Source organism: Leptinotarsa decemlineata, unplaced genomic scaffold (genome assembly GCF_025532065.1).
Source record: "Leptinotarsa decemlineata unplaced genomic scaffold, Ldec_3_MD MMD2_tig00000505_RagTag_RagTag, whole genome shotgun sequence".
Lineage (NCBI taxonomy): Eukaryota > Metazoa > Arthropoda > Insecta > Coleoptera > Chrysomelidae > Leptinotarsa > Leptinotarsa decemlineata.
Genome location: NW_027412549.1, coordinates 20,589,796 through 20,661,884, shown reverse-complemented (window position 1 = coordinate 20,661,884; position 72,089 = coordinate 20,589,796). Strand labels below are relative to the sequence as shown.

The following is a 72,089-nucleotide window of genomic DNA, read 5'->3' as shown; positions in this document are numbered from 1 at the left end:
AAGTAGTTTTTTCTGATAACCTCTAACTGGACTTCAAACGCATACCATAATGACATAATATTTGTGGCTTTTGACGCGAATTTGATTTGAAACGAATTTCATCCAAATAGCTGTATAACAAAAAAATTGTTTATGTGTCAGTGTGCGTTCAGTTTACATTAAATAATTCTATGATCCGTTGCAGAGTTAAAGGTTATTCAGTTCAAGCACAGTTTGTATTAACGTGATTCAAAGGATATTAAAAAATGACAATCATACCAAAGTTTGCTATAAATGACTTCGATTTGTGATATGTTACGAAATCAGGATCGTTCAGTTCAAGGCAGATTTTTCATAAAAATGTATCGAATATAAAACATGAAAAACTAATTAGAACTGTATTGAATAAGACCTATAATTATTTCCATTATTGAATATATTTAGTACATTGATGGATGTAGCCTTTACTACCTGGTAGGGGATCATCATGAAAATGGGAAACGAAACTTTCTATGTTTTTTCAATACTTTTATTTGTAACTAACGTTTTTTTCAAACTAATACAATGAAATTATACAAAAATAATATTGTGTCAGTTTGAAAATGTCCTTTAAGGCAAGTGCAGTAACGACAGATACAAATAAAAGTGGTGAAAAAAAAAAGTTTCATTTCCAATTTTCATAAAGGATGAGTAGATAAGAACTATTGTGATCATTCCCATATCGATTTCAATTTAAAAGCCACCAGTAGGCACCTGTTTCAGCCTGTTCTGCATCGTCAGTAACGGGCAGGCGGTCCTCGATTGAAGACAAAATGTGAATAACCAAGAAAAGCCCTTAATAAAAATAACTGCGTAAACGCAAGCGAGACTTAAGTGGAACCACCTATTGGTGTGACACCCAAGTCAACTTGCCAAGTTTTTAGGTCAGTCTTGTTGGTTTGACCAATCAACTGACAACCAAATTTCTGCTACCGCAGTTATATAACGGGGTCAAATCGCACGATTTCGGTGATCAGTTCACACTTCAGTCAGGTTAGTCAGTTCATGTTTTCCTTCAGTTTCTGGGTCAGTTGAATTTTGTACGGGTTCAGGCCGAATTCTTCTGAGCGACGCGAAATCGACTGCGTTTTATGCCTTAGATTCAGCCGTGCAGGGCTTTTACGCCTCTGGTTTTGGTGAAACCTCACTTGAGCGCAAACGTTTGCTAAACCTGCTCATGGGGGGTTAGTTCCCCCACCTGAGACAGATTCTGCATACGCCGCAGCTCTCGCTCCTGAACTAAATTCACAGTGAGGTCAGTTGGAGTCGTAAACTCGACATCCATCTCCTCTGTAGACTCGCTCCTGAACTAAATTTAATTGGAGGTCAGTTGGATTCGTAAACTCGACATCCATCTCCTCTGTAGACTCGCTCCTGGACTAAATTTGGAGTCATTTGGAGTCATAAACTCGACATCCACCATCTCTGTAGACTCGCTCTTGAACTAAATTTACAGGGAGGTCAGTTGGAGCCGTAAACTCGACATCCATCTCCTCTGTAGACTTGCTCCTGAACTAAATTTACTGGGAGGTCCGTTGGAGTCGTAGACTCGACATCCATCTCCTCTGTAGACTCGCTCCTGAACTAAATGTACAGAGAGGTCCGTTGGAGTCGTAAACTTGACATCCATCTCCTCTGTAGACTCGCTCCTGAACTAAATTTACAGGGAGGTGAGTTGGAGTCGTAAACTCGATATCCATCTCCTCTGTAGACTCGCTCTTGAACTAAATTTACAGGGAGGTGAGTTGGAGTCGTAAACTCGATATCCATCCCCTCTGTAGACTCGCTCCTGAACTGAATTTACAGGGAGGTCAGTTGGAGTCGTAAACTCGACATCCATCTCCTCTGGAGACTCGCTCCTGAACTAAATTTACAGGGAGGTCAGTTGGAGTCGTAAACTCGACATCCAGCTCCTCTGGAGACTCGCTCCTGAACTAAATTTACAGGGAAGTCAGTTGAAGTCGTAAACTCGACATCCATCTCCTCTGTAGACTCGCTCCTGGATTACATTCTACAGGAAGATCAGTTGGAGTCTTAAACTCAACATGCATCTCCTCTGTAGACTCGCTCCTGGATTAAATTCTACAGGAAGATCAGTTGGAGTCGTAAACTCGACATCCATCTCGGTAGACTCGCTTCTGATCTAAGTTTACAGGGAGGTCAGTTGGAGTCGTAATCTCGACATCCATCTCCACTATAGACTCAGCGTTAGAAATAATTTTTAAGTTCACTCTGTCCATAAAGGTCCCACGAGTAGCTAGGAAAAGAAAGTCAATCACGGCAGAGACCCGCATTACCGTGACAAGGCGATGCTACGACGAGAGTGATTGATACTGTCAGCATAAAAATTGTGTGTCGATGAAGTCGACGAAGTTCGTTTTTGCCTGGTCCTGATTGGCGAAGGTTCTACCGGTGAGAAAGTTATCAAAGTGCAGTATCGGACCTCTTCTGCTGACCAGTATCTGCTGCTGTTGCTGACGAAATTCTCGGTACATTTCCCCGATTTCCTCACAATAGAGCTCTGCTCTGATCACACCAGTGACCACCATACAGTGAAAATTATCAGGTGTAATATAAAAAGAATAGGTCCCGAAACCGAGCCTTGAGGGACACCAATCGTAACTGCTCGTTTTGTAGAAATAATATTGTCGATAGAAACGTACTGACTTTTTGAATCGAGGAAGCTGTGCAGCCAATGGTGGGGAATACTCCTTTTTCCATCTCTGAAGTTTATATAGTAAAATAATATGATCTACAAAGTCGACCAATTTATAGCTCATCTTCGAGGCTGAAATCTCCGGAGTGGAATTTCGCAAAACAACGTCATCATCAAATGCCTGTTGATTTTTCGTGCTGTTTCAGCAGCGCTTTGTTTCAATTTGAATTCGTAGAGAAAAACTCTTCGAAAATCGCTCAACGACGTCGTATAGTAATGAGCTGAAAAGAAGGAAAATATTGAAGAAATTTGGAAAAAATGAGCATCATCAATGCCTAGAGTATAGTAGAAGTAAACGATATTGTGCAATCTTAAAGTTGGCGGCACTCTCAAAGGCCAAAAAACCAATATATAGAAATGAACCCGTAGCGAACTAGTCCAGTTGGACTGTAGACTTGACAGTTCCTATTGGATAATTTTTACTAACCGAGTTTAATGATTGGCTGAAGAGTCATAAACTTAAATTTGAAGTTATGTTACGGTGATAGAAATCGGGGAATGCGGAGATGGTTATCGCCGTCGTATTCAGTTCAGGAACTGATCGCAATTTAAGTGTTGAAATTCGATATTGGAGCAGTTTTAATTACTTAGACATTTTATTATCTGTTGAAAATGTTGCGTCCTTGGACGAGTACTGATAGTGATAACAAGTGTGATAACAACGCAGACTTTTTTCAGTGAAATGATTCCAATAGCGACGGTGAACAATCCTAAAAAGAGACACCAGTAAATAAGATTCGGATGAATTCGAATATTGAAACACAGAGAGTATGTTTCAATATATATATATATATATATATATATATATATATATATATATATATATATATATATATATATATATATATATATATATATATATATAACAATATATATAACGAGGGAAACAACGCAAGATGCGATGTGATTCAGGATTACCAAAACCTTTAATGTTCATCTAATAAAATCATTGAAAAAAACAATATATGACTGTTACAAAAGCAATGAGATTCCTACTACTGAAATCATAAGGAAGAAATTGAATACTTCCGGCCATAACGTGAGCTGCTGTGACAAAACTCTTCAGAACTGGATGAAGAAACTAGGATTTAAATTTGAAATAATAAACAAACGTCAAGCAGTAGTAGTAGAAGCGGCCCCGATTGAGCCAGACAGACAGCCGGAGCGAGACAGACAGCCAGGCATCCAACTGGTACTCCACATCACCGCTCAGGCCTTCTTGGTACCCCACCTAACCCCTCGGCCCCCTTGTCACGTTCCAGTCACGTGATTTTAAATAAAAAAAGTTTATAGTTATGGGATTCGAACCTGGGTCGTCCGCGCCGTAGACATTGTCCTTAGCCTCTACACCATCGTAAGATATTGAAGTTAACTGCGAATGTTGGGTATTTATAGCGTTAGTTTTGTCGGGACCGAAATTCATTCATTATACTTGACAGCATTTTTATTTTTGATTTCCGTAGAATGTAATCGTCATTATCATATTGAAGATAGGAAAATATACTTAGATTTGGGAAATAATTAATATTTCATGTAAAGATGTGTATGTGTGTGTGAGAGCGAGAGGCGCGTGTGACGTAATCGATGCAAAGAGAGATGGAGATTGAGGTTTTACCGGTTGCTAGTGCAAGCAGGTGTTGCCAGTTGTACAATAAATCAATGTTTATGGAGTAATGTAGCGTTGCCGGTTTGAAAATTAAGTTATAGAACACACAGAGTCATCTATGAGTCACTAGCTGAACTATCTATTGGTTGAAGAAGGACACTGTAAACACTAGACTCATAAGACGGCATCTGTCAAATGTGAATACATGCCAGCATGGCAGGTTCGGCGTTGCCTGTACAATAAATCAATGTTTATGGAGTAATGTAGCATTGCCGGTTTTGGAATTAATCGTGAACTACTCGACGAAAATTGGAAGCGCGAAAATGATATATTTTATAATAATGAATCAGATTTAAGAAAAAATATGACAACCTGTGATCCGTCATTGTATACGGGGTGTTTCAAAATACATCATTGAAAACAAACATGACGTCGAAGTGTACAGGGTGCGTCAAAATATACCATTTAAGAAAAAACATGTCGGTTCAACAGAAGTCTAGCATTCCAACATGCCAAAAGGGCACTACGTCTCGTATCTTTGTTAACCAAGTTAGTATCATCAGGAGAAAGAGGAGATTCAAAAGTGTCGAGAGGTTAAGCGTTGTGGACTCAACGTGAGGGTAATGGGAGAGCGAAGTATTCGACAATGACATTTCAAAATACGTGGTTTTTCGTGCGTTTTCGATCGTTTTTCGTGCGTTTACGATCGTTTTTCGTGCGTTTTCGACCGTTTTACGTGCGTTTACGGTCGTTTTTCGTGCGCTTTCGATCGTTTTACGTGCGCTTTCGAACGTTTTGCATACGTTTTCTATTTTTTGTTGAGGGTATCATAAGGCGGTGAGGTTAGATGAAAAAGAAGAAATGATTTGGTAATATATCACAAAGCCATTTGTATAAAATATCTACGTTTCGGAGACTGCAATTGTAGTTGGTTCGCTTGCGAATGTGATGCATACAGGGTGAGGCACCTTCGTTGTTGTCGAATGTGGGAACCATCCATGTTGTATTGTCATAGCCCTCCAAATTCACAACGCGTGTCGGTATATTCAACTCGTGAAATTTTTCAGTTAGAAAGTCATATTTTTGATGTCCTCGCACATAAATGACATCGACACCTTGTAGATTCTCCATGAGGATGGCATCCAATTGATTATATTCCACAAAGCCAGAGGAATACCTCAATCCGTGAATGTTTCGCTCCAAGTAACAGGCGGTACGACGATCTTCTTTACTCAAACTGGAAAATGGTGTGTTTGGCAGCAGTAAAAAGTTACTACACTGAATTCCAATCCTAATGGCTATTTCTTTAGGATGGAATTTTTGCTCGACGGTGAAGCCTTGAATATCTACAACAGCTACTCTCATGTTGACTCTTCGATTGATACTAAAGCAAAATCACATGTTCAGTTCCATTTTTTAATGATTTCGCTGAGTGGGAGGTGTTCTATGACAGTGTCGTGCACAATTATGCAATAGGCTCTAGTATTTTGAGGAAATCCTTCGGATGCTTCGATTTCAAGTTTTACATCAACACTGGAACTTTTGATGCTCTCATCCCTTCTGGAACAATTGATGACAAAGAGAGCTTTGTCCGTGAAGACGGTGGAAGTGAGAAGAGGATTATGTTGATTGGTTATTTTGTAGCTGAGACCAAATTGTGAGTAGTTGAAATAAGCTTGCGAAAAATTCCCCTTTGCAAAATTCAAATGCATATTTTCCTTGGGGTAATTCTCACCGTTAAGAGTGAGCGTTATATTGGTAATATTCAAATGATTGAATATTGTTGGATCATTGTTGACTTTAGTGTAGTCACGATTTTTTTGGAAACATACAATTACATAGCGAGGACTTTCGAGGAACGAAAAAGTCTTGACGGCCCATATTTCATTTTTTGCACCTTGTGTGAGAGCTGGCAGCATATGAAGTTCCCATTTTCTGAACGGTATGAGAATAGGAGTGTCTGCTTGGATAGCTTTCAAAAGTTGCAATTTAATTTGATCATGCGGAAAGAGTCGTTTAACTTTCAGTTCGATATTTTCAATTTCCAATTTAACTTCCGTTTTCGGTGTTAGTGCAGCAGGAGTCTCTTCTATTTTGAAACAGTTGCTATCATCTTCAGCTCGTACTAATCGAATGGTATGTTTACCGTAGGAAACACACTGATAATCGTTGAAGATATTCAAAAAATGCTTGATGGGTATGAGCATGTTGAATGTTAGATGAGTTGTGTTGATGACGCCTGTATTGTTGGGAAAAGTCCAACCGGAGGTGGCCAAGTGTTTGATATCTTCGTCGGTGTAGTTGAGAAAGCCTCTAACAGTACTAACAATTCCAAGTTCACGAACTGCTTCCAATTCCTTACCACTCTGCTCATAACTAGCAGATTGAAACATGAAAGCACCAGCATTGTTTACGAATGACACCTTACCGTCCCCTTTAGTCTTCTCAACTTTTCCACTAATGAACAGCAGACTATCGTACAAAGCATCGTAGGCATCAGATTGATTGATGTTAATTTCAATAACATCGTTGTTGCGAAAAGATTTGACATATGGATAGTAGGTCCGCCATTCTATCTTTTGTATGGACTCATCGATTTGCGGTTTTCGGAAAATGTTGAACACTTGATTGGACAACATGATAACCACGAGATTCCAGAAACAATTTATTTTCCGTTGTCAATAGTTGTCGACTAGTGAAGGTCTTGGTGAAGACTGACTTGGGGTATGGAGGTGTATTATTTTTATAGATAGTCAGCACCATACTTCCGCTTCAATTCCAAACGAATTATTATTTCTTCGTTTCGGAAATCAATGAGCCTAGAATGTTGGTCGAGCACTCGCAGCGTGATATTGTTTATTTCGTCTCTATGTGCAATAGGTAGGTAAATGGGGTGATTAGGTATTTCGTCAATTGCATACCCCGATCAACACCAACAGCAAATTCGTATATCGTATGAGTCGGTGTGTCGTTGTAGAAGGCTCCAAACGTAATGTTGCTATCTATGTGTATGGTGCGTACTTTAATGATATCCACAGGTAGATCGGATTCGTGATGTAAGTTTGGTTTGAGAACAGTAGATGAAAACCCCAGTATGTGAGCCAAGCTATTTGCAGGTCGGAAATCAATCGAGTGCTTCAGACAGAATATTTCACTTTTCAGCGTATTATTATTCGGTTTCAGATAGAAAAAATCCTCAGGGTTTTCCTTGAACGTTTTAGGCGTGATGTATTTGTTTATTAATTCTTCAATGTCACCAATTTCGTAAGATCCAACAGGTATATCGATGGTTTTCTGTTTAGTTTTGTCAGCGTTTTCATAGTAGTAGAATTTCGTACCTTCTTCAATGTTGGGTATACTGTTGTACGAATGGAAACTGAGCAAAGCCAAAGTATATTCAGAATCAGAATCTAATCGAACGGGTGGATTGAAATCGATGGAGAGCGTCGAAGAACGACTCGTTAGCGTTAATATCATAGACATGACTGATATAATGTCAGTATGACATCTCCTTAAATAATGATTGAAACAATAACAACAACATTTTGCATAAAAATCATTTATTTCTACAATAATAACATTCTATTTGCGAACTCACAGGACCATAATACATTGCTTTTTGTAGCGATGACGCAGCTGATGTAGGTGGTGGTACCTCATGTCGGTAATGGATGAAACATGGTAAACGAATCTGCAAAGCGAATCGATGTTGGTAGTCCTTTGGTAATCTATGCCAAACATCCAATAATTCCCAAGGTTTAGCATTCTCAATCAAATAGTCGATCGATAAAGTTTTCAATTCAGCATCGGTTAAATCTCGCAAAGATTTATCTCCAACCATTTTTGCAGACATTATGGAGCAGAAACTGTAGGCACAGATGTCCGCAATTACTCTGGTCAAAATTTTGATACTGATCATTGTTATATGTAATCGTTATACTCCCTCCAAAATATCTGACCAATTCCATTGGAGGTTTGAGATTACCGAAACTATCAAAGTATTGTACAGCATTGCCGTTTTTAATGTAAGCTACCCAATGAGTGCCTTTATTCAATCGAGAATCCAAGTTCAATACAGCACATTCTCGCAGTCGAGGACCACGAGTTGGCAACGTGTCGCGCATAAAGACTCCACGAAAATGTGGAATTCTCATTTGACGGGCACATTTTTGAATTTCCGAATCGTATAATGCTCTATGGGGTAGCTTCAGTAGGAGTTTTTTTGCTTTTTCAAGTAAAGACCTCGCCCTTTGCGTTGCTGTTGTTTCTTTAGGAACAGACCAAATCCTCGAGGTGTTTTGCGTAGGTACAAACCGGAACCTAAATGTTCCATAGCTTTATTGTGACGTTGATCTTCTTCAAGTTTCTTTTTGGCATTTTTAGCATCTATTACGGTTTTTGCGATAGCGCCTGCTCCACCTGCCAACGAACCCAAAGCTGAAAGGGCAGCGAATATAGGGATGAGGGGAAGAATTCCTCCAGATTTTGCTTCGAATGGTATTATCCTAGGTATCCGTATGTTTTTACGTCCTCCAGCTTGACTCAATGCCATTTTAGCAGCTCGCAAAGCCGAAGCACTAGATTTCTTAATATTGGTAGGATGTGGCTTCCAATTTTTAGTAATTTTTTTAAGCATATTACGTCGAAAGGACAACCCCATGCCGAGCTTACGTTTCGCTTTCATTGTTGTAGTTACGAGCCAAGCTGCAGCTTTTTCACCAAATCTAGCGTCTTTCGATTTAACGCGTTCCCAAGCTCTATTTTCCAACACTTGATCTGCTTTATGACGGTCTTCTAATGAGTCGCTTTGAGAGTACGCGATATCGTGATCTTTACAATATTCGTCCAAAGGATTTACACCGGTGTCACCGCGTTCCAATCTCTTTTTCAATTTGGTGCCTGGTCCGCAAAACTGATAACCAGGTAGATGTAATTCGAACGGGAGCTTATTGATAATCGAATTGACGACACCTGCACCGGAGTAAGTCAACATTGAGAATGATTGGGTGATGACTGTGATGTTTTTATTTATAAGCGTAGCGCACTCATTATCCAGCATCACATCATGAAAGTCGTTCAACAAGACAAGACATTACCTATTGAAAATTTAGACTTTTTGAATGAAGCCAACAATAGGAGTGTAGTTGGGAAGCATGGTATATTATTACCCTATTCGTTTCGTGCAATAATTTGTGGGCCGAGTGGTTGTGGAAAGACAAACGCTATCTTAACATTGCTATTCCACCCGAATGGCGCCAAATTTGAAAATATCTACGTATATTCAAAATCATTGTATCAACCTAAATATCAAGTGGTTCAAGAAATTTTCAGTAAAGTCAAGGGGTTGGGATATTATCCGTTCAGGGAAAATGAGGATATCATAAGCCCTCACGAAGCCAAATCAAATTCCATATTCATTTTCGATGATGTAGCATGTGATGGCCAACAGAAAATTCGCGAATATTATTCTGTATGTAGGCATAAGAACATTGACGCCGCCTATCTTTGTCAGACATATTCAAAAATCCCCAAACAATTGATACGAGACAATTGCAATATGATTGTACTTTTCAAACAGGATGAAATAAATTTGAAACATGTATTCGATGAACACGTCTCTCCCGACATGTCTTTCGATGAATTCAAGAGAATGTGTGCCGAATGTTGGCAACATCGATATGGAACCGTTGTAATAATGAAAGATTTCGATAAGAATGGTGGACGTTATCGTCAAGGATTCGACAAATATATAAGTATACACAGTGCGTGATGTAGTATCATTCACCATCATGAAACCGTTGAGCAAAGAAGTTGATGTTATTCGAAAGAATAAAATCAACGAAATTGCACGCATCATTCGAAAAAAATATTTGGCTCTGAAATTGGGCAAATCCGAAGAAGATGAGTCATTGCAAAGATTTTTCAAACCTCTGTCTATTCCATTGAGGAAAATAGCTAATAAAACAGCAACACAGTCAGCTAGTACCCCATTGAAAATTGAGGCAAAAACCGAAGTCAAACAAGAGACAGTGGAAGAGCCTGAAACGACTCCATTCCAATCCCTCGTACATGTTGCAGGTACAGATGAGGATGACGATGATGATGAAAACGTCTTTAGTGGGTATACAGAAGACGAACAAGACGACAACGTTGCGTCAGGCATAAATGATCAAGTTTTAGAAGAATATATCGATCAATATCCGATAATGTCTCAACCGTACATTAAAAAACATTGGGGAAATGACAAGGAAATCGACAAAGTATACGGTCCCATATATGATGGGGTATCTTCAAAATGGTTCCTAGGCCAAAAGGAAATCGATTTTGACAAGCGTAGCGGATACATAAAATTGGCTGGGTATCACTGGAAAGGAACACCCGGTATATATGAACTGTTATTTCTCGACATGCCTGAAAATTATAACACTGAGGATTTGAATGTATACTGAAAGATTTTGAATTTATCGAGCGCTCACAAGAATTCGGCTGGGCATCTAAAAGGCACACAGAGATACAAGTACACCAACATAATCAAACCGTTGTTTCCTACAGCAGGAAATCGTCGTAAAACTGGTACTGGGTTTTTTCAACCTAAAACACTTCTTACTACTACTACTGCGATGACATCATGTCTACCCAAAACGTCACTTCTTGCAATGACATTCAATACGAAACCCATTGAATACATTTATTGGGACGATCCCAACGAGCTATGCGAACGTCTCAAATTATTGCTAGCCTCTCGAGATGCAGGAAATACTTCGCACAACAATGAAATCATTGCCATTTTGAATGAACTCAAAGAGGCAAAAATAATTCTATAAGATACACTACGTTCCCCAATACATTATCATTTTCAAAATGGTTATCGATAAGTTTGGACGTAGCGACAGCAACAGAAAGCGAAAATTGCCAACGCCCTCTGGAGGATGTTTGTTGCATTATACCTCAGATGGTAATATTCATTGTGGTGTTGTGAAATTGTGTCATGTGAAGAGACCCACCACTGATTACGATATTGCTAATAAAAAGTATGTGGATGGAACCGATAATGAACTTGCTTCATTTATATATCAACTAGCTAAGAAACACGAAAAACAAATGAACCAAGTAAATGAAAAACTAACCAAATTTCAAGGTGACATCTCCAAACAAATTACCGAAATAAATTCTACTATCAAGGAAATCAAAAAGATACAAAATAAAGTTCAAGCAAAACCATAATAAAAGAGCGGGGTTCACACATCTTCCCCATCAGTCGTCATGACTTCCAAAGACAAGATTCAACTTGTCAACGAACTACATAAACCAATTAGAAAAAATTATCCTCGACGCCGTACAGTTATCAAAGGAATAGATGACTTATGGCAGATGGACTTGGCTGAGATGAGATCGTTCGCTCACCAAAATCGAAATTTCAAACTGATTCTAGTCGTCATAGATTGTTTTTCGAAATTTGTGTGGACTCGACCACTGAAATCAAAAACGGGAGAGGAAATTACGAAAATGTTTGCAGATATCTTGACACATACGAAACGTTGTCCAAAAAATTTACAAACCGATCAAGGTAAAGAATTTTACAACAATAAGTTTCAAACTTTGATGAAAAAACATGGAATAAATCACTACAATACGTACAGTATCACGAAGGCTTCTATGGCTGAACGTATCATTAGAACGTTAAAAGAAAGACTTTTCAAATATTTTAGTCTGAATGGCACCTACAAATGGTTGAATGTCTTGCCTGAAATCACAAAATCCTACAATGATACGCTACACTCGAAGACGGGCATACAACCTTCGAAAATTACCAAAACTAACGAAAAACAAATTCTCAAATCAACATACACCCATGTGAAAATAGCGGGACCAAGAAAATTCAAAGTCGGTGATGTTGTACGAATTAGTAAGGCGAAACACGTTTTTGAAAAAGGCTATACGCCCGTCTTCGAGTGTAGCGTATCATTGTAGGATTTTGTGATTTCAGGCAAGACATTCAACCATTTGTAGGTGCCATTCAGACTAAAATATTTGAAAAGTCTTTCTTTTAACGTTCTAATGATACGTTCAGCCATAGAAGCCTTCGTGATACTTTACGTATTGTAGTGATTTATTCCATGTTTTTTCATCAAAGTTTGAAACTTATTGTTGTAAAATTCTTTACCTTGATCGGTTTGTAAATTTTTTGGACAACGTTTCGTATGTGTCAAGATATCTGCAAACATTTTCGTAATTTCCTCTCCCGTTTTTGATTTCAGTGGTCGAGTCCACACAAATTTCGAAAAACAATCTATGACGACTAGAATCAGTTTGAAATTTCGATTTTGGTGAGCGAACGATCTCATCTCAGCCAAGTCCATCTGCCATAAGTCATCTATTCCTTTGATAACTGTACGGCGTCGAGGATAATTTTTTCTAATTGGTTTATGTAGTTCGTTGACAAGTTGAATCTTGTCTTTGGAAGTCATGACGACTGATGGGGAAGATGTGTGAACCCCGCTCTTTTATTATGGTTTTGCTTGAACTTTATTTTGTATCTTTTTGATTTCCTTGATAGTAGAATTTATTTCGGTAATTTGTTTGGAGATGTCACCTTGAAATTTGGTTAGTTTTTCATTTACTTGGTTCATTTGTTTTTCGTGTTTCTTAGCTAGTTGATATATAAATGAAGCAAGTTCATTATCGGTTCCATCCACATACTTTTTATTAGCAATATCGTAATCAGTGGTGGGGCTCTTCACATGACACAATTTCACAACACCACAATGAATATTACCATCTGAGGTATAATGCAACAAACATCCTCCAGAGGGCGTTGGCAATTTTCGCTTTCTGTTGCTGTCGCTACGTCCAAACTTATCGATAACCATTTTGAAAATGATAATGTATTGGGGAACGTAGTGTATCTTATAGAATTATTTTTGCCTCTTTGAGTTCATTCAAAATGGCAATGATTTCATTGTTGTGCGAAGTATTTCCTGCATCTCGAGAGGCTAGCAATAATTTGAGACGTTCGCATAGCTCGTTGGGATCGTCCCAATAAATGTATTCAATGGGTTTCGTATTGAATGTCATTGCAAGAAGTGACGTTTTGGGTAGACATGATGTCATCGCAGTAGTAGTAGTAAGAAGTGTTTTAGGTTGAAAAAACCCAGTACCAGTTTTACGACGATTTCCTGCTGTAGGAAACAACGGTTTGATTATGTTGGTGTACTTGTATCTCTGTGTGCCTTTTAGATGCCCAGCCGAATTCTTGTGAGCGCTCGATAAATTCAAAATCTTTTTGTATACATTCAAATCCTCAGTGTTATAATTTTCAGGCATGTCGAGAAATAACAGTTCATATATACCGGGTGTTCCTTTCCAGTGATGAGCAGCCAGTTTTATGTATCCGCTACGCTTGTCAAAATCGATTTCCTTTTGGCCTAGGAACCATTTTGAAGATACCCCATCATATAGTCTCTTGTTTGACTTCGGTTTTTGCCTCAGTTTTCAATGGGGTACTAGCTGACTGTGTTGCTGTTTTATTAGCTATTTTCCTCAATGGAATAGACAGAGGTTTGAAAAATCTTTGCAATGACTCATCTTCTTCGGATTTGCCCAATTTCAGAGCCAAATATTTTTTTCGAATGATGCGTGCAATTTCGTTGATTTTATTCTTTCGAATAACATCAACTTCTTTGCTCAACGGTTTCATGATGGTGAATGATACTACATCACGCACTGTGTATACTTATATATTTGTCGAATCCTTGACGATAACGTCCACCATTCTTATCGAAATCTTTCATTATTACAACGGTTCCATATCGATGTTGCCAACATTCGGCACACATTCTCTTGAATTCATCGAAAGACATGTCGGGAGAGACGTGTTCATCGAATACATGTTTCAAATTTATTTCATCCTGTTTGAAAAGTACAATCATATTGCAATTGTCTCGTATCAATTGTTTGGGGATTTTTGAATATGTCTGACAAAGATAGGCGGCGTCAATGTTCTTATGCCTACATACAGAATAATATTCGCGAATTTTCTGTTGGCCATCACATGCTACATCATCGAAAATGAATATGGAATTTGATTTGGCTTCGTGAGGGCTTATGATATCCTCATTTTCCCTGAACGGATAATATCCCAACCCCTTGACTTTACTGAAAATTTCTTGAACCACTTGATATTTAGGTTGATACAATGATTTTGAATATACGTAGATATTTTCAAATTTGGCGCCATTCGGGTGGAATAGCAATGTTAAGATAGCGTTTGTCTTTCCACAACCACTCGGCCCACAAATTATTGCACGAAACGAATAGGGTAATAATATACCATGCTTCCCAACTACACTCCTATTGTTGGCTTCATTCAAAAAGTCTAAATTTTCAATAGGTAATGTCTTGTCTTGTTGAACGACTTTCATGATGTGATGCTGGATAATGAGTGCGCTACGCTTATAAATAAAAACATCACAGTCATCACCCAATCATTCTCAATGTTGACTTACTCCGGTGCAGGTGTCGTCAATTCGATTATCAATAAGCTCCCGTTCGAATTACATCTACCTGGTTATCAGTTTTGCGGACCAGGCACCAAATTGAAAAAGAGATTGGAACGCGGTGACACCGGTGTAAATCCTTTGGACGAATATTGTAAAGATCACGATATCGCGTACTCTCAAAGCGACTCATTAGAAGACCGTCATAAAGCAGATCAAGTGTTGGAAAATAGAGCTTGGGAACGCGTTAAATCGAAAGACGCTAGATTTGGTGAAAAAGCTGCAGCTTGGCTCGTAACTACAACAATGAAAGCGAAACGTAAGCTCGGCATGGGGTTGTCCTTTCGACGTAATATGCTTAAAAAAATTACTAAAAATTGGAAGCCACATCCTACCAATATTAAGAAATCCAGTGCTTCGGCTTTGCGAGCTGCTAAAATGGCATTGAGTCAAGCTGGAGGACGTAAAAACATACGGATACCTAGGATAATACCATTCGAAGCAAAATCTGGAGGAATTCTTCCCCTCATCCCTATATTCGCTGCCCTTTCAGCTTTGGGTTCGTTGGCAGGTGGAGCAGGCGCTATCGCAAAAACCGTAATAGATGCTAAAAATGCCAAAAAGAAACTTGAAGAAGATCAACGTCACAATAAAGCTATGGAACATTTAGGTTCCGGTTTGTACCTACGCAAAACACCTCGAGGATTTGGTCTGTTCCTAAAGAAACAACAGCAACGCAAAGGGCGAGGTCTTTACTTGAAAAAGCAAAAAAAACTCCTACTGAAGCTACCCCATAGAGCATTATACGATTCGGAAATTCAAAAATGTGCCCGTCAAATGAGAATTCCACATTTTCGTGGAGTCTTTATGCGCGACACGTTGCCAACTCGTGGTCCTCGACTGCGAGAATGTGCTGTATTGAACTTGGATTCTCGATTGAATAAAGGCACTCATTGGGTAGCTTACATTAAAAACGGCAATGCTGTACAATATTTTGATAGTTTCGGTAATCTCAAACCTCCAATGGAATTGGTCAGATATTTTGGAGGGAGTATAACGATTACATATAACAATGATCAGTATCAAAATTTTGACCAGAGTAATTGCGGACATCTGTGCCTACAGTTTCTGCTCCATAATGTCTGCAAAAATGGTTGGAGATAAATCTTTGCGAGATTTAACCGATGCTGAATTGAAAACTTTATCGATCGACTATTTGATTGAGAATGCTAAACCTTGGGAATTATTGGATGTTTGGCATAGATTACCAAAGGACTACCAACATCGATTCGCTTTGCAGATTCGTTTACCATGTTTCATCCATTACCGACATGAGGTACCACCACCTACATCAGCTGCGTCATCGCTACAAAAAGCAATGTATTATGGTCCTGTGAGTTCGCAAATAGAATGTTATTATTGTAGAAATAAATGATTTTTATGCAAAATGTTGTTGTTATTGTTTCAATCATTATTTAAGGAGATGTCATACTGACATTATATCAGTCATGTCTATGATATTAACGCTAACGAGTCGTTCTTCGACGCTCTCCATCGATTTCAATCCACCCGTTCGATTAGATTCTGATTCTGAATATACTTTGGCTTTGCTCAGTTTCCATTCGTACAACAGTATACCCAACATTGAAGAAGGTACGAAATTCTACTACTATGAAAACGCTGACAAAACTAAACAGAAAACCATCGATATACCTGTTGGATCTTACGAAATTGGTGACATTGAAGAATTAATAAACAAATACATCACGCCTAAAACGTTCAAGGAAAACCCTGAGGATTTTTTCTATCTGAAACCGAATAATAATACGCTGAAAAGTGAAATATTCTGTCTGAAGCACTCGATTGATTTCCGACCTGCAAATAGCTTGGCTCACATACTGGGGTTTTCATCTACTGTTCTCAAACCAAACTTACATCACGAATCCGATCTACCTGTGGATATCATTAAAGTACGCACCATACACATAGATAGCAACATTACGTTTGGAGCCTTCTACAACGACACACCGACTCATACGATATACGAATTTGCTGTTGGTGTTGATCCGGGGTATGCAATTGACGAAATACCTAATCACCCCATTTACCTACCTATTGCACATAGAGACGAAATAAACAATATCACGCTGCGAGTGCTCGACCAACATTCTAGGCTCATTGATTTCCGAAACGAAGAAATAATAATTCGTTTGGAATTGAAGCGGAAGTATGGTGCTGACTATCTATAAAAATAATACACCTCCATACCCCAAGTCAGTCTTCACCAAGACCTTCACTAGTCGACAACTATTGACAACGGAAAATAAATTGTTTCTGGAATCTCGTGGTTATCATGTTGTCCAATCAAGTGTTCAACATTTTCCGAAAACCGCAAATCGATGAGTCCATACAAAAGATAGAATGGCGGACCTACTATCCATATGTCAAATCTTTTCGCAACAACGATGTTATTGAAATTAACATCAATCAATCTGATGCCTACGATGCTTTGTACGATAGTCTGCTGTTCATTAGTGGAAAAGTTGAGAAGACTAAAGGGGACGGTAAGGTGTCATTCGTAAACAATGCTGGTGCTTTCATGTTTCAATCTGCTAGTTATGAGCAGAGTGGTAAGGAATTGGAAGCAGTTCGTGAACTTGGAATTGTTAGTACTGTTAGAGGCTTTCTCAACTACACCGACGAAGATATCAAACACTTGGCCACCTCCGGTTGGACTTTTCCCAACAATACAGGCGTCATCAACACAACTCATCTAACATTCAACATGCTCATACCCATCAAGCATTTTTTGAATATCTTCAACGATTATCAGTGTGTTTCCTACGGTAAACATACCATTCGATTAGTACGAGCTGAAGATGATAGCAACTGTTTCAAAATAGAAGAGACTCCTGCTGCACTAACACCGAAAACGGAAGTTAAATTGGAAATTGAAAATATCGAACTGAAAGTTAAACGACTCTTTCCGCATGATCAAATTAAATTGCAACTTTTGAAAGCTATCCAAGCAGACACTCCTATTCTCATACCGTTCAGAAAATGGGAACTTCATATGCTGCCAGCTCTCACACAAGGTGCAAAAAATGAAATATGGGCCGTCAAGACTTTTTCGTTCCTCGAAAGTCCTCGCTATGTAATTGTATGTTTCCAAAAAAATCGTGACTACACTAAAGTCAACAATGATCCAACAATATTCAATCATTTGAATATTACCAATATAACGCTCACTCTTAACGGTGAGAATTACCCCAAGGAAAATATGCATTTGAATTTTGCAAAGGGGAATTTTTCGCAAGCTTATTTCAACTACTCACAATTTGGTCTCAGCTACAAAATAACCAATCAACATAATCCTCTTCTCACTTCCACCGTCTTCACGGACAAAGCTCTCTTTGTCATCAATTGTTCCAGAAGGGATGAGAGCATCAAAAGTTCCAGTGTTGATGTAAAACTTGAAATCGAAGCATCCGAAGGATTTCCTCAAAATACTAGAGCCTATTGCATAATTGTGCACGACACTGTCATAGAACACCTCCCACTCAGCGAAATCATTAAAAAATGGAACTGAACATGTGATTTTGCTTTAGTATCAATCGAAGAGTCAACATGAGAGTAGCTGTTGTAGATATTCAAGGCTTCACCGTCGAGCAAAAATTCCATCCTAAAGAAATAGCCATTAGGATTGGAATTCAGTGTAGTAACTTTTTACTGCTGCCAAACACACCATTTTCCAGTTTGAGTAAAGAAGATCGTCGTACCGCCTGTTACTTGGAGCGAAACATTCACGGATTGAGGTATTCCTCTGGCTTTGTGGAATATAATCAATTGGATGCCATCCTCATGGAGAATCTACAAGGTGTCGATGTCATTTATGTGCGAGGACATCAAAAATATGACTTTCTAACTGAAAAATTTCACGAGTTGAATATACCGACACGCGTTGTGAATTTGGAGGGCTATGACAATACAACATGGATGGTTCCCACATTCGACAACAACGAAGGTGCCTCACCCTGTATGCATCACATTCGCAAGCGAACCAACTACAATTGCAGTCTCCGAAACGTAGATATTTTATACAAATGGCTTTGTGATATATTACCAAATCATTTCTTCTTTTTCATCTAACCTCACCGCCTTATGATACCCTCAACAAAAAATAGAAAACGTATGCAAAACGTTCGAAAGCGCACGAAAAACGATCGAAAGCGCACGAAAAACGACCGTAAACGCACGTAAAACGGTCGAAAACGCACGAAAAACGATCGTAAACGCACGAAAAACGATCGAAAACGCACGAAAAACCACGTATTTTGAAATGTCATTGTCGAATACTTCGCTCTCCCATTACCCTCACGTTGAGTCCACAACGCTTAACCTCTCGACACTTTTGAATCTCCTCTTTCTCCTGATGATACTAACTTGGTTAACAAAGATACGAGACGTAGTGCCCTTTTGGCATGTTGGAATGCTAGACTTCTGTTGAACCGACATGTTTTTTCTTAAATGGTATATTTTGACGCACCCTGTACACTTCGACGTCATGTTTGTTTTCAATGATGTATTTTGAAACACCCCGTATACAATGACGGATCACAGGTTGTCATATTTTTTCTTAAATCTGATTCATTATTATAAAATATATCATTTTCGCGCTTCCAATTTTCGTCGAGTAGTTCACGATTAATTCCAAAACCGGCAATGCTACATTACTCCATAAACATTGATTTATTGTACAGGCAACGCCGAACCTGCCATGCTGGCATGTATTCACATTTGACAGATGCCGTCTTATGAGTCTAGTGTTTACAGTGTCCTTCTTCAACCAATAGATAGTTCAGCTAGTGACTCATAGATGACTCTGTGTGTTCTATAACTTAATTTTCAAACCGGCAACGCTACATTACTCCATAAACATTGATTTATTGTACAACTGGCAACACCTGCTTGCACTAGCAACCGGTAAAACCTCAATCTCCATCTCTCTTTGCATCGATTACGTCACACGCGCCTCTCGCTCTCACACACACATACACATCTTTACATGAAATATTAATTATTTCCCAAATCTAAGTATATTTTCCTATCTTCAATATGATAATGACGATTACATTCTACGGAAATCAAAAATAAAAATGCTGTCAAGTATAATGAATGAATTTCGGTCCCGACAAAACTAACGCTATAAATACCCAACATTCGCAGTTAACTTCAATATCTTACGATGGTGTAGAGGCTAAGGACAATGTCTACGGCGCGGACGACCCAGGTTCGAATCCCATAACTATAAACTTTTTTTATTTAAAATCACGTGACTGGAACGTGACAAGGGGGCCGAGGGGTTAGGTGGGGTACCAAGAAGGCCTGAGCGGTGATGTGGAGTACCAGTTGGATGCCTGGCTGTCTGTCTCGCTCCGGCTGTCTGTCTGGCTCAATCGGGCCGCTTCTACTAGCAGTTATCGAAAGCAGAATAATAGTGGAATTGCGTAACAAATACTTGAAACAAATAACTAATAATAGACAAGAACAATGCCAAATTTTCTATTTGGACCAAACTTGGAATGACACTCACGACACAGTTACGAAAGGTTAGACAGATGGTTCGAGAATGCGTACGCCTAACATGCCTGCAAACAAAGGATCGCGACTAATCATTGTGCATTGCGAAGGAAGTAAAGGATAGGTTCCGAATTATCTGAAATTATGTGGAAAAAACTGAGGACTGCAATGTTGACTATCGCTAATATTTCCGAGGAATGGTTTGAAAACGCATTGATCTCAAATAAGGATGTGAATAGTGAATTAGTTCTTGACAACGCTCCTCTATCGTCAAATATATACCTCAACATGGAGCTACAGAAACACATGACATTAAGAATCAGGAGTATGTTAATTGAAATGCGGAACGTATCACAAGATATATATTGGTCAAAGTGGCAGTACATTTAGGTATCGAATCCAGGAATATCATATGAGCTATGTAAATAAGAAAACTAGTTCAACATATTCAAATCATCTTATAGAAAAAAAATCATATCTTCAACGAATAGTTCGAAATTTCACACATAGAAAGTAAAGGTTTGAAACTGAATCATTTGATAGCAAGGGAAATTATTAAACTTAAAAATTCAAAAATTCTAATGAATGACCAACTGGATTTGAATAGATCACCATTATTGAACTTGTTTTCTTAAAAAAACCGATGAAGTATTATTATTGATGTGGAAGTGATGTAATATGCTTCAGGTAATCATAATTGAGGAGGTACCTCAGGTATATAAAAATTGTAGAGGTTTAGGTCATTTGATGAAGGTAGTCTCAATTGTAGTTACCTGTAGTATATAAATATTAGCATAAGAAACAACTTGTAGTATCCAAATCACTATTGAAGAAGCTACTGTGTTAGCGAATCATGTGATATATTTTTTCAAATAAAGTTTGTGGATATCAAATCGTGAGATGTAGTTTTTGAAAAAATGTAGACAGGAGTTTATATTTTTCAATTTCTATTCTGGAAAATATTCTGTTTTGTGAAATATTTTTTCTGGCTAATCTTCGCCACAGAAGTGTTCCGTGAGAAGTTAGGTAATGCGAAAAATTCTAACTATATTTTTTTTTCAAAATTTGAATTTTTTTCAGTCTAAGACTGAAAATATAGAAATAATATTTGATTATGGTTGTAAAAAAATTGTTAGGTTCAGTCACGATTTCAGTTTATGAAAATTTTACTGTGAAAATCATTTATTTCTAACCCCTTTCACACACACTCGATGAATGTGATAAAATATGCGTGTCAAGTAGTTTAATAGCTAATGTACATGAGTATGTTTGGTTCTGCGCGCTTCCATAACTATTTATATGCAAGTTCAGAGGGAAGAGCATTAATCTGAAGAGAATAACTTCAATCATCAACGTGAGTGGTTCGATGAGAAAATAAGTCACATCACATGTATTTCGTGTGAGAAATGTTCATGATGGGAAACTGCGTTATGAACTTTCTAGTTTTTCTAGCGACATTGTGTGTACTAGCTGCATTTTTTGTGCAGTATCGATATGGATATTGGAGGAGGAGAAATGTCCTTTATTTGAAACCTACATTTCCTTTGGGAAATAACACTTGTTTCCTTCCCAAAGGAATATCCCTCGGAATGGTTTCTAAATATTTTTATGATGAATTGAAGAAGATGGGATGCAAGATCGGAGGTAAGAATTTGAAAAACTGGCTCTTCATAGGAAGAGGGAACATTATTGTATATTTCTATGATTTACACGGAGTGATTTTTCAAGTTTAAATTTCAAGAAGACTCAAACTTTGATACTTCATATTATTTGTTAAGTATATAACTATCCTCAATCTCTTTTCAGTGGTTGGGAAAGTTTCATAGTGAATTTCAGGTTTTGAAAACGGAAAAAGATTGTTTTCCGAAACGTCGACCACTGATGGAAGAAAGTTTATACAGGGTGTAACATAAGAACGTTAAAATATTCAAGTGACGTATTCCTGAGACAATTTCAAGATAAAAAAGTCTATATAAACTTTCGACCGGAATTGCTCCGTTTCGGAAATACAGGGTGTTGATTTTGATTGTTTTGTTCGTTTTTCAAGAATAGCTTTTGCAAAAAATAAGTTATTTACACTAAATTTGGTACCTAGGGTTTTTTGACATGGAAAATCATAATTTCGTATTGATTTCCAAATATTATCTACGATTATTTATTTTGAATTGCCATAACTTTCTTGACAGTAAACTTTTGGCACTTTTCATGGAAAAAACCCAATTCTTTCTGATCCATGAAGTATAGAGATTGCAAAAACATGCGAAAATAGTTCCTTTTCTAAATATTAAAGACATACTCTGAAGGGGATTTCATTTGAAAAATGACACTTGCAACTTTTTTCAGTAAAAAATCTAGTTTATTAAATTCTTATTTGAATACTTCATATTGACAACGTTATTCATTACAATATTTTTAGGTACATTATTCTCGTTATTTATTTATTCCTTATCTTGAATTCTCTATTTAAAATCTCTCTGTTTAAAATTCTAGTCATTTATGCATTAGTTTTTGTCTCTTCGATGGCTTTTCTTTATCGTTAGACAAAATTAGGATCGCCGAAAATTTTGATCAGCATTATAGCGATTTGGGAAAAACTTAGCAAACAATATACCAAATTTACAAAATTATAGAGTTGAATCGGTCAATCTGGAACACACGATGTACCGATACCCCACAAATGAATTCGAAATTATGGAAACAATAAAAATACCAAAACCAGAAACTTGAAAAGAAGTAGCGAATGAGATATGCTTTTATCCAGTTATTTATCAGATCGTCAACAGAGTGTTGAAATTGATGGTATCCTAAGTTTTTCCAGAACTATGACCTATGGTATTCCTCAAGGCACTATCTATATGAATAGTCTGTTTTCTTCAAATATCACTGGTCAAACTATCAGTTTTGCCGATGAAACTGCCATTTTGTACACTTCTTCAACTTGGCAAAATATGAAAGAAACCGTTGAAGATGATTTTCCTAAAATTTCTATTTCCTAAAATTTCAATTCAATAGATTAACTGTTAACCCTGCCTCCGACATGTGTACCTTTGTAAAATTTGTAGACACGTGGGGTGTGTGAGACCCCAATATGATTTTTTGTTAAAACTAACATTATTTTGAATTTTAACATAGTTGTTATGAGAATTCTATACTTTGATATCTCTTTTCGCAGTAAAATAATTTTCGATTTACCAAAACGAGCAATAAATCGTTATATTTCGTCTTTACCAAAACAAAGGGTTCTTTTAATGGAAAAAAATATAGATTTACTCGAAGAAGTCTTTTGCACATGAAACGACTGAAAGAATATCAAATTACTGGTTCAAACAGATAATAAAATATCATAAAATAGAATTAAAAAAAAAATATCGAAAATCATTAAAAAAAAGTTACAGATCATTAAAATTTGCCATTTCTACACAAGATTTGCAGTACATTGGACACGATGGCAATCTTGACACCTTCCTTGACCATTTTGTTTAAGTCTTTTGGATGGAGATTCCACAGTTTCGCCTCTGATTTTCAAAATCTGGATATTTACTAACGATGCTAACATTTTCGATCTTTTCATCAACATCATATTCGTCAATTTCATCATCACTTTCTCTTTCATCCCATAAGGACTGAAGACGGGCCATTTCTCTCTCATAATCACCAATTTCTATCGAAAAATCTAAAAAACTACTCGATGTAGTTTCCTTTGAATGTGCACGATTTTGGAACGCTTAGAGACACGTAGGGTTTCGTGCACCTCAGTTGCTTTATAACAGGTATGATTCAAACATACGTCAAATATGAGAGTGGAGGCTATTTGCAGAAGCTACTAAATACATCCGTCGCTGGGGCGCCAATTTCGAAAAGTTACGTGGAATTTTCTACGGCTGGGGTATTTCACATGCAGGGTTAATTAAAAAAAAAATGTTACTTACCATTTACACCTTATATGAGCGGATTACCGAACTTAGGTCCCCTTAAAGTAGGCTTGAACAAACAAATTCCTTCAGCAACATCGGTGAAATACTTTGGTGTCACGATAGATCGACATATGAAGTGGAATTTACATATGAAACAACTTCTCAAAAAATTAAGAGGATTTCTTCCAAAATTTAGATATCACAAAGAATTCATGGACATTAGACAATTAAAAATGATTTATTTATCGCTAGTACAATCATATTTTACAAACGGAATTTTAGGATCGGAGGTGTTAGTGATTGTTCCACAGAAAGCGTAAATGCGATTCAAAAATGGATTCTGAAACTAATATTTGCCCACACACGTGACTATAGTAGTGATCTCTTATATAAAGAAGTTAAAATCATGGACATCAGATAACTTTTCTGCATGAAAATATTATTACTCGTTGAAAATAAAAAAATTATATTACAAGTTTATGAACATGCTCATAATACACGAAAGAATGATTCTTCTATATTTTTATCCCGATGTGACAACGAAGTGTCAATTACCTGGCACCAATAATATATAAGCAAATATCTCATGAGATTCAGAAGATTGATAAATTTAGAAAATTCAAAAATTCTTCAACTGAGTGTATTCTCAAGACGGGACGTAATATTTTTAGTAATATAAATTGTGAGTTTGAATTTGGAAGAAATAAAAGGGGTTCCTCCTGATTATGTCATTTACGGAAGTTTGAAATTTACTCTACATGTAACTTATCAAAAAACCCAAATATGATTTCACCTGGATGTGTCATTATATCACGTAAAAGCAGTTTTAACTGCTTCTGTGATTTTTCTGTTTATTTGTTTTTCACATGTGTTACATTGTTTTGTAAGATTTTATTTTATTATGCTAATAAACATTATTATTATCATTCGATGAACCTATCCGATTCTAGTAGATCTTCAAAATCTCAAAGACCATCATCGTTTTCGTCTCCAATATTTTTTTTTAGTCTGCATTACATAAAAAGTTTTCGGCAGCCACATTTTAGATTGTTACATCCAGTTTCACAGGTGCAGCAAATAATTTTCAGCAATATTTCCGAAATTTATTCCTTTTCTGTGAATTTGGGCACAACGCCACGTTGATGTCGCTTCCAGCCCTAATCTGTTGCTGTCAGTTCCTTACTCAGCCAAGTATAAAGGTGATAATATGCCCTGTAACAGAAGAAGATACATTCCCAAGGCTAATTAGCGCTGAAAATAATTGAAACAGAACTGTAAAGTTATGCATTTGTTCATTTGTGATTGGCCTCAAGGTAGTGAGTTTTAAACAAATACATTGTTTATAGGCAATTCGAAATTTTTTTTTTGGCATTATGTTGATTAAAAAAATCATGATTTTTTAAAAAAAATGGTTTCTTAAAAAAATGTCTTTGTTGCTAAAAAATGCGTTTGTTAATTAACAATCGTTTTTTGCAACTAAATATTAAAATTAAGGAACCGTTTTTTTAAACCAAAAATTTTGTTGTTCTTTCAGGTTTTGGAAAAACTTTTTTTTATTCTTTTTTCAATTGTTCATTAAAAAAAATGTTATGAACAAATTATATATATTTTTTTCAATACTTTGTTCTATAATAAAAGTAACTATGTGTTTTTTTTAATTCATTCTATTTTTTATAAAACTTTTAATATTGTGATACCTTGATACTTGTCTTTTTCATTCGCTCCTTCGCTTTTATAATTATAATAACTTTCAAACTATTGCAGTTATGATAAATATGCTTGAAGTCTTTTTTGTTCATTATGAATTTATTAACAATTTGAGCCTTTTACTAAAGTTGTAATCCTATTATTTATTTTATCATTGATCGTTATTCATTAAAAAAAGACATTTTTCAAAATCTTTTCAACATAAACTTCGTGTCATGTAACAATAAATCATAAGGATTTTATGAAAAATAGAATAAATAAAAAAACACATAGTTACTTTTATTATAGAACGAAGTATTGAAACAAAAAAAATTGTTTATAACCATTTTTTTTGAAAACAATTAAAAAAACGGTTCCTTAATTTTAATATTTTGTTGCAAAAAACGAATCTTAATTAACAAACGCATTTTTTAGCAACGAAGAAATTTTTTTAAGAAACCATTTTTTTCTAAAAATTATGATTTTTTTCAATTAACATAATGCAAAAAAAGAATTTTCGAATTGCTTATAAACAATGTATTTGTTTACAATAAATTTATTAACAATAGCTGTGAAAAATTAAAAAAAAATTAAAAAAAAAATAGTTTTTAGCCATGAGACATTCAAACAAAGAAGAATTAGAAAAAAAAATTGTAATGTATTTTTTATAAAACTATAATTTTCAATTGTCAATAAAAAAATAGAAAATGACAATTTTTTCATTTTGGCAACGGTAATCTATTTTTTTGCCTATTAAGGATGACTTTACCAAAAAGAAAAAATGCCAGGGTTTTAGTTTAATAATTATAGGGATTTTTATATCAACTTTCAATTCAGAAAAAGTTATTAATTAACAAATTTATAATTAACGTTAAAATTGGGATAAACATTTTTTGACTGCGGAATATTGTTTATTGGTGTATCCCAACATCACATGAATTTTTTCATTCCCTAATATTTACATTTAATATGTTTAAATAATTTTTTTTGTTTTTATGTCAGAGTGACGAAAGGCGCGCGGAAGCCAGACTACTCGCTTTTGGCTCTATTTTCAGGGCTCTGTAAAAATTATAAATAATCGAGATACAGTTTCGAAAGTCGGGACTTTTTTTACGCAAATTCATTGATCTTATCAAATCTTTTTTCAAATTTCCTTAATTTTGAGAATTTTCCGAGATATTAAGAAAAAACTAAATCCCCATTTTTTTTTTCACCTAATTGTTAATAACTTTTATAATTTTCATCGGCGCGTTTTCGGACCTTTCCTTAAACTTTCTAGGCAAAAATACGAATCGAATGACACCTTGGTCGTAATTTTTGGACTGGGCTGAAAAATGTCACCAAAAAGAGCTAAATCGAATACATATGAACCAGACTATGAAGGTGTGAGTTATGGCCATTTTGCCTACTCATCCAAAAGTAAATGGTTACATAATCAGCACATTTCTAATAAAATACTGCCTTATATAGGAGGTGCTAAAACTGTCGCTAAATTTTGAACCATCCATTCATTATTGTTTCATATTTTGTTCCAGGTGTCTTTATTGGCATCGATCCACAGTTGGTTATCGTGGATCCAGATGTTGCCAAGGATATTTTAACGACTGATTTTGCATATTTTGTGGACAGGGGAATATACAAAACTTCGAGCGACCCCACGACTGTAAATCTCTTCGCTCAGGAGGGATTAGAATGGAAAACTACAAGGGTATTCATATAAATATATAACCTAAACTCTTCTATAACGTGATCTTATTGAGTACACTGATAAAATGGAGCTTCACGAAGCGAAATTTAATTTTTTTTCAAAGATTATTTAAACATTTTTTGTGGTCTTCAATGAAAAGGGAAGTCAAGTAAGATATTGTTACGTAGGGACTGGTGATAGGTGAATAATTAATCAGACAGACACATCGTTTATTTGTAACAAAACACAACCACAAACAAACCCGAAAGAGAAAATTACATGGTAACCTCGAGGAACTATCTCTAAGTCTTTTCTCGATCAGCGAGGAGACTCTAGAGCGGGTTCAATTGATGGGACGCTTTAGCTTAGTTCGAGGAACTAAGGAATTCAATTCTCAATTATCGGAAATCATCGACTTTATGTTGATGATAGACACTACCTTGCACTCGGCCAACCAGCCCGAAACCGGTCTGCAAGTATGTTCCAATAATTGAAAATCTATTGCGACAGTTGTTACCGCCAACAGCAAATGCCTTAAGAATCCTGCACTGACACCTGTCGGATTTATTCAAACGCCATTCGTGGTATTAGCCAGGGGATTATATGTTTTCTGATAGGTGTCAGTTCATTTACTACAGTGTATAGTTCGAACAGTATTATCTGAGAGTAAAAGAATATCAAGAATGCAAACATGTCGCTACATCAAAGAAAGCAACATAGTAGTCTCAAGCAAATAGCATTGCAATTCACCCACAAAATCATTGAGATATGTCTACCCTCTATATCCCTTGAGGACGCCGCTAATAAGCCATTAAAATAGGGATATGCGACAAACAACGCGAAAACACCGACAAAGAATACGAAAATACCGCCGAAAGAACCGCTCGATGTTTTTTCTGATATTACGTTTAAGATAATTTTAATAGGCGTCGGACTGTGGGTAATAATATACATTTTCTGTTTAAAAAAAAATCTGTTTAAAATCTGTTTTTCCGTTAATCAGCTGCCGCCCCCATACGAACGACAACTCTCAGAAGTTGAGAAACTTGTGCGAGCTAAGGACTAAGGTCTTACCTTTTAACGTGTGATTCCTTCTATTGATATATTCTGTATGATGAGAAGTTAATTGAAATTAGGTGAAAACTGATTTTGTTTAAATATTTTATTGTGGGAAGGACAATTTATATTTGAAATATTTTTTTATTATTTAGAATCGTTACCTTCTACAGATCTATAAAATAATCAGAATATTGAATTCACAAATAAATATAGATGTAGAAAGGGCAAACAGTTACTGCATTTGATAAATTAGCTTTTTAGAAAAAAATTAATTTTGTCATTAACTTGAATTCAAAAAAATTGCAAATCAAAAGAAATATGTATCATCTGGTGACGTTTTAAAGACTCCATCCATTTTCTTTATCCAATCTATTTAAATTAAAACATTATAATTTGTAGTTATGATTCGTCTTTTGATGTAAATGAAGTTATTATTATGTATGATATTATTATTATCATTGATACTGATAATATCAAATTGATCGTTGGTATGACAATGAAGATGGACAAAGTATTCGAAACATCACCAGATAATATACAAATTGATTAGATTTCGGCGGTTAGAAATTTGAACATCTGATTTCGAGCTGAACCACGTTCAAAATTTTGCGTTGTTCGTCGTTTCGGCTTCGATTTTGACATTTTCAGGAAGTAGAAAAATGTGGCTGCACTGAGAGATACACCTTAAATATTCTTGTTGGTTTGGAAATGAAGACTCATATTCTTTTTTGGATTTCATAGTTGATTCAGAAACAATTTTATAGATTTAATGGAAATACTTACTTCGAATAAGACATTGCGATAATTTTAATCTGAAAAAAGTCTACAGGGATTCGTTGAGTGATTCTTCACTGAATGAATCAATTTCATTAGGATTGATGACAACTGGAATCATTTTTTCTGATAATGAGTCTATGCGATCATTCAGATTCCACATCTTTGCTTCGATTCTGATTGTTTTGTGAATAAATTTTCCCCAAGCTTTTTGGTGGACTATTTCCAGAGCACTGTATAGGTATTTCTTTACTTTACACAGCTTGAAGGTCTTATTATTCCTTGCGATGAATCTTTTAACTTGAGCCCAAACCAACTCTATTGGATTTAATTCACAGTGATAAGGCGGCAACCGAAAAACCGACATTCCTTTAGTCTTCGCCATCTCATCGGGGACATACCTGACGAATTTTGACTTATGACGTTTAGCCAAGTTGAGGAGCTCCGCTTTCAACATGGTAGATTCAAAAGGAATAGTTTTCATTTGTAACCACTCAGTAATATCTGCTTTCTTCCAACACGACGTTGGCAGCATCTCGACTCGTCTACTGTGGTAACTTGCGTTATCCATTACTATTACAGATCCCTGCGGAAGTTTTACAAGTATGTTTTAAACCATTCTTCGAATTCTGTGGCATCAATTCCTTGATGATAATCCCCGTTTTTCTTCGATTCAAACACCATCAATCCATCTTTCACGAATCCTTCACTGCTGCCTATGTGAGTGATGATAAGACGACGACCTTTTTCAACTGAAATTTTCAAACCAGTGTTTGAACCTTCCATAAAGGCTTGTCTTCCACTTTTGATGTTCTAATCTTGTCAAACCTTCGAGACGGTATGACCCTCATTGACCCATGTTTCATCCAAATAAAAAATAGATTTACCTAGTGCTCTGGCTTTCTTTATTTCTCATAAATAGTTTCTTCTCCATTCTACAATCTCTGATTTTTCTATTAACTTGCTCATTCTATCTTGCTTTCCAAAAGTGAAATTCAGCTCATGTAATATCTTTCATAATCGACTTCTTCTTATATCAGGAAAAAAACTGTCTTCACGAATAACAAAACATTATTTCAATTAGGTATTTCGTTTTTTATGTAAAAAGAGTGTACTGCTCTCTTAATACAATTCTTGGCTTCTTCATCGATAACCAAACACTTTCTACCAGTGGATAGTTTCGACTCGAAAAAGTTGTTGTTTACCTTGAGTTCCTTTAGAATTCTAAAAATTGTCGATCTATTGACACCGGTCATACTCGCGCATTTTTGCACTACTTCCTCCTTACTTTTTATTTCGGGCGGATATTGTATTCTTAAAGAATTATATACATTCTCATAACACTTATTTTTTCATTTATATTTAATGGTGACAATTTCGGACGCTTCAGATTCCCGAACAACTAGCTTCCATGTTGTATAGCTGTTTATTCAACGTGCTCTCGAAGTAAACTGAAGATTATCACGAATAACCCCGCTGGAAAGCCAAGTCGGTCTTATTGATGGGTGCGATGTGTCTGTTGACAGTATAATTCAAAGGAATATCTATTTATACTGCATTTATACTGCAATCCCCTTCAACTAAATACCTATTTGTTGGAGAATATCTTGGTTACTACTGGACATATTTTAAAATTCGTCATAGTAGATTTGTTATTTTGTTTGTTATGAATGATATTTTTCAAGAATAAATATTTTATTTTCGTCGTATAAATTCATTTATTTAATTCGTTGAGAGTAAATAATTTGAATGCAGTACGCCTATATACATTCTATATAGATAAAATCAGTAAAATAAATGCATGAGGTCGTTTAATTTCGATTAAATTGGTACACTCGACCACCCTGTAGATTTCTATGGGTTGAACAAAGCCTGCAAAAACGGTAACTAATATTTTATCAAGTTTTTTACAAACTGTAGGTTTTTGGCTAAAATGAATAATCTGAAAGTGTCGAGTTTGTACATTCTATGCAGTTCTTGCTCAGCAATTAAACTGGAAATATTGTGCCTTAACATGGAACGCCATCACTTACCATTGGCTGAGATGAATAGAGCTGTAGAGCTTCTTCAAGGTGGCATGCGACAAAATGATGTAGCTCTTCATTTGGGGGTCTCCCAAAGTGTTATCAGTCGATTGTGGCGGCGTTTCCGTGAAACTGGCAGTCCAGCCGAACAACATCCAGGGCGAGGACGCGCTACAACTGTAGTTCAAGACCGATTTTTGGTCTTAACCGCAAGAAGACAACCGACAATCACAGCACCTGAGTTGGTTAACGTGTTGCAGCAGACGCACCAGGTAACCATTGGTCGTGATACTGTCAGAAATCGACTGCATGAAGCAGATCTCCACAACAGAAGGCCACTTAGATGTCCACCTTTGTCGAGAGGCAATCGTGGTAGAAGATTAGAGTGGTGTCAAGAACATCAAAACTGGGATGCAAATGATTGGGCCACAGTTTTGTTTACAGACGAATCCAGATTTGGATTTCATCCAGATTCTCGTCGAGTAAGACTGTGGAGACGACTTGGAAATAATGAACGTTTGAGACACGTCCAGGAAGTCCACACATACAGAGGTACTACAGTAATGCTATGGGGCGGAATCATGATCGGCGGCAGAACCGATCTCGTTTTTCCAAATCGCTCCCTCACAGCTAGACAGTACTTCGACACCATTCTTCTACCTATCGTCCGTCCGTTTGCTGATGCTGTTGGTGAAAACTTCCACCTAATGCACGATAATGCTCGTCCACATGTCGCGCGTCTAGTGACTGACTGGCTCACCAACGAAGGAGTTGATGTATTGCCATGGCCAGCACAATCACCGGACCTGAATCCCATCGAGCATGCGTGGGACATGCTTCAACGAAGAATTACTCCGCATATGGGGAACATTCACACAACGTTTCAATTGAGAGAGCTTTTAATCGCTGAATGGGCAAATGTACTTCAACAACACATTGACAATCTCATTTTGTCGATGCACGATAGATGTAGGGCCGTAATAAACCAGCGTGGAGGCCTTTGTACTAATTCCAATTTTTTTTGTATTATGATTTTTTTTCGGGGTGTCAAAGAAGAGCCATATTTTTTTTTAGTTTTGCTTATATGCGCACTCAGTATTTTTGACCATTTAATAAATTTTGTTGTAAGTTACATTCGTTTAATAATCACCCGTCAATTTTTTTCCCTAAAGCGATCTAAAAAAATTATTGCCATTTTTAAAAATATCCCTAGACTTTTCCGGTGTATATATATATATATATATATATATATATATATATATATATATATATATATATATATATATATATATATATATGAATTGTTACTTTAGATGAATCAATGTTTAAAATTTAAAGTACAACATTTTCTATTGATCAGTATACATCACGATACAGTCGAACAAATATTCATTGTAATATGTAGCCCCAAAACACATGACATTGAAACAGACAAAACTTTTGAAACAACCCAGTATAAGGTTCCAGCACCACTGTGCCAATAATTAATAAGGCATTCCTAGCAGTGAGTTTCGTATATTGGACGACCTAAAAGCTATTTTAGAACATCAAGAACTCACAAAAAGTACCCATGCTGATATTTTTGAGGTTAATATACTCAATAATAGAGGACAAACCGAATAATCATGATTTAATTTCCACAGGTGATTTCAAATGTAACTTTGAAAAAGTTATGGTATTCATTTTGAGTTTTCATACTCGAATAACACTATATTGTGGGATACAATAGCTTAATACGCCTCATGAAACACGTGTTGCGTTTTTGTAAACTGTTAAGGGTGAATATGTTATAATGAAAATTCATCAAGTAGCGGCCAAGTAGTTTCATGATATTTGTTTGTTATTGAAGATTTTCCCGAGATAATTACTGATGAAATCATTTTTTTATTTCAGTCGAAGTCGACTTCTCTGTTTACTTCTGTGAAAATGAGAAAATTTTTGGCTACGATCTCAAATTGTGCAAACGAAATGGTGGCCAGTTTGGAGCAGAACGCAAATGAAAATAGTGATGTGAATATTCTTGAGGTTATCGCATGTTATACAACGGATATAATTGGTAAGAACTATTATATCGTCAACAAATCAGAGAATCAATCCGATAACTTTGTAATTTAATCAAAATGATTCCATTGTAACTAGACTAGAAGTATAGTTGCAAATACAAAAGTCATGCTTAGCTGGCTGATGTTAATAGATCAGGTTTTACAGATATGAACCTCGATCTGAATAATAATTTTCGGCAGAAAAATTTCCAAACACCATTCTTCGTACTCAAAAAAGTTCACATTTCTCATGAAATTGAAGGTAAATAATCTGGTTGAAATTCATATCTGAAAACCCTACCTGCAAAAATTTCTGCCGACCTGCAAGGTTTATTTTCAATTTTATGAGAATTGTGAAATATTTGGGTGGGGTTTAGGATATTTTCTGTCGGGAATAATTAATCTGATCGAGATTTATATTTGGGATGACCGACCTGTAAGAATTTCTGCCGACCTGTAAGGTTTAATTTCAATTTTATGAGTTATGTCACCTCTTTTGAACACGAAGGATGGGGTTGGAATTTGTTTCTATAGAAAATGATTATTCTGGTCGAGATTGATATCTGGGGACCCGGCCTGCTATATGATTTCGAGAGCAACGTTTACTGAGAAGGATTTGCTGAACTGCAGATCAGCAATACTTTTGAAAGCCATGTAAATAACTTGTAAGTTCTTGACCTTGATACAAAAACCGGCATATCTAAAAACACATTGATTATTTTGAAGGAATTTCATTTGGTGCATTAATTTAATGTGTTGAAAGCCCTAGATATTTTTATCAAAAATATTTTTTTTATCAAAGATATATATGTGATACCTGGTTTTAGGTGGGTTGTCTGTAATCTGCTATGTGTATAATAATAATAATAATGATGTATACTTCATTGTCGAAAGATGAACATCTCGTAAACAAAGCAGTTATAAAGAGTAATAGAAACCAAAAAAAAATAGTCGGTTGTAAACAACACATAATAAGTCTCTTAAATATAGGTTAAAATAATTTTCTTACTTATAGGAATATAAAAATTAGTGTTATAAGGATAGGAAAGAAAGAAAGAACTTCGAAACCACTATGTGATTTCTGTTTGTGAGGTTGCAGTCAATTTTGAGGATTCCAGGAAGTAAGAAAAACTTTTTGGTATTATGTCGAGCTTTCGAAAATGTTTATTTCCTTCTTCTGGACTTACTAAAAACTTATAAACAAATTAACAACACTCTTGCAATTACATAGATTGGATGAGACTACTTACTATCGTGAATTTGAGAGAAGCTAGTTCCTTCATAACAATCAAAACTTGTCGGTCATCTTTATGCAGAGCAAACAGTATAAATGTAGATTTTATTTAGATTTCAATCTACATTTGATTGTAGATTGAAATATTTGTTTTACCATGCTGTTGCACAATTAGGATATCAATCTACAATTAAACGTAGATTGAAATCTACGTTTTTGATTGTTATGAAGGAACTAGCTTCTCTCAAACTCACGATAGTAAGTAGTCTCATCCAATCTATGAAATTGTAACAGTGTTGCTAATTTGTTTACAAGTTTCATAAACAGAAATCACATAGAGGTTTCGAAGTTCTTTCTTCAACTGGCCAGTCACGACCAACCCAAGGTTTATATAATAATGTATATATATACATATATATATATACATATATATATATATATATATATATATATATATATATATATATATATATATATATATATACATTCTATATAGATGAACGAATGAAAGAAGTGAATAAGATACTCAGACACTGTTTTCAAAATTGCAGGAGCTATTAAAAATCAACATAAATAATGATTCAACACGGAACAATTTTACATCAGAATTCCATCCATAGTACATCAAAGTACTCTTGAGCACTCTAAAACACCTGGTCAATTAGAACTTGCTTTACAGACTTCCTGAACCGATGAGGTGACTGGACATCTTTAAAACTCATCGGTAGATGGTTATATATTTCATCTATATAGGTCAATAAGTTTTTAATCGAATTTGATGATGGATAGGCAGTCTTAATTTGTCGTTTTGGCGAGTTAAACCAACAACAACAACAACATCGTAAGATGATTTGTTCTTATGTATTACTAGGCACACAGTTTCGAGTATGAATAAAGAAGAAAGTGTTAGTAATTTCAAAGAGAATTGCTTGTAAATTCAAACTATCTGAAATATTTTTTCTTTTTTGCTCTATTGAATTCACATTGTTTCCGAATGAACCGAAATAAGCTAAAATTGTCTCAGTTATCACTCTTTGTCGAACGCATTTTTTTTCAAAACCTAGTTGGACTCAAAGTGAACCTTCATAAGTTCCACTACAGTATGCAACTGAAAATACATATGGGCTGAAAATTGCATGAGAAATGTCTTATTAACTTTCATTATTTTGAAAAATTGAGTTTCTTATAGAATGTTTTATATCTATTATTCATATTTCTGTTTAAAAAAAAATCTGTTTAAAATCTGTTTTTCCGTTAATCAGCTGTCGCCCCCATACGAACGTCAACTCTCAGAAGTTGAGAAACTTGTGCGAGCTAAGGACTAACGAGGTCTTACCTTTTAACGTGTGATTCCTAACACGTTCAAGTACATTCAAGTACATATGCTCTTTTTGACGATGCTAGTACCATAACTTTAATTGATGAAGATCTCGCTGATGATTTCGATTTTGATGGTCATTGAAAGTCTTTATGTATCCAATGGACAAATAATCAGACAGAAGAGCAGGATGACTCAAGAATTGTTATTTTCAAAATATCGTCAAAAACGTGGCAGATGAAGCAACAAATATTTCTACTGATAGTAGGTAGTTGAAGGGACCAGTATGTTTATACATGACTTCAGAATTTTGGCTTGTTGAAAAAAAAAAATTCAGTACAAAAAATAATGGACAAAAACTGGTGAATTAGGAGTATCTGATTTTTGTGACCTTTGACTTTAAAATTTAATAGTTGCGTACACCCTACCATATGTAGGTTTTGAGACAACTTTTAGGGTGTCAATATACAAGTATTTACATACTTACAGCTGGGTTCTTACCTAATTCTTACCTAATTTAACCTTCAATGACTGGACCATAAATGGTATCAGCAGAGAAGAAATGTCAAAATATGGGATATTGTCCAATTTTATGACCCCAGTAGTCCGTGGAACATTTGGCTGAGAGAAATAATTATAAATGTTCACCCTGGGTAGGATGGAAAAATTAGAGTGGTTAATATTGTTACAGTTTCTGGAACAACATTCAAGCGAGCTGTATCTACACTTTGTATACTTTATGTATTCAAAGAGAAGTCTCTCGAGAATAATCAGATTTGAAGTAATTTCTTTCATTCGAATCAATTATTGCTGGAGAAAATGTTCAGTTTTATATTAAGAATTATTTGTTTACTCTCTGTCTCACCCTGTATGTAGTAATATTCAGTTTGATGTTCAGTTGTTGAAACCAAAACGAGGAGAATGAATAAAAATTTTTCAATTGACATTGAATTTCAATATTTCGTTTCTCGAGATCAGATTAAATCTAGATATTTCAGGTAGAACATAACACGTTGCACAGTTTTATAAACTGTCCAGTGAAATTTTACTAATAAAGTATTATTCGAATAAATTATCAAGTATGGCAATTTTATCATTTATCTTTCATTGATTTTTCTTTCAGTTCGATCGATGTAGAAATTGATGAGAATTTTTGTTCAATTTGATTTTTCGGACTATAATCATGTCATGATCAATCACCGCAGTCTTTATATTTCCTAATTAATCAGGAAAGACAAAGATTATCGAGGTCCTACCTTCTAACGTGGGATTACCTGCAAGGAACACTATCTAATATTTATATCAAAACTTTCAGGATCTACTGTGTTAGGATTGGATTGTAACAGTTTCAAGAATCCTAACGCTGAGTTTAGACAAATGGGAAGACATTTATTCAACAAATTCAGCTTGATGGACAAAATCAAACTTTTTCTCACCATTTACTTTCCAAAACTTTCGGAAAAGCTAGGAGTGTCGAATATTCAACCTGAGGTTTCGAAATTCTTTTGCAAAACTGTTTGTGATCTCGTGAAGCATAGAGAAGATAATAATATACAAAGAAATGATTTCTTACAAATGCTGATTGAAATGAAGAATTCTTCAATGCAACTGACAATGGATGAGATAATAGGCCAGGTAATTAGCTAATTTTTAATTTCTATTGTGGAAGTACTTATGGACTTTATCTGCAGACTTTTTTATTTTTCGCCGCTGGATTCGAATCGTCGTCTACGACCATAACAATGACTCTCTTTGAATTGTCCCAGAAACCCGAAATTCAAAATAGACTGAGAAATGAGATAGAAGAGTGTATGAAGCAACACGACAATGAGGTTACCTATGATATGCTGATGAAAATGGAATATCTGAATGCGGTTATTGAAGGTGAGATTAAGAAGTATCTGACTGATCATATTGACTCTATTTCTATTAAATTATCCAAGCATTGTTTCGTTATTTGGAATCTCAGAAATTCTGTCCCTATTAATATTTAATTAAGCTACTACTATGCCTATGTTCACTCAATAAATTATTATTGCTTCTGAATTCAATTTAAATTTTTTGGGATTTGACATTCATTTACTGACTATTCGTTCAAATTGGTTCACTGTTCATGATTCATGAATACTGCACCTTCATAGTCCGGTCAATTTGGACATTCGAAGCTACCTAAATTATTCGCCTTGTTCTCCTTCATCTTCATCCTGACTCCATGTAAACTGCGTTAATAGCGATGAATCGCATGTCGCCTCGTTGGAATCAAACGGATCCTCCACTATTGGTGATTCAATATTGGAGCACGACCGGCCTTGATAATGTGTACATGCAAAAAAAAATAGCCCGGCTTTTTTGAACCTCTTTTAGCACTACATCTCTTTTTGTTTCTAATGAATTGTTGACCAACTTCCAACCCCAGTCTGTAGGGTCTAGCTGATAACCAAGCTACACTTGAACTTGGTACTTTCGGTATTTTTAACGAAACATGCATATCTACACTTATCTAGGCAGGTAGGTTTTTTTAGGAGCTCCGTTAGTGATAATTTCTTGTCGTTTAAAAACTTCAGCACATTGAACAAAATTTTGTTTTTCAAACATTTTGAAAACAGTTATTTTACCCCTCCTGTAAAATGCAAATGTATCACAGCCAGTTATTGTGTGTAGAAATAGTTCATGATTTTGACACTTTGCAAAAGTAGATGAACTTTTTGATGAATATATTTCCGATTGATGTTGAGCTTTTCCTGGTTTTAGGAAGAAAATAGTTTTTTCAGTTGGAGTTCGAGCAGTGAGTATGGCGTATAAATTAAGAGACTGGGTTTCATTTTACCTGTTATTCTTATAGTTATAACATATGTATATTTTATATTATAAGTGTAAGTTACAATGATCGATAGAAAAATATTTTCACATATATAACAACTATACAGATGTATATACGTGGCGTACTCATGCATATTATGATGATTACAACTTTTACAACTTTTTGAATCGTTATATCTCAAAAACGGTGGCTCATAAAAAAGTATTATTACATTTTTTGTAGATAATTTTATGATCTACACTTTTTGTTTGAAATATTTTTATGATAAAACTTACTGTTTTGTTGAAAATCACGAAAAAATCATGCTTTTTACTTTTGACTTTGAATAAAAAAAATTCCAATTATATTTTGAACAATATTACTGATTTTCAGCTTGGTGGAAATTTAGGTAGCTTTACTCTTATTTTTTGGTATAATTTGACCGGACTGTTCTGCAGATTTTGCTATTATCGAATCAAAAAGTGTTTTGATATTTTGTGAAAGATCACAATAAATTATAGTTGAAAAAACCAAAAAAAAAACACGCTTTAATAACATCAACAAAAAAAATACAAAATAATTCGAAACTAATTTGTCATTGTGTTCAACATCAATAGTCATTAGTTTACAGTACATTTGTTGCAGATAAAATTTCAACTGTTGCTTACTACATATGATATGCTAATTTTAAAAATGTAAGTAAAATTTTATGGCTGTCTCTGATGTGTAGACTGAGGCTAATGGCGCATCAGAGACCAACAATAGTCAGACATCCCAGAAACCCTGATAAAGCTCTTCCATAATGCGTAAGTCCTTATGCATAGCTCTCCTAAATTTTCCGGAAATCTGTCCAGATGACTATGGAGGACTATGTGAATTGTATACCCATATTGCACCCCAATTATTCTAATTGTAAAAGAGGGTCATCTACAAGCGGAACATAATTTTCTGATCTTCTGTTTCCGAGAAAGTTCTGCATCACAGAGACGAAAGCTGTTCAAGCCCTCAGTTCTAGCTCAGTCATAGAATTGCTGAATTGAGTATCTTACGTAAGATGCTTAATTTACGGGCCATCAAAATATCGGCTTTTATCTTTTCCAGAGTGAGCTGTGAGAATTTTTGGCAAATGTAAGAGAAGCAGTCCCCATCTTTATCTAATGATTTAATAAATATCTTCATGATGCCCAGTTTTATGTTTAATGGCGAAAGGATAATTTTGTCATAACCTACTTATGATTTCTGAACTATATTGTGCTTACCCTTGTTTAGCTCTTCGATTCCAAAGACATATAATAATAATAATGATTATAATGATTTATTTGTTCATAATATCTGTATTTAAAACATATGTGACAATAATAGCAAATTAAATAGAAAATCCATAAAAGGTGAGACCTTGTGCATGGGTATGCTACTAAAACATGAGTCATATCTATAAAATGTAATAATAAAGTAAAAATAATATTATTGAATATAATGAGAGTGCAGATATATACAGTGTCACATCTGTTAAAATGAAGTTTTAGTTTAAATTAAGAACACTAAATCAAATCGAAACATATGCCTAAGCCATGTAAATACCAATAGAAATACAAAATAAAGAGTCACATTTCGGTGTGCCTTCCACCACGTTCAATGCAATCAATTGTCCTTTTTAAAACATCTTTACCTGCATTATTTATACTACGGGGTTTCGTGCTCTGAATGGTTTATATCTCGAAAAGGTCGTTGCTTATACACCTTTTGTTTTAAGTAACCCCACAAGAAGAAATCTAGTGGGGTTATATCAGGAGATCTAGGCGGCCAAAAGTGTTCCATATTGCGACTGATTACTTTGCCCCTAGATATTTCCAGAAGACGCTCTTTAACCACCCTTGTAGTATGAATAGGTGCACCATCACACTGATACCACACAACATTTCTTACTTGAAGGGGCACATTATCCAAAACTTCAGATAGTTCGGTATTCACAAAGTGTAGGTAGTCCGCAGAATTTAAATTATGTCTAAAAAAGTATGGTCCTATAATTTGATCATTTAATATGCCACACCATACATTCGTCTTAAACGAATTTGGCATCATTTTTAAAGCACAACCTAATAGAGATATCAAAAGTTGCTTGAAGAGATGAACAAAAAAAATCCCATTTGATGCTATATATATATATATATATATATATATATATATATATATATATATATATGTAAATATATATATGTATTTGGATGAGCATTGAATACTGTATATCCCGTTTTGGTTTTAGTCTTCTTCTTTTTCATAGCTTCTTCATAGTGATGCGGACTTTATGTGCGACACTATATATTTCCATAGCCCGCAGATATTGACTGAAATACCCAAATCAAAAATAATTTATAGTTATATATATATATATATATATATATATATATATATATATATATATATATATATATATATATATATATATATATTATATATATATATATATATATATATCCAAAGATACGATGAACACAAAAATACATACATAAACCCAATAGTATATAAATCAAACCTCGCAACACACGCCATACAAAACAAAGTATATTTTTCTCCTTTATCAAGAATATCTACAAAATAAAGATCATGTGAACATTATACAGCAATAGATATGTTACAAAAACTCACCAAAGTTAGTATAAAATATAAAAAAGGCATATAAATCCAAACATAAAACGAAAAGTCAAATATATATATTATATATATATATATATATATATATATATATATATATATAATTCGAGAAAGGTTAATGCAGTTAAGTTGCTGGAAAATAATTCATGAAAATCAAAATATGAATAGATAAGTACTTTCTGATCACTGATCATTTCCATATTGATTTCAATTCAAGAGCCACCGGTAGACAGCTGATTCAGCCTATTGGGCATCGTCAGGTGGTTCTCGATTGAAGACAAAATGTGAAAAAACCAGAAGAGTACTTGATAAAAATAGCTGCCTAAACGCAAGCGTTTACTGTTGGGCAATGTTATTAACTCGTCGATCCACCTAGGGAGTATCAGTACTATTCGCAAATGTCGTAGCCATTTAAGGTAGCAGAAAGTAAAGTATTATTAAAGTACAATTGATTTCAAGTTGTATTATGTAGTCAAATTATAAAGTATGCTATCAATCTGCTGACGATATTGAAAAAATTCTAGAAACAGAAAAAAAGTGTTCTGTCATTCAGCATAGTAATATGTGCTTAGTTCTTTTATGGCAGAAACTACAAACAAAAATGAAGTTAGTTATTGGTCAATGATATTTCAATTGATATCCAATATTCTAGAAAATAATTGTTTTTATTTCATAACTCAAATTTCCACAGAAACACTCAGAAAATGGCCACCCCTGACGACATTAACCCGAGTGTGTGTGAAAGATTACACTTTCCGAGATTCTGATGTTACTATAGATAAAAACACCACCGTGATCATCCCAGCTCTTGGATTCCAGCTTGATTCAGAATATTACCCAAACCCAATGGAATATGACCCCGAACGGTTCATGGATAAAAATGCGAAGCATCCAGGATACTTTCCATTTGGAGAAGGGCCTAGAATGTGTATAGGTAGGTGATGGAGTCTCATGTCTAAATGAATTTCAATTTTTCAAAATTAGAAGTGATTTTTCAAAATGAGGCAATATACGTAGTCGTTTACATAGAACTGTACATCTTTAGTTCAGCATATGCTAAACTACTGACAGTAACATTTTTTCGATTGAGTTTTGAAAGTAGATATTCTTTTTATATATCTTCGAAACCACCATACCCGTTTCTTACTGAATCTTGAAACCAGCTTGGTTTTCAAATCAACCTAAGGAAAAACTCATTTATATCAGTACGTAAAACCAACTACGTACGTTGGCTTAGCGACCCCAACTGTTCTTCTTATAACATTGGACGAAGAACATGAGCTTGTCAGTTCTCCAACTCTTGATCCTGTTAAACAAACGTAAGAGGCTGAGTAGTGCAGCCAGGAAAGAACTTTTGGCTTCTCGAGATAAGTATATCTCACAAATTTGTGAGCACAGAAGCAGAATTTGCATTTCATGGGGAAACAATCTCTCCCAGAGCAGGTCAGCAAATACTCATTCTGAAACGATCATTGATAATAATACTTTATTTCTATAAAACCAATATAACTAACTAATTGATGCCATTATCTTTCAAATGTCGGCCGTGGCTTCTCTGGGTAGAGCGCATGGGTTATGTTGGCTTTGAGGACCGCTGTGGTTTATGGCTTATTCGCATACACCTGCTTCTTAGGAAAACCCCACAAAAAAAGGTCTAACGGGGTCAAATCGCACAACTCGGTGGCCAGTTCATATCACCTCCACGTGAGACAACCATGCCCTCAAATCGCTCGTGCTGAATATCAAATGTGGCATGAGATGTGAGGTACGTATCGTCCTCCTCTTGAAACCAGTTGGTATCCAGATCATCCAATTCAGACCAAAAGAAGTTAATTATCATTGATCTCTAATGCTCGCCGTTGACAGTGATGGCCTGGCCAACATCGTTCTTGAAGAAATATGGACCGATGACTCCGTCAGCCCAAAATCCACACCAGACAGTGACTGTTTCGAGATGCTTGGAACGCTCTTGGATCTAATGTGGATTGATATCGTCCTAAATCCCAAAAATGTTGTTTCTTCACCTGGAAATGAGCCTGATTGTTAGAAATGATTTTTCCATAAAAATTAAGGTCAGTTGACAACTGCTCCAGAGCCCATTCAGCTAACACCTTCAGTTCCTGAGTCAATTGAATTTTGTACGGGTGCAAGCCCAAGTCACGACGCAAAATTCGCCAAGATGTGATCTGCAAGAGGCCGAAATCGACGGTTTCGGATTTTCCTGTACACTCTCGCAGACAGTGGCGATGTTTTCTTTGGAGTATTTTTCTCATGTATGGAGCTTCGCCCCCTAACATATCCTAAAATTACTGGATTCCATCCAGCCATGACTTGGCACATTTGATATCACCAAGAGCGGTATAGATCAGAAATACGCGACGGACTGTGGCTGCTCATCGTTTCGAAGTTAAACTGAGTACACCTCGAACTCCACTGTTTAAGAACTGTTTCACCTCGAGAACTGCGTTTATGTGGAGATCGTTTTTCCAAATGGTTTCAATCTCCATCGATTCAAATCCAATGTGAATCTCTACTTTCGCACAGACACCGCTCTGAGAGCCCTTAAGGATTTTCCTTTAGTGCTTAACTTAACGTAAAAAAATACAACCGATGACGATCACGTCCATAAAAACAACATATTGTTTCTAACGTCAGATAGTAGATTTTGGACGTGTTTAAAGTGTAGACAGACGAAAAAAGAGTGATAATATTTTCTATATTTCAAACGTGGAGGTCCAAATTGACAATAGGAGAACATCTCTTCTGAAAGTCTAAATAGAGAACTTATTCGATTTCAACCTCATATTATATTCTCAGCATCTCGAAAATTTGTAGACAGTAAATTTCTAACATTTTTTCCAGGAATGCGATTTGGTCATATGCAAGTGAAGTTGGGTTTATTGGCCATACTGAGGAAGTACCAGGTAGATATTAGTCCCAGTACGAGTTTACCCCTGGAATTAGATCCTGACAAATTTCTGCTCCATACTAAAAAAACAATTTATTTGAAGTTGAAGCAAATATAAAATATATATTCATCAAAGTGAGAACATCTCACCAGGAATTTTTTCATCCAATAAGAAAACCTATTGTGATTTATAAATTCAGATACAGCAAGATATTGACAAAAGGAATAAATTACATTTATAAAAATGGACAGCAAAGATAGTAGTCGTTAGAAAACTAAATAGAATAATTCGTACTCATGCTTATTCTTTGAAACGTCAAAGCAGGTGTTACAGGTCTTTTCTGTAACTCATAGTTTTTGAGATTCCCAAGTTTCTTAAGATTCCTAGGAGATGTTTTTTGTTGCAATGCTGCCACCTATAAGCATTTTTGGTATGTGATAGAAGTGAGAGTATGAAATAAAGAAATTGTGGTGGGTATTATATACGGGGTATTTTCTGATTGCCCTAAGAAAACTTAAGGGCATGTTCCATCGAAGTGATAACCTGTTACCAGGAATGTTTTTCATCGAATATGAATACCTATTGTAATTTATAAATTTAGATACAGCAAGATATTGAATAAAGGAAAAAATTACACTTATGAAAATGGGCAGCAAAAATAGTAGTTGTTAGAAAACCAAACAGAATAATTCGTATTCATGTTGATTCTTAGAAACGTCAAAGCATGTATTACAGGTCTTTTCTGTAACTCATAAAAGTTTTTGAGATTCCCATGTTTCTTAAGATTCCTAGGAGATGTTTTTTGTTGCAATGCTGCCACCTATAAGCATTTTTGGTACGTGATAGAAGTGAAAGTATAAAATAAAGAAATTGTGATGGGTATTATATACAGGGTATTTTCTGATTGCCGTAAGAAAACTCAAGGGCATGTTCCAGGCTAATTTTTTGGAAAAAAGTCCACATAAACGAAAGTCTGGAAATGAATCATTTCTGACTTTGTTTCAATAGTTTCAATAGTTTTGTCTGTTTTCTTGAGTTTTCTTATTTCAATTTATTGAAATGAATCAGGGCATTTCTCCCAACGTAACATAATTCAATTTTCAAAAGAATGTGAGCTCGGGATTCGATGAAGTTGATGAAGGCCGTCCTTTACCTGGTGCTGGTTGGAGAAAGTTATACCGGTGAGAAAGTTATCGAAGTGCTTGCAAGGATGGTAGTCGATTGGCGAGAGGTCTTGACAGTATGGCGGGTGAGGCAGAACTTCGATGCTCAACTAGTTCAATTTTCGGACGGTAATTTTTGAAACGTATGGACGAACGATGTCATAGAGCAGGATCGAACATCTTCTGTTGATCAGTGTAGGCTGCTACTGACGCAATTTTCGGTACTTTGGATCAATATCCTCACGATATGACTCTGTTGTGATGTTAAACTAATAACTACTAAAAGCACAAATAACTGATTACGAAGAAAACCATAAAACCACATCAGAATTACAAAAATTTACTACTAATAACAACCTCTTATATGCCTATAAATTGCAGCGCAAATTGCTGGCTGAGCACGACACGAATACAAAGCCCGTCAGAAACATAAAAATAAGCATTTACAACTTATTACTACGACACTTTCCATCTCAATCTTTTATCTCTTTTTTGGAGACCCACGGTATTGGCGTCATCTACTTTTCGTTTCCATCGCATTCCAAGGTTGACTGACTATAAATCTTTGGACAATGACTTCAGTGAATCATGAAATTTATAGTACGTATCCTGACCACCAGAGAGCGATGGTATTACGATACGGGTATTTCATGTAGTTGCCAACAGAATTGGGTAGCAGCGATATGCTGCTGGAAGACCAGGTTCACCGACTCCTCAGGGAAGATCCGTCCGGCTTCTATGGAAGAAATGAAGGGTTATATCAAAGCCGCAAAGGTCAAGAAGGCCCCGGGGGTCGACTCAATAACCAACAAGTTGTTGAAGAGACTCCCGGAGAAGTAAGTTGAATTTCTTTCAAACTTAATCAACAGTTCGTTGGCCCTCAGACACTTCCCTGGAAGGTGGAAGCATGCGATCGTCGTCATGCTCCCAAAATAGGGTCAGAACCAGCTGTTCCCGCAGAACTATCGCCCGATCAGTCTACTCTCGTCGGCGGCTAAGCTGGCTGAAAGAGTTGTTCTGCCGAAGAAGTTGAGGACCGAAATGTTCTGCCTAACGAACAATTCGGCTTCAGGAGAGATCACTCCACTGAACTACAGGCTCTAGGGTTGGTCGAAAACACCATCAGCGACCTCAACGCTAACAAAAAAGTGCACATTGTGCTTTTAGACATCTCGAAGGCCTTCGACCGAGTATGGCACGAAGGCCTTCTGCACCAGTTAAACGCGTTCGACCTACCTCGGGGCCTGATCCGGTGGATCGGGTCTTTCCTGAACGACAGAACTTTTCAGGTCAGAGTAGAGGGCTCTCTGTCTGATAACAGAGAGATCCTCGCTGGAGTGCCACAGGGGGTCGTGCTCTCTCCGACGCTGTATTCACTCTACACCAGCGACCTGATTAGGTCCGAGCAAGTGAAGATATCCCTGTACGCCGATGACACGGCTCTTCTTTCATAGGTGGAGAGCTCGGCGTCGTCTACATGCAACGTGCATTGGACGACCTCGAGCGCTGGTACCTCGATTGGAAGATCCGAGTAAACCCAGAAAAGACTCAGGCGATAACCATGGGAAGATTACTATCTTCTCCGGCCAGAAAAGTGAGAATCTCTGGAAGGAAGATTGACTGGCAAGCGCGGGTAAAGTACCTCGGCCTTCTAATAGACCGTAGGCTCACTTGGAACCCGCACATCATGTGCGTTAAGTCTAAGATCGAGGGTCGGATAGCCAGTCTGTATCCTCTGATCAACAGAAAATCAAAAATGAGCACGAAGAACAAAATTATGATATACAATACGATGTTCAAGCCTGTCATCATGTATGCTTCAGGCGTCTGGGGACAAGCGGCTCCATCCAACATTTCCATTTTGGAAAGGTTGCAAAATAAGTTAATTAGGATGATTGTGAATGCTCCTTGGTTTGTGCGGAATGAAGCCATCCGCAGAGATTTGCAGCTGCCTTCCATTCGGCACTCCATCCAGTGGAGGAATCAGAGAGTTTTTGAAAGAACGGAAACTCATGAAAACCCGTTAGTTAGGGAAGCCACAGATTATGCTGTAGACGACCCCTCCCGATATAGAAGGCCCCGACACTCTGTCGAATAAGGCCCTCATGTCCCCCGTTAACGGATGAACAACTTCCTCATCCATCCCACCCCAACCAGGTAGGGGTATCCCGTGAAGGGCGGCACTGATGTCTAAGGACTACATGCCGTCATACCATCAGTCATGAACCCATTGGTCCTTCTTGAGACCAATTATCAGCCGAAAGGGTAGGGGAGCTGGACTCCAAACCTGAAGGAAACGAGGATGACCTTCTGAATTGGGTAGCAGTCGCGGACAACCAGTCGGTCTTTTAAAACCTGTTACGCAAGTTGCACACATACCGATTTTGGACGGCCAGTATAAAATCGGCCGATATTTTATTGGTAGCGGGTGCGTGCACACTCACCGGATTTTTATCGGTCAATCAGTTGCTTTGTTGTCGTTATCAGCACGCACTACCAAAACGAAGTTAATGCATAGTAACTACAATTTCACCGAGCATTCGAGACTGGAATGGTCGGTAAAAAACCGGTGAGTATGCAAGAGTGTATTTAGTCATGTACGCCACTACTTCCCGGTACTGCCGGCGATACAGTGGCAGTGGACGGCTACTCACCGGTATTTTACCGGCGACGATCACAGGTCGGCGTGTGTGCCAGGTCCCGTTCCCACATGTGGTTCACTATTGGAATTTGGACGACCAGTACAAAATCGGCCGTCCAAAATCGGTGTGTGTGCAACTAGCGTAACAGGTTCAAAAAGACCGACTGGTTGTCCGCGACTGCTACCCAATTCTGTTGGTAACCATATTAAATACTACCATAGCTCTCTGGTGGTCAAGGTAAGAAGAAAGCAGTTTTTTGAAAAATTGTAGAAACAAGCTCTGGACCAGACTATTCAGTTTCAAAGAATGATACTGAACATTAGTAACTCTTACTTACTTTGATGATCCAACTAATAATATGGCTCGTTTTTTAAAAGGCAATGAATTGGACGTAACCTACAGAACAAATAATAATTTGAGAAAATTAATTAAAAACAATCAAAATTAAACTACAGTTTCTAATAGACCGAAAATACACAAGTTGACTGGTGGTCATTCGTCTATTGAGAACACTTTCCTAATGCCAGAACAAAAATTGCGGTATCTCGGTTGTTCTGGTGTAGATTTATTTTACGCCAAGGTACGACAGTACGACTATCAAGTTGTGGTACTTGTCCAAAATTTTATATCGGACAAACCGGAAGATTTTTTTCCAAAAGAATAAGAGAGAATAGAACTAGTTTTTTGAATGTATAGACCAATTCAACATTAGCGAATGATCTTTTGACACAGAGGCACGAGTTCAGTCATGGTTATGTCGTATTGCATTCGGAAAAAAAGGTTCCAAATCCAAACTCAACCTTTTGGAATCAATAGATGTAGAAATTAGGAATTATTGCTCAATGATCAAATATATTTGAATTGTTCTCCTTTATCGTATTTATCCCCGAATTGGTAATTAGGACTGATCCTGAAAATAGATTAGATGATAGCTCAGATACAAATTGTTATCCATTACACTAGTTCAGAGCCAATTTACGACTGTAATGCCAACGGCAGCTCTCTGTTAATTTTCGGTCTCTTAATGCGAAAACGATTGTAATAATTTCCTAACACGTAAGATGTTTGAGTTATGATTTTTTTCACAAAACTTCAATGAACACGATATTCCAAATTTGCTTTTCCACTTTTGAGGAAATTGTTTAAAATATGGCAACACAGCGGCTCTGCCCAGTATTTGAATCTGCTTTCCCTGTATATGAGACTTGTAACGCCGCTTCTCCTGCACTTCCGATACTCGAAGTTTCCAGAAAATACCAGAAATACGGAACCGCTACATGAGTAGCAGGTTGACAATCGGAACTGCAATATTGGTTTAACGCGAGTAGTGGTGAGTTAATATTAGAGAAGCGAGGTGAGCAAACTCCATAAGCAAACACATGAATATCAAGAGTATTATATTAGTGTTATCTCTTTGAATAAAATAAGTTGACTCCTGTAAACGCAATATCACATATTTGAACTCGACGTACGCAACAGTACAAAAATGTCCAAAGTACAGAAACATGGCTGCGTTAATCACGAAGATAGTTTTTCTATATATGGGGTCAGTTTACTCTTAAATCGCAGAAACGGCCAATTAATTAAATGACCAAAGTAGCTCCCCATAAGTACTTTGGATGTGTTGTTGGTTATCAAGATTGCGATTGGACTCCTCACATATGTTGCCAAACCTGTGTAGCAAATCTAAGTAACTAGTTAAATGGCAAACGCTCTTCTATGCCTTTTGCAGTTTGAGAAACAAATCATTGAATATCCCAAATATCTTAAACACGTTTTTCCAAAATTAAGTGATGTAAAGCTCAAGAAAAGTATATTTGTTGAACCAAAAATTAGAAAAGTACTAAGTGATCAATAGTTTGATCAAAAATTAGGTAATGTGGAATTAGCTGCGTGGAGTTCTTTCAAAAGAATTGTTTCGGGGTTTTTAGGGAACAAGAAAATAGAAAATTATGAAACACTTGTGAAGGAACTACTTCAATACCACTGCAGAATGGGATGTCGCATGTCGCTAAGAAAATTTGGGTGCTGTCAGTGACGAACAAGGGGAAAGGTTCCACCGAGACATACTGACTATGGAGCAACGTTACCAAGGCAGATGGGATGCAGCAATGATGGGGGGAATATTGTTGGTTCCTTATGAGGGAAAACGATAAAACATATAAACGAAAGTCAACATTTGCACAAAAAAGTCCTCATTTGAATGTTTTTTCATGTGTATTGTAAATAAAGTATGTTATCCTCAAAATATACTGTTTTTTTCTTGTTCTGATCTCATGTATAACCATTGTAATGTTAGTCGCAAAATTGTTTTTCTTATTTGCTAGCTAGTATTATTCTCCAGTCTTATGAGGGCCTCCTAAATAGTTAAATAGTTAGGCAATGAAATTATCATGTATAAGTTTGGCAGGTAGTAATAGTCATAATGATTCAATTTACTATAAACGCACGACATAGAATTTCTATAAACAGAATTGTGAAACCTGAAAACGCTATGGTATAGCAAAATATGTGTCGTGGTTTTGTGAACTTTCAAGGGAAATCTCACATCCAAGTGTGTTTTTTGAATACGTCATAATGCATTTTCATCACGTTGGTGTGTTCTATCATATTTTTAAATTTGGTAAATTTCTTCATTTCTTTCTTTGGCTGTTCCACACAATTTTTTGTATGAAGATGAAGAAGTGAAAGCAAAAAAGCTTTTTTTCTAAACACCATCAACTACATATTCAAATCTCACAGTGGGTGAAAACTACTTGAAACAAAAAGGGTCAGATCAACAAATAAGGGGAATTTAGTCAATTATCAGTAGTTATTCAAATAACCTGAATGTCGACAGTGAGCACCCTAAATCTACTTTTATTAGGTATTATTTCTATTAATCCTCTTTCATTTCACAACACACACACACAATTTTCCTTCAGATATCCAAAATCGTACAAGGTCAATACACTGGTTTGTTGGTGGAAAATAGTCTGATATGGATTACGATTATTCTGACGAAGATTCCGATAATGAAGAAGAAGGTAGGTGATTCATGATTCTTTTGATAATTTTATAAAACAGTGCGACTCGGAATAATTGAAGTATCATTTAATAATCTGGCTTCACCTATTCATGATAAAATAGTATCGTTTTTTTGCTCGTTTTTCATTATTTGTTTTTATTCATCGATACATAGTGAGGCATGGTTCAAGTAAACGATATAGTGCAACCTTACCCTTACAACAACACTTACTCTTTAATAATATCGTTAGAAAGCTAACTAATTCCATTATTCAATAATCATTTCTGATTATATAAGAATCTCAAACACTATATTATATATATATATATATATATATATATATATATATATATAAAGATATAGATGTTTAAATCTGAAGTTCTCATGGATAGGACTATGCTGAACTGGTTTTTCGGGTATTTGATCCGTGTATGTGGTATTATCTGATATAAATTAAAGATAATACACATACACGGATCAAATACCCGAAAAACCAGTTCAGCATATATATATATATATATATATATATATATATATATATATATATATATATATATATATATAGCGTGATAATTGAAAATACTTCTGAATACTACTTACTCACATATATAAACAATCGATCGCTTCAAAAACACTTCACTAACTTTCTTTGAAAGCTTCTGGTAATTTCTCTTCCACATTCTCTGTTTCACTATCACTGTCGTCATTTAAATCAATAATTAATTCATTTCCACCATCAATATGAAAGTGTCCAATCTCCATATAGTCTTTGTCAAATAAAATTACTTTTTTAATCCTTTTCTGGCAGTCTTCTTCGGTTATATTAGATACTTCTTTAATTAGCTCTATAACCTTCTTATCAAATTTTGTAAAATTATTTTTACGCCTGATGATTTCCCCAAATCAACTCGATGGGATTGAAAAATTGAAAATACAAAAATAAAAGAGGACGTCTCTACGTGTCCATACTTTTCAACAATACTGTCAAGCGCATACACTTTTTCAAATGTTTTTGCCTGAAAGTAGTTGGTTTTTGATATAGTTATCTTCACAATTCAAATTGATATCTATTAAAAACTTTGTATTTCATCTTTCCTAGAATTTTTTTCGGTATTTTGATGAGCTGTCACGAATGATAGGAAGCGTTGTCAAGAACTATTACACAATTCGCATTCAAATTTGGGATCGATGTTTTTTAAATCATTCCTCAGAAATATTAGCTTCCATGTTCTTATGATAGTCAACATTACAGTCCCCAAGTTTTTTTCCACATAATTTCAAAGAATTCAGAACCCATCCTTCACTTCCTCCGCAATGCACAATGATTAGTCGCGATCCTTTATTTGCAGGCGTGTTAGGCGTACATATTCTCGAACCATCAGTCCACCCTTTCGTAACTATGTCGTGAGTGTCATACCAAGTTTCGTCCGAATAGGAAATTTGCCGTTGCTCCTGTCTATATTTAGTTATTTGTTCTAAGTATTTGTTACGCAATTCTGCTTCCTATAACTGCTTGACATTTGTTTATTATTTTAAATCTAAATCCTAATTTCTTTATCCAATTCTGAAGAGTTTTGTCACAGCAGTTCACGTTATGGCCGGAAGTATTCAATTTCTTCCTTATGATTTCAGTTGTAGAAATTTTATTGCTTTTGTAACAGTAGTATATTGTGTTTTTCAATGATTTCATTAGATGAACATCTGAAGGTTTTGGTAATTCCATATCACATCGCTTCTTGCATTCATAAGGTTTGCTTTTGACTATTTTACGTACAGTTGAGAAAGGAATTTCGGTCAAATCTGATGTTGCTTGTAATAGTTTGTTTCCCTCGAAACCACACTTGAGATGTAGATTCTTATATACGTTGAAACATAATCTCTGTGTTTCAATATTCAAATACATCCGAACCTTTTTCACTGGTATCTCTTTTTCGCATTGTTCACCTCACAGGAATCACTACACAGGAAAAAGTCTTCGTTGTTATCACACTAGTTATTACTATTAGTACTTGTCCAAGGACGCCACAATTTAAACAGATAACAAAAATTTTGAGTAATTATAACTGCGCCAATATCAAGTTTCAACACTCAAATCTCGATCAGATCCTGAACTGAACATTGGCGATACAACGACGATACTCATTCTATTCGTCACCGTAACATGACTTCAAATTCAATTTTTGACTCTTCAGCCAATCATAAAACTCAGTTAGTAAAAATTATCCAATACAAACCGCCAATTCTTCAGTCCACGTAGACTAGTTGGCAGCGGCATTATTTCTCAGTATTGTTTTTTTTTGGCCTTTGAGATGCCGATAGCTTTAACTATTCACAATACAGGTTACTTCGACTAAACTGTCGAGTATTACTGTGTCTTCGAATGAGATAATGTGGGTATATAGGTATACCTTCTTTTTTGAGAGCATGTTTAGCAAAACCGATTCGTCATTTTGTCCGAGGCGACAGTTTCTTTTGTCTTCGGAGAGACGGGTTCCTATACTTTGTTTCGTGGTTCCGATGTAGATCGACCCGCAGCTACACGGAATCCAGATACCACTGGCGTTGCTAGAGGTTCTCTAGGGTGCTTGTCGGCGACGCGAAATCGACTGCTTCGGATTCTTCTGCACACTCTCACAGATAGCGGAGATGTTTTCGACAGGTATTGGGTTTCGTCGACGAACGGGTGTTGGTCAATTATTATCAATTGTTGAAGATCGGAAGTACCTGTTGAAAGACTATATAATACATTGATTTTTTTTTGTTATATTCAATTTTAACAATTGTTCAACATAACATCCTGGATTAATTCATTTGACTTTTTTGGCAGCACCCGTTGTCCAGTGTTATTGCAAAGGTCATTGCCCATTTGAAGATCCAGAAAGAGAGGGCCTTTGCGAAGTCACAATCCCCGGCGGCAAATGTTTTGCATCCGTCGTTGTTGAAACTGATGATTACGAAGACGATTATCCCACACTAACATTCGGATGCTTGCCGGATACTCAAATGGCAACATTGCAGGTGAGTTCGCTATATTCATTGAACACAACGAACATTGAATTTTCTAGATAATTCGATCAAAATTGATCACAAACTGTACGTTGTATAGACGGAAGAAGACGATTAGAAAGAGATTTTCAAATTTCACATTTACAGTTAGTAAAAATTATTATTTGTTCGACTGATGACATTTTTATTTTGTAGAAACTCTCATAGAATATAAGATAAAGAAAATCAATTTTATATATTATGGAATTGACCGACACTTGATGAAAATCCATACCCAATCCCTTGACATATCAAAGATATTGCGGTTGCTGTATTTCTCGATATTGCAGGAGCATTTGACAATACATCACCTAAATCTGTAGGATCATTTCTGGCTAGGAAAGGTAGTTGCAGAACTGCAACTACGACTCTTCAAGGTACGGCCATTAGGTTCAGGGTCACCAGGGTCACCTCAAGGTAGGATACTGTCTCCCATTTTGTGGTCGCTCCTGATGGATAGTTTGCTTGATGCCCTCGACAGAAGAAAAGTAGATATGCAAGCTTATGATAGCCGTTTGTTCACAGTTTGTGCTTTGTTCAGAGTTGGTGCTTGAGGTAGCAGATGTCTGTCAACCCCAACAAAACTATGATAATTCCCTTCATCAGCTGAAGGAAATTGGACAACCTAACGCCATTTTTTCTCAATGGTGAGGTCATTCCATTTGGAACGGAGCTGAAATATCTGTCGTAGGATTTGTGGTAAAACTTGGGGTATACAACGACTTGTCGACAGCACACTTGTCTTATATTTGGATTCCAGGATATCGGCTGCGGATGCACATCTTCTCCGTCAGCAGGAGGTTCAATATCTTAATGACGATCTAGAAGTAATTTCGAATTGGGGTGAATGTGATCAGGTTCAACAATTCAATGCAACAAAAACCCAAGCAGTGATTTTTTCCATTAACATAAATGTTTCCGAAATGGGCATAATAATGTCAGGTCAGACAATTCTAACTTGGTTAGCGAAACGTGTGTCGAGAGACGGTAATTTGGTTCTGCTGTTGGGAAAGTGTTTCCAATAGCCTAATGAATATATTTTCTATTTTTTTCAGTGCAAAGGATCTTTAGTGCCGCACTTTCAAAGCAAAAGTATTGAGTGTTGTAATGATGCTGATTTTTGCAACAGCCGCCTCTTTCCGAAACATACAATCAAAAACGTCAGCTTGCATCATAAAATGCCCTACATCCTGCTAGGGTCGTCTGTCACTTTGTGCTTTACTGTACTAGTAGCTATTATAGCATTTGTTTTCTGGAGATATCGCCGAAAGAAGAGAAAAGAAAAAGTTGAAAATAACTCGAACACAGAGAAAATGAGCACTGATATGAAAGAAAATATTGACGAATCTAACAAATATATTGATCGATTTCAGTCGAGCACTTTACCTCAGCTAATTGAAGAGTCCGCTGGATCTGGATCAGGACCCACTATTATGGTTCAAAGAACAATTTCCAAGCAGTTAGAGATGGTAGGTTGAGTTAGTTCTAGGCAATAAATAACAATTATTTTCTCTTTCAGCATCCAACGATTTCTTAGTTATATCTGGTTTAACCTAAGAATGAACATGATTTTGAAGATATATTATTGAAGTAAATATCATGAATGATTTCATTATGAAAGTTCTTGTTGTCATTCTAAAAAAAATATCGTTTTGAAAAAATAAAATTACACTCCTTGGATAACTGAGAAAATAAGACTGATGCAGAAATTGAGAGATGAAACATTAACTCGATTCATTAAGTCAAAACTAGCACCTCATTGGGAAAACTATAAACAATTGAGGAATTATACTAACACAGCTATACCTACGCTACAAAACATTAACTCGATTCATTAAGTCAAAACTAGTACATCATTGGGATTACTATAAACAATTGAGGAATTATACAAACACAGCTATACGCTACAAAATATTTACTCGATTCTTTAAGTCAAAACTAGTACATCATTGGGATTACTATAAACAATTGAGGAATTATACTAACACAGCTATACGCTACAAAATATTTACTCGATTCATTAAGTTAAAACCAGCACATCATTGGGATAACTATAAACAATTGAGGAATTATATTAACATAGCTATACGCTACAAAATATTAACTTGATTCATTAAGTCCGAACTAGCACATCGTTGGGATAACTATAAACAATTGAGGAATTATACTAACACAGCTATACGCTACAAAACATTAACTCGATTCATTAAGTCAAAACCAGCACATCATTGGGATAACTATAAACAATTGAGGAATTATACTAACACAACTATACGCTACAAAACATTAACTCGATTCATTGGGTCAAAACTAGTACATCATTGGGATTACTATAAATAATTGAGGAATTATACAAACACAGCTATACGCTACAAAATATTTACTCGATTCATTAAGTCAAAACCAGCACATCATTGGGATAACTATAAACATTTGAGGAATTATATTAACACAGCTATACACTACAAAACATTAACTCGATTAATTAAGTCAAAACTAGCACATCATTGGGATTACCATAAAAAATTGAGTAATTATACTAACACAGCTATACGCTACAAAATATTAACTTGATTCATTAAGTCAGAACTAGCACATCGTTGGGATAACTATAAACAATTGAGGAATTATACTAACACAGCTATACGCTACAAAACATTAACTCGATTCATTAAGTCAAAACCAGCACATCATTGGGATAACTATAAACAATTGAGGAATTATACTAACACAGCTATACGCTACAAAACATTAACTCGATTCATTGGGTCAAAACTAGTACATCATTGGGATTACTGATGCATGTAAATGTGCTAAAATTATACCCTTGCCAGAAAATAATCAACAACAAAATTTTAATGATTTAAGGTCAATAAATATTCTTCCTAAATTTTCCAAGATTATAGAATAAGTAATGGAAAATCAAATGCCACATAAACAGTCTGGTTTCAGAAAAGGTTATATTTGTGCAAGAACATCATTAGAGTTTGTAGATGACATAATTATTGCTATAGATAAGAATGAAGCCGCCATTTTAATTCTTTTGGATTAGTCAAAAGCATTTGACACCATCAATCATAAAATAGTCTGTGCTATATTACATTACAAGTTCAGGTCCATGATATTTATTATACTTGGAGAGAAGTTAAAATAGGTGTACCCCAAGGCAGCATTTTAGGCCCACTTTTCAATACCCTCTATACTCCCCAATACTACTCTATACATTTATCAAAAATTTGAAATCTTGTAGATATTACTTTTATAAAGATGACTCTCAAGTATATTCATCTTTAAAATCTTCAGATATAGGTCAGGCAGTGACCGATATGAATTTTTATCTGAATACGATTTCAGAATTGTCCACTGACCATACGTTGAAAATCAGTCCAAACAAATATGAGTATAGCTATTATCTTTGGAAGTGATAGCATCAGGGAAGAAGTAACAAACTACAGCTTGGAAATGTGAGACTCTTAGATACAATTTAGACCGTATTCAAAAAATTTGGGGTTAATTTCAGATCATAAACTAAGATTTCATGAGCAGGTAACCTACAAACTTAAAATTGGTTATTCATCATTGAAACGTGAATATCCCATCCCCATAGACAATATTTGGATGGGGATGTCAAGAAAGTGCTATGTGATGTCATACCTACCAAAAAACAATAACTGCTCTTTTTTTTAGCAAAGAGTAGTTGGAAAAGGCCGATACGGTGAGGTCTGGTTCGCGAAAAGGCAAGGAGAGAAAGTTGCAGCCAAAGTTTTTCTCACCACCGAGGAAAAATCTTGGAAGAGAGAATTGGAGGTATATCAGACGATTCATATGCGGCACGAAAACATATTAGGCTTCATAGCATCGGATATCAGAGGTAAGAGTAGGACTCCATATTCTCAAAAATGTAACATTCCTTACATGTTTTCAGGAAGTTGTGGCTGGACTCAGATGATTTTAATCACAGATTTTCACGAATATGGATCTGTATACGATTATCTCCAAACGCGTACTATTGATCCACGCTCATTAGTGACTATGGCATGGAGTATATCCAGAGGTCTGACACACCTTCACGAAGAAATCTTTGATGTAAGAATCATTCAGTTAATGAACAACTGTTGATAATAGTCACCCAATGAACATTGTAACATTGAGTACTGAAGTATGAAGAAACAATATACTATGGAGAAACTTTAACACAGGTTCCAGTATACGGGGTGTAACCAAAACGTAGGTCATAAATTGAAAAACATTCTGGGGTCAAGAATAACTCGAGTGGATATAACTTACATGTGCACACAAAAACGTTACAGCCCTTGGAAAGTACTAAATGAAAATACATTTTTTTCAATATTTTATGAACTGTTAAACATTTTGTGATGAAAAAGGATCCATGTCTGCTCAGTGATTCACCAGGATACTTGGAAGAGGTAAATTCAGGAATAAAGCATGATATGTGGAGCTCCTGCGCAATTCGATAATGAAGTTAGGGAATATCTTTTCGGTCTGCAGGGGCCCTGATGCACTTATTTCTTGGCCAGGCAGAAGTCCAGATCTTAACTCTGTCAACATTTGCTAATGGAATATTTTGAGAATTAGGAGTGGACCGAACCGTTACATTACCCATCATAATTAATAAACAATTCTCACAAACATACCTAACATTTTTTATTTTTAGACGCGTTTAGACATCGTAGCTTGCTTGGTAGAGGAAGCTACGATGTTCGCGAAATGCGTCTACAAAAGTTACGGTAACTTGGAAGTGGTGAATTCAAGAATAAGGCTCCTGCGCAATTCGATAACAAAGTTAGGGAATATCTTTTTGGTCGGTACCCTGGACGTTGGATTAGAAGTGGCCCTGATGCACCTATTTCTTGGCCAGCCAGAAGTCCAGATCTTAACTCTATCGACTTTTGCTACTGAAGTTTTTTGAAAGAGGACGTGTATTCTGTTGAGATAATTGTCGAACAACAACTGAGGTATCGAATCATTGAAAGTGCGAAATGATTTCGTCAGAAGCCTATGATATTTCAAAAAATTTAGTTATCTTTTTTTAAAGCGTTACCGAATGTGTATTCACGAAAGTGAAGGCCATTTTGAATATTTATTTCAGGAAATTCCTCACACTTTTACATATTTTATGTGCCTGCAAATAACTTGAATACTCATTATTATAACTTTTTTATTGCTCAAAATTTTTGACACATCTCGATGAAAACGGGCTTTTCGAAAGATTGTTAACTAGCAAAAAAATGATGTATCGAACCATACTTAGTCACAACTAATTTAGATGTAACGCATAGAAGATTTTGAAAGAGTTCAGGGGTTCAATACCACCCCTAAAATTTGTATGGGCTGAACATATTTCGTGGTTCCATATGAAAATGATACTCTTTCGGTGAGAGAGCCAAGGATTCATTTTCATTTCAAAGTGTTGAACAGTTCATGAAATATTGGTAAATATCAAATTTCATTTTGTCGATGTCAACAATGTCAAGTCAGATTTGAAGTAAATTTGTCATCGCGTTCCTCAGGGTTCTGTCCTCGGCCCAATATCATTCATCATTTATATGAATGACTTATGTATCTTTATTCCACCAACAAAATGAGTTTTGTTTGCCGACGACACAACCCTCACATGCTCAGACAAATGACATATCAGTTTACCTCAAATGAGACAGATATGAAAACTCAGCAAACAATTGGTTCACAGCAAATAAACTGAAACTGAAGGAATATTGTAATATCCTCAAACACTAGTGTTACTCTAGGAGACACTGAATATTCTAGGTATTCATATTGATGCTAGACTTAGTTGGTCCAGCCACATTGAAGCAACTACTCGTAAGCTGTCTAGTGTTTTATTTGTTCTTAGACAGTTGAGAAATGCTGTAGGTTTGATGACACTGAAGATAGCTTATCATTCACTATTCCACGCAGTTAGTTCATACGGAGTATTGATTTGGAGGCATTCCACAAACTCAATCACAATTTTCAGATGTCAGAAAAAAGCCATGAGAATCATGACAAATATAGTCGTCCTCTTTTTATTCAATTTGAAATCATATATATTTATGTTGTGTTATTGGAGATTCACAAGAATATGGAGATGTTTCCAAAACACTTTCACAATCATGACTATTCAACAAGATCCGCATGTTTATTGAATAATACAAGACACAGATTAGCAGTTGGTCAAAAAAACTCCCTGAATTTAAACTTATACAACTGTCTCCATCCCACAGACAAATCTTTGGATTTCAGAAATTTTAAAAATAATATCAAGAGATATATTCTCAACCACTGTTTTTACACAATCAAAAAATATGCTGCTGTGGCTGGTCAATTCATAGTTCTTGAAAAATGATTCATGTTGTAAAGTTCTGATGAAGCCCTTTCGTATTTACTTTAATCTAAAGACGTTGTTGCTCATTTTAAGTATCTATCATAGTACCTATAATATATAGTATATATGACTTGCCATAAATATATTTTATATATAGAGTGGTCAAATAATTTACTCTACTCTATTTTCCAATGCTGTACTAATTTTGTATGCACATTCGCATTAAGGTAAGTATATACAAGCGAGTTATTATTGACCCCGGCATATGTGACTCAATTTATGACCTACCTTTTTGTTATACTCTGCATATGTGTGAAGTGTGTAATGAAACACACAATATTATAAAAGTCATAAGAATTTTTTTCAGCATATCATGAGAAATCAAACAGAAAAATCTGAGGTTTCGAAAACTCTCTCCATTTATATTATTTATAATGATAATAATATTGCTTTTATTGTTTTCAGTCATAATACTGTTACGTTTTCCCCCGTGGGTTCACCAATAATTGACTACCCTGAATACACTTAACTTTATTCCACTTTTAATACAACAAACACTTCAACTGAAAACTTAACTATTATTTGAATGTCTATCGCCTCACTAGATCACTTTGCGTACCGCACTGTGGCTTCCACTTGATTGTCTCGATATCTTCGTGGCTAGCCTTTAAATATCGTAATTGAATGCCGTAGAAATTTCGTCGCAGTTGCATCGAAGTCGGTAGCATTATTCTCGCTGTTTCTAGACTAGTGGGGAATCATATATATATATATATATATATATATATATATATATATATATATATATATATATATATATATATATATATATATATATATATATATATATATATATATATAAATTGGATAATGTTAGCGACTGGAGAAATGTATGGTAAAATGGATTAACAGGGTCTCTCAGTCAAGAAATCAAAAATCAAACTCTGCTTTACTTTGCCAAGCTTTCGCTTCTAATGGGAAGCTTCTTCAGGGCAGTCAAAATGAGTGAAAAACAATAAATTGAAGATAGAATTGACATAAAAGTTAACATGTATACGATTTTTTTTTTTTTTTATAGATTATAGATTATAGATTAATGAAAAATGTCCACTGCACGATTACCTAAAAAATTCAGTGTTGAAAGTAGATATTGTCAACAAGACTTTGTCTTATGATCAAAAGCCTCACGAAATGGAGTACATGTTAACTTTTATGTCAATTCTATCTTCAATTTATTGTTTTTCACTCATTTTTACTGCCCTGAAGAAGCTTCCCATTAGAAGCGAAAGCTTGGCAAAGTAAAGCAGAGTTTGATTTTTGATTTTTTGACTGAGAGACCCTGTTAATCCATTTCACCATATAAATATATATATATATATATATATATATATATATATATATATATATATATATATATATAATATATATATATATATATATATATATATATATATATATATATATATATATATCTCCATCACTTCCACAATGGAGAAGGAAGTCCACAACGAATTGCCTTTCTTAGACGTATTGGTGAAGAGGACCGACACTAAATGGAAAACATCTGTATATCCCACTCACATAGGGCAGTATCAAAAATGACCTTCATCGGAATGGTTACTTCAGAGTGATGATAGAACAGACTTTAGCTTTAGAAGACAGCAAAGCCCCATAAGGAAGAGAAACTGCCTTAACTAGTACTAGTACTTCCCTTCATCAGAGGATTATCGGAAAGATTAAAAAGGATTGGGTCCAAGTATAACATCAGAACCTGCTTCAGATCTGGGAACACTATCCGTGGCAGCCTCACCAAAACCAGGCCACCAAACGCGGACTGCGATTCCAAGAATTGCATTTACCGGAAACCCTGCGAGTGCAGAGAATCATAAATCGGTGAAACTAAGAGGCCATTGAAAGTTCGCATTGCTGAGCACAAGAAACACACACAGCGAGGAGAAACCAGCAAATCCGAAATAGCAGAGCATGTTTAGAGTCATCAGCATAATATCAAGTAGGCTCAAGCTGAAATCATCCACAAAGAGGAACACTGGTTTAGGAGAGAATTCAAAGAAGCTACGTATAAGTTGTTCAACAACGTATTCAGCCAAGCCAGCGTTGAGATACGTAACATATGGAAACCTCTAATCAAGCGAAAAACGACCAACTCCCGACAAACGGTCATCTCCCGCTAAAATCAATGAAGCGGAGAGAGGGAAGAGGGGACAGGTGAAAGCACTCGAATGACCTGTAAATAGTCGGATCTCGGAGGAATAAGTCCTGTATCAGTCCTGAGGGTAAGGGAGCTGGGCTCCAACCTGCTTGAATCGAAGATGATTTTCCACGGAATAAATCCAGTTATCATCCGAAGACGATTGTGGATACTAACAATCGGAACGACGTGACGTAACTTGGTTTGGAATCTTTCAATTTCACTTTTTGTTAATAATATTTTTAATTTCCAGCTTTAATTAATTTTTCAATTTTTTATTTTTTTGGTTGTAGCTTGTATGTTATTTCTTTGTAATTTCAGTTTTTGTTCAATAAAATTGTTATTTTCGGTTTATTTTTTGAATTTTTTTCAGAGATTTCAAATCAATTTATATTATATCAGACAATGGAAGTCCGAACTGATGATATACACTACAGTGTTATAAAGTAGGTTCATTTCCCGTGACGGAAAATTCAGTTAATCCTAAGAAATTTGTATATTATTTTTTGAAAACAAAATAATTCCATAAATTTTGTTCCAACAGATCGTACATATTTCATAAATGTCATTTATTCTGAAGTCAACATATAACAATGCAAAACAAAAGTTCAGCTTTGAGATGACACCAATATGTTTTTGTGGAAGGCTTGGTATACTTGAAATTTGAGTTTTTTTTTATTTTTGCGGGACTAGATTATAGATTATTGAAATATGTCCACTGCACGATTACCTAATAAATTCAGTGTTGAAAGTAGATATTGTCAACAAGACTTTGTCTTATAATCAAAAGCCTCACGAAATGGAGTACTCTTCTATAGTATCCATAGTAATTCAATCAATTTCTTGGAGTTTATGTGATATCCTTTGCTTTCTTCTCACACTGAATATTAATTTCAGACAATAACTCTCTGCTATGTAGTTTCAGCGGCAAGACATAAAAGGTGTACAGGAGAAGAATGAGAAAAATTGCTCTCAATGATACATTTCAAAACTATTTTGAGGTTGTAAATATTGAGTTTGAAATCTAAATTCGGAATGAAAAATCGAAATTTCAATTCAAAAGTACCGTAGGCTCTCATCTTCCAGCAAACTTTTTTTCAATTTGCATCAATTTCAGACTGAGCCAACAATTATTTTTCAATTTAAATTTGGATGCTTAGTACCGATAATTATTTTTCAGGTTCATGGAAAACCAGCTATTGCCCACAGAGATATAAAAAGCAAAAATATTCTAGTAAAGGCTGATGGAGAATGCTGTATTGCAGATTTTGGACTTGCTGTACAATTTAAATCAAACACAAATAAAATCAATCTTCCTTCTGACGCGATTAGCGGTACAAAAAGGTATTTATGATTCCTGAGAATTCTTCCGATTTTGTTTGGCAATGGAACATCTCAAGAAATCTACAATATGTCAATTTCATTGCTATGGCTGAGAAATTGAAAGTATATGGAATTAGTTTTAGAAAGATTGAGACGTAATTTGAATTGAAAGCATATGGAATTAGTTTAAGAAAGATTGAAACGTAATTTTTTAGCAGAAAACCAGTCCAGTATGTGGTACATAAGATGTTTTGAAGTGTTTTAAAGATTGGCTTGACCGAAGTCTTGAACGATTATGCTGGTGTCGTCTGCGAACAGTGAGAAGTGTGGTACACCATGTTAATTTTAATATATAATCACTTGTTAAATCTCAGTAATTATAATCATTATTTTTGCAGATATATGGCCCCAGAAATATTAAATGATACCATCGACAACCAAAATATATATGCCCATAAAATGGCTGATATTTATGCATTGGGTTTAGTACTGTGGGAAATGTCCAGAAGGTACGATTTTCTTTCGTTGGGTTACTTTTCAAAATTGCAATATATTGAAACTGCTATCACTTTTTGAAAGTCAATATCACAGCAAATAAGTTTTCTCTCGTACAGTTTTTGAAATTACATTGAGATACACAAGTGAGACGGACTTGTTTTCAATAAATTACTGCATTAATTGAGAGAAAATTATCGAAGTATTTTAAAATTTCTTTTTTTTATACACAATGTTACAGTGAATTATTGTATTTATTGTCTAGATAGATATCAAGATATATTTCTCGATGATATCCCAATATAAAATATCATAATCGAATTTTGGAAAAATTCATTAACAAACGATCAGTATCAGAATATTTTTCATCACATATTATACCTCCTTATTCTATAGTAAAAAGGAAGTAAAACCGTAAAACAAAAAATATAAACTATTGGTGCGTAATATCATATAAATCCTTCAGAAGAATTTCTTTCTTTTCATTTGCATATCTTCTTTAGGTGTTCTTACTTATCATATTCAACACCTTCATGGAATAAATGTTTTATACAAATATAAAAAAATATTTTCAGGAGTTAATAGTTGAAAAATGAATCAAACAGTGGTTTGAAAAAACATGATTTTGAAAACTTCCTCAGTTTATTAAATTTTCGGATATACTATCGAAATTATTTCGCTCGAACTCACTGTTTATGCACATATGATTTTTATATTAGGTTGCCCAAAAAGTTCTCTTCGTTTTTATGAGTCTACATTGAACTATAATATCGTTGGCACTTTTGCCAACGAAGGCAAGTCGAATAATTTCGTCAACATAAAAATTATGTTTTCGGGAGTCGATGAAGTCGACGAAGGTCGTTTTTGTCTGGTCCTGATCGGCTAAATTTCTACCGGTGAGAAATTTATCAAAGTGCTTGAGAAGATGGAAGTCGGTAGGCGAGAGATCTAGCGAGTATGGTTGGTGAGGCAGACCTTCCATGCTCAATTCGTTTAATTTTCGGACAGTGATTTGGGAAACGTTCGGACTGCCATTGTCATTGAGCAGGATCTTTTTTCTTCTGTTGACCAGTGACGGATGCTGCTGACACAATTTTCGGTAGTTTTCGCCCACATGAGGCGATCAGAAAGGACACCTCATTGTGGTGGTCTGTGAATAATAATCTAGACTCTACCACAATTCCCAAGTATCTCACATTCGTTTTTGTCTCAATCTCACTCTCATCCATTCTTATGACCGGGGATCATTCACTTCTTCTGGCCTATAAGTACATACTCTGTCTTTTTTTCGTTGTACCCCAACCACATCTCTCCCTCCCATGCTTTGCGTTCACCCCAGAACAGATTCCATCTATCATCGACCCCATTGACAGAGCCACCTTTGAAGATGACCAGCTGGTCATCCGCGTAGGCCTGCACTTGCACCCTGCTTCCAACCATAGAGTCGGTCCCAGACTAGAACCCTGAGGACAGCCTCTCTTTACCGTTTCAGAGTGCGTACCGCAGGTAACTTTTCTCTACCCTATGAAGCTCATGCACGTCTTACCCACTTCTTCGGCATTCCCATTCGCGTCATACACCTCTCAATTGCTGGTGCCCAGGCAGTATTGAAGGCGTTGGACAGATCCAACGCCACAATCAGACTGTGTCTCCATCCTCTCTTATTCTCTCTCATCTTTTTCACCATTTTCTCTACGGCTACTACTGTATCCATTCCTCCTCTAAAACCAAACCGGTTAGGAGAGAATTTCAACTTCCTTTCACTCCAGATCTGAATCCTACCATTGAGAAGCCTGTCCAACATCCAACATCTGCCCCATGCCTGTCAGTGAACTGAAGGGCCTGAGGTTCCCGTCCTTTTTGGAATCCAAACGACCTTGGTTCGCTTCCATACTGCAGAGAAAAACTTTCTTTCCAGACAGGCGTTAAACAGTTGAACACTTTGACGTACAAGTGTAATTATTTTCCAAATAAATATTTCAAAATCATTCTAGGTGTAATTTTGACGAACAATTCGATTTGGAATACCAAATACCATTCCAAGACAACGTTTCGAATAACCCAACATTCGAGGAGATGAAAGAAGTTGTATGCGTTAAAAAAATTCGGCCAGAAATACCAGATAGCTGGGACAATCATGAAATTATGAAAACTTTTGCTAAAATAATGCAGGTGAGTACTGAGGTAGAGTACATTTACTTCTAAAATACAACTTTTTTAAACTCTAACATATCACATACTTGTACGTATGCCTACTTTCTAATGAATGAATCTACCAGAAAAGGCCAGGTATGAATTCATCAACTATAATCTGTTTAGAAAGGAGAGAGATTACAGCAGTATATACAGATAGAGATTTTATCGAGTGTGTATGATACAAATCAAGAATGAAATAATTCGTGGACACAACACTCAAAAAAAAAGGGGTCAAACCGCGGACACGTGTTTCTGGCTATTGGCCTCATCAGCGCGGTGCAGCCAAGTGTAAAGATGAGCAACGCTTGTTTGCCGAAAGCAGGAAACAACACATATGCACGGAGTCAACAAGAGAAGCCAACCACGCATTTGTGGTCCCAGTTAGAAGACCTAGAATTCCCTGGCTACCAGGCTACATCTAACATGACCACGTAGGCAGCTATAGCTACCTGCGTGACATCCGGGTCCAGGATATAAATACAGATAGAGATTTTATCGAGTGTGTATGATACAAATCAAGAATGAAATAATTCGTGGACACATCACTCAAAAAAAGGGGGCAAACCGCGGACACGTGTTTCTGGCTATTGGCCTCATCAGCGCGGTGCAGCCAAGTGTAAAGATGAGCAACACTTGTTTGCCGAAAGCAGGAAACAACACATACGCACGGAGTCAACAAGAGAAGCCAACCGCGCATTTGTGGTCCCAGTGAGAAGACCTAGAATTCCCAGGCTACATCTAACATGACCACGTAGGCAGCTATAGCTACCTGCGTGATATCCGGCTCCAGGATATAAATACAGATAGAGATTTTATCGAGTGTGTATGATACAAATCAAGAATGAAATAATTCATGGACACAACACTCAAAAAAAAGGGGGCAAACCGCGGACACGTGTTTCTGGCTATTGGCCCCATCAGCGCGGTGCAGCCAAGTGTAAAGATGAGCAACACTTGTTTGCCGAAAGCAGGAAACAACACATACGCACGGAGTCAACAAGAGAAACCAACCGCGCATTTGTGGTCCCAGTTAGAAGATCTAAAATTCCCAGGCTACATCTAACATGACCACGTAGGCAGCTATAGCTACCTGCGTGACATCCGGGTCCAGGATATAAATACGGATAGAGATTTTATCGAGTGTGTATGAAACAAATCAAGAATGAAATAATTCGTGGACACAACACTCAAAAAAAAAGGGGGGGCAAACCGCGGACACGTGTTTCTGGCTATTGGCCTCATCAGCGCGGTGCAGCCAAGTGTAAAGATGAGCAACACTTGTTTGCCGAAAGCAGGAAAGCAGGGTAGACATATCTCAATGATTTTGTGGATGAATTGCAGTGCTATTTGCTTGAGACGACTATGTTGCTTTCTTTGATGTAGCGACATGTCTGTATTCTTGAAATTTTTTTACTCTCAGACAATACTGAACCAACTATATATGAATTGATGTTTCGAAAGTACCTGAAAATAAACAGATTCAATAATGGCGAATTATTCAATTCAGTTTGATCGTTCATAAAATATCAAGAGTTTTTGAATTGTTTATTTCCATACTCTCCAACAGGTTAAGTTTCAAACCTTTCTTCTAGAAATGGAGGGAAGGGGCAACCATGAATTCAAGCTCCCCCATTTCCAGAAGAACGGTTTGAAATTCAACCGGTTGGGAGAGTATGGAAATAAACAAATTCAAAAACTCTCAACATATGATGAAAGATCAAACTGAACTGAAACTCACCAACCAAATTCTACGCGGGTAAAGCCGCGGACGACAACTAGTTATTCATATTGGAGTGATACGAAAGAGAAACCTTCAAACAATTTTGATTGGTTCGGGTGGGAAAGAAAACATCAAATTAGTAACTAAATTAATTTCAATGAAATTAATTTAGTTACTAGACGGTTCGATCAATATTTTTGTTATTTTTTGTAGGAAATGTGGCATGAAAATCCCGCTGTCAGACTCACTGCAATGAGAGTGAAGAAAACTTTAAACAAACTGAGAACTGCGAATGGTCACATTGCAATATATGTATATACTGCTAATAACTCCTCAAAATATGTTTGAGCGAAACCGAAGATACAGACGAATCGAAGAGTTCCAGTGATTAAACTTGTGTGACTCAATCCTGAAGAGCAGAAGGTTTTCTGTAGTATTTCAACCAAGATCTGACGCAATTATTCAACATAATTAAAAGGACGAGAAATAGAGAATAAACAAAAAAGGAACCTCAAGGATCTGGAAACTAATGAATATTTCAATTGACAAAAAGTAATGAATTTCATTAATAAAATATTTGATGTGCAATCAAGGACTGTAGTTTTCTTCAAAAACAAATTCAATATTTATATTTCCTTTGGAATACAAATATTAATGAAAAAAAAATGGTTGTGGGACTTATGGATTAGTATAATTTGCTACTTTGTTGAATATGAAATATCTCAGGATAGTCATAGATTAACATTTAAAGTGGATAAATTGATGGATGTAGCCGTTACTACATTGTAGGATATCATAATGAAGAAAAGATAATTAAAACTTTCTATGGTTTTATGACTTTTATTTGTAACTAACGTTACTGCAGTTGTGTCCTATAAGGACATTTTCAAACTTATACATCAATGAAAAAAAAAAAATAAATATGGTTGTGGGACTTATGGGGAAGTATAGTTCGCTTCTTTGTTGAATATGAAATATCTTAGGATAGTCATAGATTGATATTTAAAGTGGGTAAATTGATGGATGTAGCCGTTACTACGTGGTAGGATATCATAATGAAGAAAATATAATTGAAACTTTCTATGTTTTTATCACTTTCATTTGTAACTAACGTTACTGCAGTTTTATCCTATATGGACATTTTCAAACTTATACTTTAATGAAAAAATTATGGTTGTGGGACTTATGGGGAAGTATAATTCGCTTCTTTGTTGAATATGAAATATCTTAGGATAGTCATAGATTGATATTTAAAGTGGGTAAATTGATGGATGTAGCCGTTACTACGTGGTAGGATATCATAATGAAGAAAAAATAATTGAAACTTTCTATGTTTTTATCACTTTTATTTGTAACTAACGTTACTGCAGTTTTATCCTATATGGACATTTTCAAACTTATACCTTAATGAAAAAATTATGGTTGTGGGACTTATGGGGAAGTATACATCGCTTCTTTGTTGAATTTGAAATATCTTAGAATAGTCATAGATTGATATTTAAAGTGGGTAAATTGATGGATGTAGCCGTTACTACATGGTAGGATATCATAATGAAGAAAAAATAATTAAAAATTTCTATGTTTGTACCACTTTCATTTGTAATTAAAGTTACTGCAGTTTTGTGCTATAAGGCATTTTCAAACTTATACATTATTAAAAAAAATTATAGTTGTGGAACTTATGAGGAAGTGTAATTCGCTTCTTTGTTGAATATGAAATATCTTAGGATAGTCATAGATTGATATTTAAAGTGGGTAAATTGATGGATGTAACCGTTACTACGTGGTAGGATATCATAATGAAGAAAAAATAATTGAAACTTTCTATGTTTTTATCACTTTTATTTGTAACTAACGTTACTGCAGTTTTATCCTATATGGACATTTTCAAACTTATACCTTAATGAAAAAATTATGGTTGTGGGACTTATGGGGAAGTATACATCGCTTCTTTGTTGAATATGAAATATCTTAGAATAGTCATAGATTGATATTTAAAGTGGGTAAATTGATGGATGTAACCGTTACTACATGGTAGGATATCATAATGAAGAAAAAATAATTAAAAATTTCTATGTTTGTACCACTTTCATTTGTAATTAACGTTACTGCAGTTTTGTCCTATAAGGCATTTTCAAACTTATACATTAATGAAAAAAATTATAGTTGTGGAACTTATGGGGAAGTGTAATTCGCTTCTTTGTTGAATATGAAATATCTTAAGATAGTCATAGATTGATATTTAAAGTGGGTAAATTGATGGATGTAGCCGTTACTACGTGGTAGGATATCATAATGAAGAAAAGATAATTGAAACTTTCTATGTTTTTATCACTTTTATTTGTAACTAACGTTACTGCAGTTTTATCCTATATGGACATTTTCAAACTTATACCTTAATGAAAAAATTATGGCTGTGGGACTTATGGGGAAGTATAATTCGCTTCTTTGTTGAATATGAAATATCTTAGGATAGTCATAGATTGATATTTAAAGTGGGTGAATTGATGGATGTAGCCGATACTACGTGGTAGGAAATCATAATGAAGATAAGAGAATTGAAATGTCCTTATAGGACGAAACTACAGTAACGTTAATTACAAATGAAAGTGATAAAAAACATAGAAAGTTTCAATTCTCTTTTCTTGTTTCAAAGTGGGTCCTACAAATGAGACGTATACATCCAAAATTGCGGAAATCTTTTAGACAGTAAATATTTAAAAATAATAAAGATGAGAAATGAAACTTTTTTGTTTTTTTACCTCTTTCAGCTATTTTCCGTGTTTTTTGACCACAGTCTGCAGATTTTATGTCTGACGTTTCGTCTACAACTGCCGTAGACATTATCAATGGCGATGTTGTAACGATCGCTTTCACAAAGTGATCTCCGGGCGTGAAAGTTTACATTCTTTAACTTTGCAATGGATCTCATTATCTCAGGGTTTCTTAGGGTTGTAGGAGCAAATGAAACAGATATGGATCCAGTCGACTAGGCCAATTCATTTGAGTGGTCAAATGTGGTTATCAGATATGATACCAACGAGAGTTTGGCAGAACTAATACTATATTAATTGTTAATATCCGGAAATCTATTTTGGAAATAAAGTTACATTCCCCTGTACCAACTAATTCAAACCTACCTACCTATATAAATGCAGGCACACCATAGGAAATATAAGTTATCTCATATTTCTGGATTACTTCCAAAGACATTCATAATAACTTTAGCTGTTACGAAATGTAATAATTGGAAAAGTGTCGATGGCAACGACTTGTTTCCCACTGCAAACCTGAGTTTTATTTCGCATAAAAAAAACAATATTATAAAAGGGTTTTTATAGTGCTTCCAGTGGAATGCACCGGATCCACGTCAAACGTAATTTCTTTGGGTATGCAGCCAACAATACCACTCGGACTAAATGCAAATTGCC

The 72,089-nt window shown here is 35.6% G+C and overlaps 2 protein-coding genes across 4 annotated transcripts; both read left to right on the top strand.

The window, feature by feature from the left end:
• The first annotated feature begins 21,688 nt into the window (after positions 1-21,688).
• LOC141481862 (cytochrome P450 6k1-like) lies at positions 21,689-44,656 on the top strand. Its single transcript, XM_074174173.1, has 7 exons — positions 21,689-22,060; positions 27,552-27,724; positions 33,454-33,616; positions 37,470-37,789; positions 37,846-38,038; positions 42,298-42,540; positions 44,469-44,656. The coding sequence occupies exons 1-7, from the start codon at positions 21,823-21,825 to the stop codon at positions 44,630-44,632; spliced, it is 1,494 nt and encodes a 497-aa protein (XP_074030274.1). The 5' UTR covers positions 21,689-21,822; the 3' UTR covers positions 44,633-44,656.
• Positions 44,657-51,029: 6,373 nt separating this feature from the next.
• Positions 51,030-69,250, top strand: LOC141481860 (bone morphogenetic protein receptor type-1B-like). 3 transcript variants are annotated; one of them, XM_074174167.1, is made up of 10 exons: positions 51,030-51,186; positions 51,245-51,346; positions 54,155-54,345; positions 55,428-55,841; positions 58,060-58,243; positions 58,298-58,458; positions 64,105-64,268; positions 64,646-64,756; positions 66,737-66,914; positions 68,872-69,250. In XM_074174167.1, exons 2-10 carry the CDS (start codon positions 51,301-51,303, stop codon positions 69,004-69,006), a joined length of 1,584 nt encoding a protein of 527 aa, XP_074030268.1. In that variant the 5' UTR covers positions 51,030-51,186; positions 51,245-51,300; the 3' UTR covers positions 69,007-69,250. The 3 variants fall into 3 exon arrangements, with proteins under 3 accessions (XP_074030268.1, XP_074030271.1, XP_074030269.1); XM_074174170.1 differs by lacking the exon at positions 66,737-66,914; XM_074174168.1 differs by lacking the exon at positions 51,245-51,346 and having other exon boundaries at positions 51,036-51,186.
• The last annotated feature ends 2,839 nt before the right edge of the window (positions 69,251-72,089 follow it).

Bases quoted from the DNA above. Each gene is read 5' to 3' on its own strand.
- LOC141481862 (XM_074174173.1), top strand. From the start codon at position 21,823: ATGTTCATGATGGGAAACTGCGTTATGAACTTTCTAGTTTTTCTAGCG. The intron at 22,061-27,551 runs GTAAGAATTTGA...ATTTTGTTCCAG, and splicing joins GATGGGATGCAAGATCGGAG to GTGTCTTTATTGGCATCGAT. The intron at 37,790-37,845 runs GTAATTAGCTAA...CTTTATCTGCAG, and splicing joins TGGATGAGATAATAGGCCAG to ACTTTTTTATTTTTCGCCGC.
- LOC141481860 (XM_074174167.1), top strand. From the start codon at position 51,301: ATGGATTACGATTATTCTGACGAAGATTCCGATAATGAAGAAGAAG. The intron at 58,244-58,297 runs GTAAGAGTAGGA...ACATGTTTTCAG, and splicing joins CATAGCATCGGATATCAGAG to GAAGTTGTGGCTGGACTCAG. The intron at 64,269-64,645 runs GTATTTATGATT...TTATTTTTGCAG, and splicing joins GCGATTAGCGGTACAAAAAG to ATATATGGCCCCAGAAATAT.